The sequence below is a fragment of the Opisthocomus hoazin genome, chromosome 8 (assembly GCF_030867145.1).
Source record: "Opisthocomus hoazin isolate bOpiHoa1 chromosome 8, bOpiHoa1.hap1, whole genome shotgun sequence".
Classification (NCBI taxonomy): domain Eukaryota; kingdom Metazoa; phylum Chordata; class Aves; order Opisthocomiformes; family Opisthocomidae; genus Opisthocomus; species Opisthocomus hoazin.
In genome coordinates, this window is record NC_134421.1 from 34,187,965 (window position 1) to 34,240,987 (window position 53,023).

At 41.2% G+C, this 53,023-nt stretch overlaps 2 protein-coding genes across 6 annotated transcripts; both read left to right on the top strand.

Moving 5' to 3' along the window:
• The first annotated feature begins 10,838 nt into the window (after nt 1-10,838).
• On the top strand, nt 10,839-36,724 carry MDM1 (Mdm1 nuclear protein). 5 transcript variants are annotated; one of them, XM_075428351.1, is made up of 15 exons: nt 10,839-10,933; nt 11,488-11,593; nt 13,923-14,284; nt 14,718-14,852; nt 16,942-17,097; nt 18,935-19,068; nt 21,234-21,333; nt 26,158-26,196; nt 26,568-26,743; nt 28,105-28,383; nt 30,071-30,219; nt 30,348-30,478; nt 31,426-31,684; nt 32,770-32,838; nt 35,067-36,724. In XM_075428351.1, the coding sequence occupies exons 1-15, from the start codon at nt 10,916-10,918 to the stop codon at nt 35,171-35,173; spliced, it is 2,220 nt and encodes a 739-aa protein (XP_075284466.1). In that variant the 5' UTR covers nt 10,839-10,915; the 3' UTR covers nt 35,174-36,724. The 5 variants fall into 5 exon arrangements, 4 of the variants coding, with proteins under 4 accessions (XP_075284466.1, XP_075284467.1, XP_075284469.1 ...); XM_075428352.1 differs by lacking the exon at nt 26,158-26,196 and having other exon boundaries at nt 35,067-36,723; XM_075428354.1 differs by lacking the exons at nt 10,839-10,933; nt 11,488-11,593 and adding an exon at nt 11,160-11,242.
• A 10,160-nt stretch (nt 36,725-46,884) lies between these two features.
• IL22 (interleukin 22) lies at nt 46,885-48,987 on the top strand. Its single transcript, XM_009931582.2, has 5 exons — nt 46,885-47,088; nt 47,876-47,941; nt 48,038-48,181; nt 48,394-48,459; nt 48,874-48,987. Exons 1-5 carry the CDS (start codon nt 46,885-46,887, stop codon nt 48,985-48,987), a joined length of 594 nt encoding a protein of 197 aa, XP_009929884.2.
• The last annotated feature ends 4,036 nt before the right edge of the window (nt 48,988-53,023 follow it).

Here is a 53,023-nt window from a genome sequence, read left to right on the forward strand (position 1 = left end):
TGGAGTTGTACCAGGAATGAATCTGGACCAGCAGATTTATTGACCAAAACACAACTGAAGAAATTGTTGACTTCAGTCTTTCTGCACTGGGCAAGCCACAGAACAGACTGCAGTTTTAATGAATAGAATGCAGTGGAAAATTTCTAGTATTGTGCATTCATGTGCAGTTTAATGGATTCAGGCCAATACTGAAAAGAAAGTCAGCACTCAAGTCTTCAGAGAAACCATTGTGCCATAAAATCTGCATTGTCCCCATTCAGAGATCAAAGATTCGACTTGCCCTGGTGAAGAGGTAGGAAGCAATCTGAAACCCTGAGCTGCTTCACAAGTCACTCCCCAGGCGGAGAGAAAAATACGGTGCTTCTGCCACTCTTTTCTGGAAACTGTTACGAGATTAGCTTTAAATTAATACTGGAATCCCTATGAGTTCTTCCGACAAAAACTGTTGATAAAAGCTCTTGTTAACACGTAACAGTTACGCCAGCACCTCTGTAGTTGGTCCTGCTCTCTGTGTGATGTGTGGTCCCTGGTCTCTTTTTCAGCCGTTCATCCTTCTTCCAGCAAGCCCTTCTGCCATCGGGATTAGCTAAAGTGCCCAGGAAGCAAATACAACTTCTGAGTTTAATCAAAGTGATACGATACCAATAAAGGCTTTTTTAGGCATTTTATCAGTGCTTCTTAAATAATTCAGTTCAAAGCACAACAAGAAGCGTGTCTGAGAGATGAGCCATGGTTCTCAATGAATGTAAAAAATGGATCAGAAAAAGCATAATTTGTTGAGGATTAAATATTGTCTAGACAGAAGAAATATGAGAAACGTCTTCTTTAAGCTGTCTTAATACCATGCTTTCAGTGTTCAGTGGGTGTCAGGGGTGGAGCAAGTGCAGATGCAAAAAGATTAGGAGGAAACTCACTTGGAAGAGTTGCTGCATTAGGGTTACATTTTCAAGTTAAAGTAAGGACAGATGCAGCATGCTATGACAGGAACCTATGTAATATCTTCTTTAACAGCAAATTGTTTATTTGCTGATGACTATGTTTGGGACGGAGATAACGCTGCCAGGATGACCCATGCTTAAAGGAGGTACCCAAAATGGAGAGAAAACCAAAAATACCCATTTTGTCAAGCAAGGCCAATACACCAACTGTGATAATGCAATCAACCTGCTCTGCCTTCTTGGATCCTCTTGCTACTGTTCGGTTAACATATCAAATGATTTTCCAACTTCTTTCTGATATCATTTCTATAAAGCCTAATTTCTGATAAGACCAGAGTAGACAGAGGCTCTCATATTTCTTTAATTCCTCCCCCCCCAAAAAAAAAGCAAAGTTTTTGGAAAACTTTAAGCTTTTCAATTGGAAAATTTAGACTTTTTTTCATCGGGTGATTGCATATGAAATATTTAACTTTCAATTATTTCACATAGTGTTGTACCCACCAGACAAAATACTCTGTGGGAGGTTAATGTCACACTGGAGGCTACATGTGGATACAAAGCTAAGTATTTACTACTGTTCAGCAATGCTTTGCCCTGGACTCTCTTCTCCGAATACAAGGTGGGATATAGCTTTCCCCTTGCCTTGCTGGCCCCAACAGTTCTGCAAATGGGTGTTAATTAGTCACAAATAGCCTGTCTTTACCATGCTGCTACACTGGAGACTGTGCAGTCAGGGGGGCATTCACATATAAAAAAAAAATTGAGGATCAATGGGATATTCTGAAAATGTTAACCCTACTTTTTCATACGTGCAAATCCAAAACCAAATGGAAACTTCCAGCATGTCAGCCAAAACAATGATTTTTTTCCTAAGCATTTCTATTTCCAAACTGATATGTAAAAATCTACCTACCACTTGCATGGCTTCTTTCCTGCAACTTTTACATGCTGGTGGGGATGAAGAACTGCTTTGTTCTGCTGAGAGCATTTCAACCCAGTTATCCTACTGGAAGTGGTGGAACACCTGACTGAAGTGTTTCAAAACAGTTAAGTACCACCACTGTTGGTTTTAACTCACTACGATATTGCTCTTTACATCAATGCTTTTACCACCCCTGTCTGCAGAACAGGACAGCTCTTCCTCCTCTTGAGGTCATCAGTTGTTCCTTACATCAGGGGGACTTTCTGGACATGATAGTTACAACTTTATCTCTTCACTGGATATTGTAATCGAGGGCTGGATTTTGACAGCTTACTCCAACTGATGATGATGAGATGCAGCACATCTGCAGGTGGGGAGGTACACGTTTCAATCACAAATCCTGCTGTTGCCATTCCAGATTTCAGATTAAAAAACCCACAAAATTTATTCAGATTTTACCTGGGACAGTCTATTTCCTTGAGAAAAAGTTTTGCCAGAATTCACAACTACAGACTGCTCCCATGAATGACATCAAGCCACTGCTCACAAGGGCCAAGATCAAGCCACTGACTAGAACATAAAATTTTATAATACACAATCCTTTTTTAGATCTCTTAGCCAATGACCCCATGGCTAGATCTGGCCTGCAAAGCAGTTAATCTGGTCTGTGGAAAGAAAAGATACCTTCAGCAGACCACATATCTGAGGCCCCTCCATTGATTTCAGTGGGGGCTACTTATGAGAAGGAAATTGCAGGATTTGGTTCCAGGCACTGTCATGGAAAGAAAAACTGTAATGAAATTATCTTTTGAAGTGTACCTCTGCAAGTCAGGTATTTTGAAATTAATCCAACGTATCGTATTTAATTGCATATATTTTCTAGAAGCTGGTAAGTACTGAAGGCTCCGGTTTATCTGAAACTGAAAAGGCATCCAAGATTAAATTGATTGAAACTTGACTTTTGGGCATTGAGAATGAGCAGCTGCGATAAAGACCAGATTGCTGGTTGGGTGGCATTTTGCTTTCCAACAATATTGGGAACTTTAGATTTTGCTACAGATTGAAAGAAAATACTGGAAAGCATTGTGTTTGTGCAAACCAGCTGCAAACATGGCAAGACCCACTGTGCCTATTTTGTAAAGGCCCTGAGAGCATCCCCCCCGCCGGCAGGTCTGGCTAGATATGTGCATTGTCCCCAGGGCTTGGGGACAATGCACAGTCAGTGCAGTCAAGGCAGAGGTCCCCAGGCAGTGTCGTGGGGAGGCTGCAACTGGGACCCACTTCTGGCCCCAGGGAGCCACCTCCAGCTGAGGTCATTGTCCCTGCCTGAGCCACTGCTCCCACTGTGCCCGCGCTGGCCTCAGCACATCCCCATGCGGTGGCTTTCCTGCAACCGGCAAAGCACGGAGTCAGGATCAACTGCACAAGTCTTGTGCTCGGCGAATCCCTCTTAGCAAGTCCACAAAGAGAACTGGGACCACCGAGCCTCTTCCTGGGACCGCTGGGGTAGGGCCAGGCTCAGCCTGTAGCTCCACGCCTGCCTCCCATGCAGCCGACCCAAAGACTGATGCTATCTTCAGCCAGCGATGGATGAGGCCCTCCAGGAACACCCTCAGCTTGCTCTGGTGGGCGTTATCTGGAGGAAATAATTTTCTGAAGAAACTCGAGATACATGTGTCACAGTGATGTCATATCTGCCTTAGGAAGGACTTCAGGATTTTTGCCAACTGCTCTTTACACAAAACTCTATTAGAATGGTGCCCCGGGGGGGGGACTGCAGTTGGGGGAGGAAGTAGGAAACAGCTGCACTGGTAAATATTAGATTTCTTTGTGCTCGTATGTATGCCAAATAGAAGAGAGGCTGAGACAATTAAGAACCTCAGTTTTAGTAAGGACATGCTGACAAGACCATTAAGATTCGATTTGTGTGGCACTGGATCATCTACCAGTCCAAACGGATGGGGCAGGAGCACATGATGGCACTTCTGGTGAATTATCCAGACTACACAGGTTGGTCTTTATACTGGCTATATACCGTCTGGGGGGATCTGGCAATATCTAGTCTGGCATAAAACTGGTGTGGTATGGACAGAATATACTCAAACAAAAACCGGAACATTTTTTAGCACATTCAAACACATGCCTGTGGCACTTTGCACCATAAGGCTGCAGTGTTTTGGTGCAGTATTCAGTGCCCTATCTTGTGTATTACCGAACATAACCCCAACTGAAAAGCTGAACTGCAGTAACCAAAGGCTTACACAGAGTGTTCAGAAGCTCCTGTCCTTGTGAACAGCCTGTCAGAACCAGGTGCACAGTAAAACAGATTCCTTGCGATACCTAAATACAGTTAAGAGACATATTTATACCAGCTGGTTTTTGTAGCTAGTGCAGACAAGTGCTGAATAGCAAGGAGCTATTCAGGCTGGCGGCAGTCCAGGACTACAAGATTCTGCCTATGTGCAGATTTGTGTTGGGCTATCTACCGAGGGCAGCTAGAGCAAGGCTCATTTGGATATCCTGCTTACTGTATTTACTGGCACTCTGTGAGGGGAGACAAGTTTCTAAATCTGGCTTTCAAAAACTTTTAAAGCCAGGTACCATCACCGGCAGGGACACCGGTGGCAGCAGTGGTGGTGGCTGCTGTTGGTGACAGCCAGTCCTACAGCTGGCTGCAAAGTATACATACTTGAGGTGAATGCATGAACACAATTTGGGAACCTCTGCTATGCTAGTCTAATCAATGTCTTCAAATCACCTCATCAGAAGGCACTGGAGCTAGTCAAGTAATTGTGTGCATCAAAACTAGTTTTCCTAGACATGATGTAGCTGGCACTGTAGTATCTAACAATTTTTGTAGTTTGTGGATAAATTTAGGTTTGTGTATGTAATTGCTGGAGCATTATTCTTAATGCCGTGGGCTGGTAGGTGTCCGGAGGGAAGACGCACCCACTGAAAAAGGCTGAAGAATCAAAGTCTGGTCTGTTTAGTATAGGTATGTGATCAAGCTGTAACAGTGAAGGCTTGCCATCTGCTGATATTTTGTTTATCAAAAAGTGGAAACAAGAAGAAGGACATTTGCATTGCAGTTAGTGGAGGGTTAATGGATAAAATGGCAGGTAAAAAAGTTACTATGACACAGAACTTGAGAATTACTACCACTTCATAAAAATAATTATGTGTATCTCTGACAGAAAGCCATCGTCATAAACTGCTGTGGTGACCTGAGATATTGGCAAAGGCCAGATGCACACTGCAGAGGAACATGCCACTTCTCCAGATCCTGCCAGTAAGGGAGAAAGGGGGTAACCAGCTATCCATCCAGAGCCAGCTACCCCTGGTATCTACAGCGAATGAGTTAATGATAATGAGGGGGAACATATGATCTATGCAAATGCTACTAATGGCTTTTCCTGCAGCTGGGTGCCAAAGTTGTTTTGCCTTTGATCATATTGTCCCCTTCCCAGTCTGCCCTCAACACTGTTGTAGCTACTGGTACAGTGTATTTCAACCTATTAATAACTTCCCTTTCAATATTTGTTCTATAAATCAGAGTGGCTTTACATACATTTTTTTCCAAAACATGACTCTATAGCTTTATTGTCTTTTTTATAGAGAACAGCTAAGACAGATACAGATATCTGCACAGATGACAACAACACTGTGGCAAATTTCACTGATAGATCATTACTACCAGAGCAAGAACAATTTTTAGATGTTCCTTTACCACAATGTTGCCAGATGAAAAAAAATCTGTCTCTGAGACCTAGACATACAAAATCTGACCTTGTTCGAACATTTTCACTCTGTTGTACAGCGCTGTTGAGATTCTGTCTGTCCACCTCCTGAAGGACACTGCCAGGAGTGCAAGGGAAGAGGGAGAGCTGCTCACATTTGGATTCCAAGAGGTAAAGGAGAATCTCCTTCAGACAATGTGGATAATTCTCACTCCCTTAATAAGCCTTCCTTCTAAATGGCTATGTGTCTGTTAGAGTCAGCATCACAGAAGTGTGATTTGTTATTGATGTATGTATATAGCACCAATGGTGTGATAGCAGATTATTGTTACAGACGGCAAAGTAAGAAATGATAAATGATCAAAATTCCATTTAACAGAAAGTTCAGCATGTCTCTTACAAAAACTTATCTTAATACACCATACAGAGTTTTAGCTGTCTAGCAGATGGCCCTCTACAGTGACTATTAGCCTCTTTGCCTTCCCTTTTGAATTGAGCTGCGCTACCTTGCCAACACAGCTGAGCCTGCCAACTCGAGCCGTGAGATACCCGAGACCAAGCTCATGTTTCCATTGTTACGGTGCAGTTACCAATGCGTCAGACCATCCCAGGATTACACACATCCTGCCAACAGGAGATACTCCCTAAGGGGTTGTCATAACACATTATTTATGCCAGCATTGCACAATTTCTCTACTGCAGTGTGTAAATTTTACACACCTTTAAAAACAGAAAGATTATTTCTACATTACGAACAGTCATGTAGACTGGTAACGAGTGAGCGTGTAGAGTCGTGCAAATATCACAAATTAATGCCCTGTGCTTCTTGCAGAAACAGAGATCACTGTTGCTTATAGCTAGAAGTTGGGTATACGCTTCTTTGCTAAAGGATGAGCAGCTGTGGTTTCACTGTGCTCTCCAGGCAAATATTAGATCAAAATTAGATCAAAATGACACACACTCTCCTACTTTCCTTTTTCTTCTAAGAAATGAAGTTAGCCACTGTTGGCCTTGCACCAGCTACACACATATGAGATACTTTGTCCTGTTTCTGAACCTGAATTCTACACTTCTCAAAAAACATCTTGTGCTTTTATAATCATAATAAGCTCATGATTAGCAGACACCAAACTATGGTTAGGAATCTCTTATTATTCTCACTTTAGAGAGGGAGGGATGACAGAAAGACCAAGGTTGCTGTTTTCAAAGTGGTCTGAGACACTTTGGAGTTTCAAGACCACCCTGGGTTGCCATGGAGGCTGGCAGCCCTTGGTTATGGAAAGCTCCGTAGTATGTGTCTGGCCTTGGGTGGGTAAACGATGAAGTTCTCAAAGGCAGCAGTCACTTCTGACAGTATTTTGCCCTAAGAGATAGCACACAACGCACAAAAACAGTGAATGGTGGGCTGAGAGTTGGACCTGTCCGTCCACATTTCATCTTCATTTTATGACCTCTTTTATGGTTAGAAAGATGAACTACATAGGCTTCTCTGCAATTCAGAATGAAATTGTATCAGACGGACAGACCAGTTTAAGATGATAACAGCTAATGCTTTTGCCAAGCTCAAGAACCATTACTGAGGCATGAAGCCAGGATATCTTTGAATTCAGATCCCTGTAAGCAATAAAATGCTGCCCTTTAATGACTGCTGGACCAGCTCTGTAACTTGAAAGAGGGATTGAAATGAGCACTAAAATTAAAGCAGTTTCAACACTGCAGTTTCTAAATGAGTAGTAGAATAAGCTGGAACAAGTTTGCATGAGAAACACTTGCTATTAAGAGTAAAACCATTGGACTTGAGCCAGCCCAGCTGTGCTACTGCTTTGCTTCTGTACCAGTAGGTGCCAGAGGCTACAGACTCTGGAGGTAGAAAACATGTTTCACTGCTCTCATTTGATTCCCTCAGGCTGACACACGGAGTTGACAGGCTCCACGGCAAGCTGCGTCTAGCCTTCTTTGGCTGGAGCGAGGACTGCTGATACATTGCGCTTTAAGTTTTGGCAGTTTTGGCAGGAGAAACCATCAATGTTAAAGCGAAAGAAAGAAAGGGACTTTAGGTTACGCACTCTTCAAGACAGGGTTGCCTGTGGTATATAAGTTTACAAGCAGTGTGAGAAACAGGTCATAAAAAGGTCTCCATTTAGTAAGATGTTACAGACCGTTAGCTATTTACAGGCTGAAGTTCACGTGAAAGGTGCTCAAGGAAAATCAAACTTAAGCACTTGAAGTCAGGACTCAAGAGGGCTGGGGTCAAGAGACAGAGAAGGTCAAAGATAAGAGCCAGGATATGCAGCAAGATGTAGTGAAGCTAACAGACAAACAAACAATATGAAAAGAAAAATATATGAGTCACAAATTATCCATTTGAAACTATACACATAAAAAATTAAAAGAATTTTCATATGTGTTTTAGCAAGAGAAACCACGTCTGTTGATTCATTTGAGGAACAGCAAGAAGATCTAAATCTGGAGTAAGTATCAGTAAGGCCAAATAAAATACTTCTATTTCCTTTAAAGGAAACAAGGAGGAAGATGGTCAACCTCTCAAGTGTTACAGAAATGTGAAGTGACTCGAAGTCAAAACTATTTAAATGTGTTCTGTAGCAAAACAAGCTTTAAATGTCTATTTTTTCAAACAATGGGATCCAATAAATGACACAGACCAGTTACTGAGGGATACACATTTACATCAGTCCCAGCTCGTTTATTTTCCAGCAAACGGGAAACAATCATTTCCTTCTGTTGTGGTTTAACCCAAGCCGGCAGCTAAGCACCAGACAGTCCCTTGCTCACTCCCCCTGGCTGGGATGGGGGAGAGAATCAGAAGGGTAAAAGTGAGAAAACTTGTGGGCTGACATAAAGACGGTTTAATAGGTAGAGCAAAAGCCGCGCATGCAAGCAAAGCAGAACAAGGAATTCATTCACTATGTCCCATCAGCAGGCAGGTGTTCAGCCATCTCCAGGAAACCAGGACTCTGTCACGCCTAACGGTTACTTGGGAAGACAAACGCTGTCACTTCAGGTGTCCCCCCTCCGTCCTCCTTTTCCCTCAGCTTTTATTGCTGAGAACAACATCTTAGGGTCTGGGGCATCCCTGGGGTCAGCTGTCCTGGCTATGTCCCCTCCCAGCTTCTTGTGCACCCCCAGCCTGATTGCTGGCAGAGCGGTGGAAGGGGGAGAAAAGGCCTTGGTGTGTGTAAGCACTCCTCAGCAATAAGGAAAACATCGCTATGTTATCAACTGGTGTTTTCAGCACAAATCCAAAACATAGCCCCATACCAGCTACTACGAAGAAAATTAACCCTATTCCAGCCAAAAACTACACACCTTCTTTTCAGGACCATGAGTTTGTGAATGCACTATAACTTTTTCTACATATGGATCCATTTCTATGATTTCATTATTTACTCAGCACTCATATGAAAATATTCTCACCAGTCTAAGCATTTTACATCATATTACCTTGAATAACTGTGTGTTCAGTGATGTATATACATTGAAGTAGCTAGTATACATCAGCAGTGATAAAGAGCATGAGCTAAAGATCCTAGTAGCTCAGCGGTTGAGATGTTTACTAATGTGCTTCCTCCACATCAGCTATTCCTACCTCTTAGCTTTAAGGAGAAGCTTTAAAATGCAATTTAAATCAATCAGTGCATATAAAGGAATGTGAATTCCATCATTTCAGGGTAATTTATTCTGCTTTATCTTAAAAAAGGGAAAGACATTGTTAAGAAATACAGCATACTGCATTCCAGGATGGTGTGATGTCATGTTCTGTTTCTGCATTAAAGAATCAAACCTATCTCCAAATCCAGACAGCCCCAAACCATCTATAAATGCATTATTTTAGTTTGATTAAATGGAAAACACCATGAAAATGTATTGAAAATATGTTTGGCCTGGTTTTCATACATATCAAAGAAGAGAGATTCATGGCAAACCTGAAATCTGTATTTTGAACAAGGAGTTTGCCAGCTGGCTTTTCACATTCTGTAACAAGTTTATGCATTACTTTAGAAAATGCACCGAACTAGACCTGACTGAACATTACGAAATAAACGATTGTAATAACAAAAGAAACTACATTATTTGGTGGACCTGGCAGTTTCAAGTGTCAGCAAGCAAATTATAACAAAATTATTGTCTTGATCTCGAAATTCATTAATAAAGATGTGTGAAACTTGGAAACACTATCAACGTTGCACATTTCTTCCTTTTTTTCTCCCACTGTTTATGTCACAGAACATTTTACTCTGCTCGCAAGCCGCTCATTACAGATTTGTGCTCTCTCCTTCCCTCACACTGACGGTAAAAAATCGTTGCTCACCTTTTGTACAGGGTCTGACTGGATCTAAACTCCACTGAGGTCGGTGGGACTGGCGCTGCGTCGTTCTTCCCATGCCTGGCAGGGTGCTTTGCAGGCACAGAGGTGACAAATCCCTTGCTCAAGAAGCTTACGTTGCGCTAGAGGCATCAGCCCGTAGCAACAGGCCCTACTACGAGAGACAGGGAGGGTCAGCGGCCACGGGCAGGGGGAGCGCAAACAGATTGCCCAAGCCATTTTGCTCAGTGTATCTATCTTACCCCTTCTTTTACCACCCTCTCAGTTCTTTTTAATTCGATACAGTGGAAGAGAGTCAGGATGGATATTAGCAGTGGGCAGGCAGTCAAAAAAGCCGACCCGGAGGGAAGATCTGAACAAGAAGGTGGATTAAGACCTCCTGACTGCGCGGCAAGGTCAGGTGAGGTGGCGAAGGAGGATCAACAGCTGGCACACCATCACACAGGCTCCAGAAAGGTAAGGGAACTTGTTTTTCCTTTCTAAACTCTATTTTTGTGGCAACATAATGCTGCAAGTGTGGACATGTGATTTTTTCAACCAGGCTTCCAGTATTCCCCTGGCCTTGTGCTGCATTAGTCCCAAGTGCTCCGTACAGTGACTGACGTGCTGGTGGGTGCCCACACTGCCCGGCCATCCTTCCCCAGATACGCTGCACTGGCGATATGGCGCCTTTATCCTGCCACAGGCAGCGGAAAAGACTTTCAGTACGGATCAGACGGCGGCCGGAACCGGCCAACATGGTTCCCCAGGGCACCGCCGTGAGGGGAGGCGTCGGCCGCGCCCCTCCAACATGGCCGCCGAGAGCGGCGCCCTCAGAGGAGGTGGCAGCCGGCTGCGGGCCGCGCCGCTCCCCGCCCCCGCTGGGCGGCCGCCGCGCAGGCGCCCGGCGAGGCGAGGCGGGCTGGGGCGGGCCGGCCTAGCGGCTTCGCCAGGGGAACGGCGGCAGCCGCGGCCCGGTAGTCCGTGGCCTGCCATGCCCGTGCGCTTCAGGGTGAGGCGGCGCGGGGCTGCCGGGCGGCGCGGTCGGTGTGTCGGTGGTGTGTCTGTGGTGTGTCTGTGGTGGGTCTGTATGTCTGTGGTGTGTCGGTGGTGTGGTCTGCGTGTGCGTTGCGCGGACGGCTCCCCGGGCCCGGGGGGCCGCGGGCCCCGGCAGCAGGAGGTGGTGCAGCCATTTCTGGGGTGCCACGGGGAAAGGGGAGACCCTTGCGCTAAGGAGCACCGGCTGATGAAGACAGAAATTCAGTCGTGTGGGTGACAGGGTTCAGACCGTATTTGTTCCTGAAACTTCGTTCACTTAAAGGTATAAATGAGTTTTTTTCGCTTACTTTTTGGCGTGTGAAATTATTCCACGCTTTCTTCTGCGGAGCGATCAAGTGGTTTTTGGGGGGGCGGGGGTTTGGAATAGGCAGAGCGGCCTGCCAGCGTAGCCGAGTCCTTGCGGCGGCCTGGCCAGTGTTTCTCCCCGTGGAGACCTGTTACCAACAGCAGCAGAGGAGCAGGGTGTGTGCGCCGCTCGCTTGACAGGCACCTCTCTGTTCGCTGCAGGGCCTGAGTGAATATAAGAGAAACTTCAGATGGAAAAACCCAGAGTTCTGTAGCCCGTCCCAGCAGCAGAAATCCTTGTGGGCAGGACTTCGGTCGGATCAGTTCGGTAAGCGGCGCTGAGAGCTGCCCCTTGATGGCAAACCCTCTGGTGAAGATGAGGAGGTCCTGGGCTGCAGGAGGTCTGGAGGGATTTGCTGTGACTGAGTGCCTGACCGCACCAAACCGCTAGCGCTAGCAGTTTGTACACTTTATACAGTTAAGAGTATACTCATGGTCATCGTGGTTTTGAATACCATATTCTTTCTGGCTACGCTGAAACTTTCTTTTAATATTAGAGCTATTTATATAAAACATGAAAAATACATGGTTTCTGACGTGTGGCATAAGCTGAGTCCCAAACATGAAGCACAGAGGTAGTGTTAACCTATACAGGGTGTGTGGAAGCAGGCATTGGGTTACCTGTGGTGCAGGGAAACTAATAAAAATTCTGTATTTAGGAGGAGACAAACTTGGGGCAAAGTTTGATGCAAAGTAAAATTCTTAGGAAGACTTACAGGGACAGCTAACTGAAAAAAAAAAAAAGAGCATTAAACAGAAAAGCTTGTGATGCTATAGCCTAGGACTTAAGGATTGTATACATTAACATGGCAGGAAAATGTGGGATTGGGAAGTAGAAGACAAAGGAAGTAGCATCTGGGTTGAAAGACCTGTAGGAGTTGAGGAATAGGAGTAAGCTGGAGAGCGAAGACAACTGCAGTGCTTTGAAAAGGAGCAGTAGAAAACAGCAATTACTGTGGTGGCACAAGGCAGATTGACGGAATTGTGCAATTTGGTTCAACTGCACTACACAGTCTGTGTAATTAGAGTCTGATGTATGAATTCCCACAATATGATGTGTTCGAAATTACGGCCTAATAATTAAGAACTGACCACTAGGAGTAGGGTTTTTTTTGGTTGCGATGCTAGACATTTCAGTAAATAATTTTGATAAAGTTCATGCTTTATATATATTATTGTTTTCTTCCATTACTGCAAAATATATATTTCTTTAACCTTGCTTTCCCTAGCGCATGGCTCTGTGTATGGGTACCTGTATTGAAGTGTATAACTTCCATGAATTCTGGAGCACCTGAACATCCAAACACATTAACTTCTAAAAATTGTAATCTATGCTTCTTTTCCAGTCAAACTAAACTGCAAATTTTACAAGGCTTGCAATAAAGTCATGAGTTAGCAATACAGCAGTTTCTCCTCCTCCTCACTTTGTAGTGGTGGTTTTGTGCGTGCTTCGTGTAGTTTTCCTACATCTTTGCTTTCATTTTCACTCCCACCTCTTTTCTGGCCATTTAACCATCTACATCTTCAAATGTCACTCTTGACACTTCATAGGACTTGTGGATTGTTGTTGATAATTCACTTATGGTTCTGTTGAAACACATAGTTGGCAGTTTCAGGAATGACTTGGAACATCACCACAAGAAGTTAACAGCTGCAGGTGTTCCGAGTTCCTTCCTGCTGCTTTCCCAGTGTTATTCCACTGGAATTATTTCCTCCTACCTGTATGTGTAGTCGGACATCCAGATATTCTGCATACCTTTCATCATAGGTTGCTCTCTCTTTCTACGTTGCTTTTTCATGAGATAGGACTTTCCCTCTCTCCTAGAAAGTGTTTCTTTCAGCTAGTTGGGGCCTTCACTTATATTTCCGTTGCAGTGGAGGACTCTGCAGTTGGATTGTGATTTCCTGCGTTAAATATGTTCAGTCATTCAATCCTCTTCTTAAAATGGTGGGGTAAATTTATTTTCATCTGCATGTGTAAAGGCCAGCAATTCTTTAAAGTAACTTGATACATGGTTTTGTTACATAGTCTTTTTACAATTTTGTAAATGTTTTTGTGTTGGTACTGTAAAAAGTCACCAGGCATCTGAGATGGTTTTAAATCACAGTTGTATTAGGTGGATAGAGGTCTGTCACTGTCTGTCACAATCGATGAGAACCTGTTCAGCAAGGTATATTGTGCATGTGTAATGAGAAGTGTTTGTGGCATACTTGGTCACTGCAGGTTGGTTATTCTGTGTCTGTGTTAACCACATTCTTTTCACTGGCTATGTTAATTTTGTTGTTGTTCAACTCCCAGAATCAACTTGCAACAGATTGTTCTGTGGCCATATTTGCTTTACAGGGTTTTGTCCAATATGGTCCTGGAGCACTGTGTTCCCATCTCTGTTTAGTGGAAAGGAAAGGCATTTGCAGATAGGACAGAAGACAGAATTTCACAGCCATGCCCATAGTTCATAGGCTGTTGTTGCCCAAAGGTACTGAGATAGTTTTTTCTAATCATCAGTTGTATGATAAGCTTTCAGTTTATTCTTGTAATACAGTGATATTATGTCTTCAATAGAATGTTTTTGTTAAACCTAATATATCTTTTTCAGGAATCACAAGAGAACCAAACTTCATTTCAAAGAGAAGGGTACCTTACCATCATCCACAGATTTCAAAGTCGCTTGAATGGACAGCAGATTGCGATTTGAATGACCAGCTTGAAACTGAAGCTCTTGGCACTGCAGAATTGCACACAGACCGCAACAACAATGATGTGAATCAGGAAAAAATGGAAACGCCAGAAGGACCCAGACTCCTCTCAAGAGTTCGGTCACGTTCTGTGGATTCTAGAGGTGAAACAACTCTTGCCCTTGCAGAAAACAACATGGAGAGGTCACCCTCTGCAGCTCCACCAAATCAAAATGAAGCGTTTTCATCTCCAAGAAAGGAAGTAAAAAAAATGGGTAATGGGGTAAGGGAAGGTTTTGGTTTTTTTAATTGACCAGTATAAAAATTACTAATCTGATACTTAGAGTAATTTAATGCACATACACCAGCTTCTGTTGTCTAACTCTCTCCTTAGTTCTGTATTTTGATATTCTACATTGTAGCTTTTCTGTTGGGAGAACAGTACTTTTGAGACCAGATTTTGGTTCAATAGGAATTTGCCCTTCATGTGCCGTTGCTATTGATTTCAGTTAAACAAGGAGTTAGCCAATAATATATAGACTTTTGGGGGTTGTTTGCTATAATGAGAAAATGTACTTTGCATTAATTTCATTCATACAACCAAAGCCCAGACCATTGGCTTGAAACTGTGCATTGAAAGATACGTGATTTGCAAAACATTGTAGGAAAGGGAACAATTGGTGTTGTTTATATTTTTCTTTTTTTTATGTTGTCAGCTTCACAGAGTCCTTCAGAGGAAAGGAGGCATGAATATTTCACAATTAAATACTTTCCCCAGAAATTCTGAATATCAAAGCCAATTCATTTGGAAGAATCCTCGTGAAAAGTCACCAATACTTGCAGCTGAACAGGTAACTTTAAAGAATCCATAAAATAAATGCATTTATTTATCAGCAAAGTTACTTACCTTCCAAGATTTCCTTTCTTCCTCTTTTTGGCAAGGGAACGCCGAAGTTGAGTGTTGTTACGTGATTTTTTTTTCTCTTTCCTCTCAATACACAGAAGTGCAGTATAATAGATTTCTTCCCCTGTGATCCTTTATTGCAGTCAGGTCTAATTACTCGTTCTCCTTATTTTTGGTTGTATCCATCCTTTCTAACAGGACCATTTTATTCTGTTTGCATTAATTTACTTTAGGAGCTGTAAGATCTGACTCAATGTTACCCTTCATTTTTATCATTTTTATCCTATCTAGTGTATGTAGCTAATCAGCAGAGGAATGTTCAGGTGTTTTGTATTGTAACAACATGTCTTGCCACTGAAATCGTTCAGTTTCACTATTTATTCGCATGGTCTTTTATGGTTTTCCACAGTTTCATATTTTCAGTCTCCATCTCTGTGCACATATAATTCTAAGCCCTAAAGTGCGTCTCTATAGTGCTTTTTCTTTCATGAGAACTGCTTATATTTGGAGTCTTCTGATTTTAAGACACCCTTGTGGCATTTTAATACATCTTGTGAGTTTTTGGATTTTGTAGGATTGGAAATGCTGCTGCTTCTAATCAGACCACAAAGAGGAACTCTGATCATGAAACTGCATTGTGTTTTCAGTTCACTGCTACTGGGATCAGGACTTAGGAGACTCAGTCCATCATTTGGTCATTTTACAGTATAAAATAGGCATTTCTGCTTTTATGATGTCTTCTGTTTCTTCACTGGGAGCATATACATTAATGAGATTATTACAGATGGTGCTTTCTCTGTTTTTACCCACAGGTAGCAGATTTGTTCAGTAACAGCTTTCAGAGGCAATAAATGTTCATAACTAGGATCAATCACTATAAAAATTGTACCTGTCTTTTTCGTGTTGGAATGCCAAGCAGGTGGACTTACTTTGAGATACCTGTTTCCCAGCAGTCCCGTATCCAAGGAAAACTCACTGAGATGTGTGACAGTAGTGTAGAGGCGAAAGGGTCGTTTGAGGAAGAGGCAGGTCCCAGAAAGTCACTTTATGGAAAATGTTGTGGAAAGTGCCATTTGATTCTATTATAAATCAGTTTGATAATTTTATTAGTGATGCTTGTGAACAGTATGCTATTTCAGAAGAAAGAGTGTGAAATCTAAAACACCAAACTTTTTTTTTTCCACAGTTTAAACAGAATAAGGAGCCATAAAAGGAAGTCTGTAGTCACTATAAATCCTTAGATAAATAGAACTTGGAGAAAATCTAAATATGTGTAAACATTTGCAGGTTCTAAGATTCTTAAGATTAGAATTTCATGATAAAAATTATACATATTACAAACTCATATGCTTTTGATTGTATTGATACGGTGGAGAATATACCTGAATACTGAATAATGACAGTACCTTTCCCTTGAAGAGGTTCTGTGAGAATATCAAAGTTACCCAGGTTAGGTTATAAGTCAGACCTAAACTCTCATAGCAAAGCTGGCGAAAATGTGTGCTTGTGACATATGGCATGGTCTTTTAATACAACACCCCGTGAGGAGATGATACCTGACCATGTCTTAGGGAAATTCTCTACCTTGGTTTATAATACAGTGTTGACGGGAAAATAGTGGATAGCTCAAATTACCAAGCCCTAAGCATCCTGTTCTAAAACACAGAACAGTTGTCTGTTAACTTATGGACTGGACATGTACTGCGGACTCATAGGGAAATTTTATGGCATATGTTTTAGAAAATGTGGTCCCACATGCAACTTTGAAGGTCAACTGTCTTCCCAAATAAACAAAACCTCAGTGTTTCATGACAGGGCTAGCTTTGTCTGACTCGGTCACTTTTAAATAGATTTTTATCAGATTAAATTTCAGTTTGTCCTAGAAGTTAATTAGTCTGCACATGCTGTATTTGTACACATGACTCTCTCTCTGCTCATATGTGAGTGTATTTGTATGAAGTGGTTAACTGGTTTTGAAAAATTAGCCTTAAGGTAAGCAAATCACACTGTTTTGTTTTGTTTTCTTTCCCCCAAAGGTTATCTGCAACACAAGTAAATCCATACCTCTGTTTAAATCTCCTGCAATTACTTCTGAAACTGCATATGAGAGAAATTTCAAAGGATCTCTTCCTGCTGGGCGTCCGCAAGAGAGAGGTGGTTCAGAAGAGAAAGAGTTTCCAGTTTGTGAACAAGTAAATACTTCCCTAAAAGAAAGGCATTAGTATACTTATCTCATTTTGGTTGTTCTTTAGTATAGTGTGGGGGTGGGTTTATTTTGAAATTGTTTAGTTGCATTTTATAGCTGTTGCTAATGCCACTGGACTCAGTAGTGGTTTTGCTATATGAGACTGAAAATAGCGCTGTACAGCTGTGTTTCTCTCAGGGGTTTCTGTAGTGGGTTCTGTAGTTTCTGCAGTGTGTTTGCTCGGTTTACAATGACATTTTGAGTGTGTTTTTCCTGTCGCCTTAATTTATGAGTTTTCAAGTTTGTTTTTTCCTTTTCTTTTTAAATTGAAACTTTGTGTTCAGTCATTAGGATAGTTTCTGAAATCTAAATCTCCCAATTTATGCTCTTTGGTACCACTGTAGTGTCTTGGTATGCAGACGGGCTGAATGGGAGATCTGGACCTTTTTGGGTCTCATAAATCAGACATAGTGTGCATTAAAAAAAAAAATTCATGTATGGAAGATGCCACAGCTGGAACTGATTTTCAGCCAATAGTAATTTGAAGAAACATGGGGGAAGGGTTACAATTCATTTCGCTTTGCCTTAATAAGTTGAAAGGTAAGTGTAGGGCTGTAACAGGACATGGTGTAGCCCGTGTAGGCTCTGTTACTCAGCTGAAAACATTGAAATGTCTTTATGAAAGTAATTTGGCTGTCTGAGGCCTTGCATTTCCTTGTCTTGCTGTTGGCTTGGACAAACATAAGTGGACTTACAGGAAACATGGCTATAGCTGTTTTAACAGATACTTTTAATAGAACGGAATTGTTTCGGACTGACACCTTCTAAAAATAGGTGATAGCAATATCGACTGCATGACAGCTAACCTCTTTTGCAAGCTGGACAGAGGAATGTCTGTTTTTGTAGCAAGCTGCCAAGTGTAGTGTTGTCTAAATTCCTGCAGGTTAGCTAACCATCTTTCAGGTAGGAGGGCGGCATACAAGTCTCTTCAGCACCCATCTCTGTTCTTAACAGAAATGGCCACTGGTGAAGAAAGCTTAAAAGGCAAGAGGTTTTCAGGAAGCGTAACTTTGTTTTTAATGTTGGAAATTCAGGTTATGTTTTCCCAGGAGAGCTAATAAAATGAAGGAAGAGAAGGCATGAGAAGGGAATTTTGATGACAGTGTCTAAAATGTTTTGTTTATACTGATATCTCTTCTCTGATGAATACCTTGAAGAAGTTTTGGAGGATTTTGGTGGGCTTTTTTTTTTTGCTTTCCTTTTTTTTTTCCTCCTTGAATTTGAACAACATATGTGAAGATCTCTAGCAGAGTCACAAATCATGCATGAGATTTCTGGGAGGAGGAAATAAGCAGGAAACCAAAAATCTTTGATGTGAAAACTGAACAAGTCAATCCAACCCTTTATAAACCAGAATAGCAGCAAATTAAAAATATGCCTTTTGGTTTATTATGAATTGGTTTATATTGCTTGGCTGTAAAGCTAAGTGTTTTTTTATTTATTACAAATTCCACAGATATATGTGTTAAGTCTTACACAACTCAAGTTAGAATGCACAGGTATTGCATTATTTTATTTCTGTGTATCATGTTAAATTCATTTGGTAAAGCGTTCAAAATGGATCTTCTAACTAATGGAATGTTGCATGCAGAATCTTAGCTTTGGCATTTTGCTGGTTTATTTTTGTATTAACAAAGGAATGTAATATTCTTGTTTGTATTAAATATGCAAAACAGTTAACACTAAAATAAAATTACCTTTTGAAAAAGCTTGATGTCAAAAGGAATATGAGGGTTTTCAGATTGTTAGCTAATGTGGTATTTTTAAAATTATCTTTGCCTTAGAGTAAGAGGGAAGAACCGTTTCAAAAGCCAGCAGAAGATGCAGCAAAACAAGGGAAATCAGAACAGAAACATCCTAAACAAAAAAATAAGCAACATATCAGTCCAAAGCCCCTCTCTTTACTTACAAGTCGTGGGTATGTATCATACAGGAAAACCTAGCCTAGTGAATAGGTGTACAGCAGCCTAATATTTAGAATCACAGAATGGTAGCGATAACCTTTAACTGCACCATTGTACTGTTGCAAGGGCAAATGCAATGTCTGTTCCCTTGCAGCACTGGGATTGAGCTTTCTGCGGGTGCATCTAAACCTGGTGTTAATTTCCATCCCCTTTTCTGGGCAGCAGAAGGGGAAGCTTTGGAACCACACTTGTTCAGTTGAACCTTTGGTGCAATAATAATATTATTCATAAATTTAACATGGCTGAAATTAAATTGGTGCAGTTCTGCTACTAAACTTTCAGCAAGTGCTTTGGAAGTTGTAATCACCTTTCAAACTGCTCTCCTGTGCTTGCTCCACGCCTTAAAACTGTGATGATTGTACTTGATGTCTGCTTCTTCTAGTCCCTACCACCTTCTGTCCCAGAGTAGCAAAAGCAAACCCATGAGGTAAAGGGAAATAAATCTGTCCCCGTTTATGGTAATCTGACAAGCATGGAAGTAAAATGGAATTGTATGTTACTGAGAGCTATCCAAGTATCTTTTTGTTCTGCCACATACCTACATCGCAGAAACTGAACTCGTTTCCATTTTCTACACATCTGAGATACGCCAAGAGAAATAAAAATCCAGAATGGTTTTTAGAATGCACAAATTAATCCATCTCTGCTCTCTTTATGCTTAGTGTATGTCCCAGTTGCTTTCATTTGCATGACTTTCTGGCAATGTTAACACATTATGTTGAAGATGAGAGAGGAGACTTACCTAGGTCTGAAGGCTGTTGGATATTGGGAGATAATTACAAAATGATCACCCAAAATACTATGACATAAAATTGCTTTATGAAAAAGTGAGTGGATATGGTGTAGTTAAAACCATTAACTCTTTGGTTGTCACAGCTCTGACGTAGTAGATTGTAGTCAATTTTGCAGTGAGTACATGTAGAGCTCTTGATCATTTGCTAAGACTTTTTTCATTTAAGGATAATTTTCTGCCTCTTATGCCTTTAGTGTGGCAGCACAAGACAAAAGCTTCCAAAACAGTTGCTGGACAAATAACTGTCAAAATGTGCAAGTTTTCCATATACAGACAGGACTGTCACTTTATATGCAGCCTGCATTGCGTGGCCTGCTGTTGCAGCAGAATGACTGGGATCAAGGCACTAGTGGTGCAGTTTTTGAGCTAATCCATTAGCTTTGCAACCAAAACTGAAGGAATTCTGTCATTTTCAAAGAAAGGGACATATGGAAAGAAATTTTGAAGAGAAGGGGTTTTTTTGCCTTAGTATTTTTCTTTTTACAAGGTGTATTTTATTCTCTGTCTTTAGGCTTTTATGATCTATTTCTGAAGAAGGGCTGAAAAAGAGAGCTTTTTCACCCAGTGCTGAATATATGAAAAGTTAGTAATGTTCTGAAGCAAGATTAAAAACAAAAACCTCTTTAGATTTAAGGTGATAAATCCACAGTTCAGTGCTTAAGGACTTGAATTATTGCTTATTGACTGCTTTAGGTTAGATGATGTTAATTTTTCTGTGTATATATGTATGTGGCAGAAGGGAAAATGAATCCATCTTTTCAAGTACTGAGGCCTTGTGAAGATCAAAGGCAGTAGGACATAGTTGAATGAATTATACTGACTGTTGTTCTGGTAGTCAGATGTTTCTAGCCCCAACAGTTCACCCCACCCATATGCAGAGCTCCTTTAGAGTGGAGTTCATGGAAGGAAATGTCTAGGACACATTAGTGCCAAACCAGGCATTTTTACTTAAAAACACCTTCATCGGTGGCTTAAACCAGGTTCTTTCATTTTGCATTGAGTTAGTCGAGGCTTATGTATGTATTATGTTCTGCTGATTTGGCTGCCGGGGCAAAAGCTGCTGGTGGAAGGGTTGTGAGGAAAACCCGACAGGAGTAATTGCTTGAAGAGCCACCAGCTGTGAATGAGCTTTTTCACAGCTTTCCTGTTTATGTTGTGGATGAGCTGTGTTTCAAAGCATATGTTTTTTACATCTCAGCCCTGGCATTTAAGTATAAATACAATTATGATTGTTGATATAACATTAAAAGTGCTCTTAAAGAGTCTTCTGGATGTCAGCCTTTACTCATTCTTTCTTTTTTACCTGTTTCATTCTTGATTTCTTAGGAAGATGAACACTGAATATAGGTCAAAATTTTTGTCTCCAGCCCAGTATTTCTACAAAGATGGAGCTTGGTCTCGTATCAGGAGTAAAGTTCCCAACCAGGTGAGTATTCTTAGAAAATCTGAAGCTTGAGTATGCTTTGTATTTTGACTTTTACGTGCAAAAAAACATTGAATTGTGGTGTTTATAAGGTGCAGTTTTGACATTGTGATGCTAATGACTCAGGCTCCCAAAGGTGAGTATACAAAGAAGATTAAATTCTGACAAACCAGTATAATATGTAGTAAGAAAAAAGACAGTGTGACTTAAAGAATGTATTAATATGACATGCAAAGTGAGTATGGAGCTTTGTTTCCACTTACAAATCAGAGTCATCAAGAACAGAGTCTCATGGAGCAGGTAACTGTAGCATTGATGTTCAGTGCAGTTGTAATAAGCATAAGCTTTCAAAATGTAGAATTAGATGATAAGAGATTCCAAGGGAATAAAAGGGAAAGGCCAACATATGTATCAGCCTAGGTCAGCTTGATAGTCAAGATCAGTTTATTAGCTTGCCATGCTGAATCCATTCAAAGCAGTCAGCTAATGTCAGCCATAGACAGCACAAAATCAAGAATTCCTCTTGCAAGTTGCAGCCAGTCTAAGTATTTTCTTGTAGTTTATTCAGTAACTGCCATCAGTATTGTACTGTATAGGAACTCATTTGACAGAACTCTGAAAATGCTGAGCAGCTTCAGGACCATAGGATTTCTAAGCAGGATTGTTGAGTATGATTTCCTGAATTACTCAAGTAAATCAAAACCGTTAGCAGCGCACTAAGAAAGTGCTGAGCTAGTTCTGCAATTGTCAGATTTCACTGAACTGACGTAAGCTTCTCCCAGCTGACAGAGGGAGCCTTTGTGAGACACTGTGTGCAGCTAAATGTGTGGCAAATACTTAGAAATGTGAGTTTCCTCGTCAGCTGGGACCAAGCTGATGTGGAAGATAGAACTGGAGCATATGGCTATAGGGTGTTGGGCTTTGAGATTTTGAAAACAACATTCTCTGGGAATTGCAGGAGTAGTGTGGTAGCATTTCTCTGTTTTCTCACTGCACTTAGTCTACCAAGTCATCTTTTTAGGCAAAAAGAAATATGTATTGAATATGTACAAAATAATGAGAAATAGGTCTCAGAGTTTGAAGTATATCATATTATGTGATGATTCATAATCAGATTTTGTGTATGCATGCATGAGATAATCCATTCTGTGAAAACAGCCTCATGGGGATGTTAGAGGACTAAAAACAAACAATATTTTTATTTTTGATATATGCATTAGATTTTCTGTAACTAAGGCTGTAGAATATTCTGAACTGTTGCATGCAGCCTGACTAAGTGGTATACAGAATGTTTCTGTAGAATATTGCGTCATTTTCCTTGCATGTAAGACTTCCGTTTGCGGCCTGGATGTTGTGCCAGTAACATTCAAAACAGCCAGGGGCAGGGCTCAGCTTCAAGAGCAACTGACTGGTAGGCAAGTAAAGGGGAAGGGACGCATTGCCTTGAACTCATTGTGTTTGTGGCACAGCCAGCTGGGAGGAGTCTTTGCAGTACAGTTGAGGGAAGGATTGAGGAGACTGCAAGTGGAGGATGGGTGTTCTGCTTTGCCAGGCAGAATCATTTTTGGGCCGGGTTTGAGAGATGTAGGAAGTAAATATATGTGGCATTTAATTAGAGTGTATGAGAAATCGAGAAATTCTTGCACTGTAGATATGTCTTTTGGATGTGTCTGACTTTTCTATGGAGATTTTCTTGCTGACGAGGGAATTGCAGAGGAAACTAGAAGGAAGTCACTTGGGAGTAGGCATGAAGAATTAAAAAAAGAATTATTAGGATTTTTTAGGGCCTTCTAAATGAAGGAGTTGTGCTGCATAGCTGGAAGAGCCAAATTGATTTCAGGACTACAATAACAAGTGCTTGGTTGATGACAAATGTGTTTAGGTTACATACAAATTTTTGATTACATACACATTTTTATGTATGCATACCTACATTAGATCCTAGAATGAGTTCATATAGAAGAGAATTTTATAATTGGTATTACCTGTATTTCTCCTCTCTTGGTTAGATGTTAAATCACATGCCTGTGAGCATGTGTTGCGGCTTAATCCCAGTAGGCAGCTGAGCACCACACAGCCGCTTATTCACTCCCCTCAGTGGGATGGGGGAGAGAATCAGAAGGGTAAAAGTGAGGAGAGTTGTGGGTTGAGACAAAGACGGTTTAATAGGTAAAGTAAAAGCCGTGCATGCAGGCAAAGCAAAACAAGGAATTCATTCACTACGTCCCACCGGCAGACAGGTGTTCAGCCATCTCCAGGAAAGCAGGTCTCTATTGTGCCTTGTGGTTACTGGGGAAGACGAACGCTGTCACTTCCCATGTCCCCTTCTTCCTTGTCCTTCCCCCAGTTTTTATTGCTGAGCGTGATGCCATATTGCGTGGGACATCCCTTTGGTCAGCTGTCCCAGCTGTGTCCCCTCCCAGCTTCTTGTGCAGCACCAGTCTGCTCGCTGGCGGGATGGTGGGAGGAACAGAAAAGGCCTTGATGCTGTCTAAGCGCCCTTCAGCAGTAACTGGAACATCCCTGTGTTATCAACTCGTGTTTTCAGCGCAAATCCAAAACAGAGAACCATAGGAGCTATTATAAAGAAATTTAACTCTGTCCCAGCCAAAACCAGGACAGCGTATCAAACTAGTTTTGCTAGTAGACAAAGAATAATATTTAGCTTGTGTAAATGTGTTACTGTGTGGGATTTTTCCTGTATGGAGTTTTTTTAATTTGCTATTCTCCTGTTAAGATTTCCATATGTATCAGTGAGGGTTATAGTTCTTAAAAAGAAGCAAGGTAAAAGCTTGGAATTTTCCAGTCTTCAAGACAGGTTGGAATAAAACCAAGGTTAATTCTTAAAACTTCTGTTAATACAAGAATAAAAGTCCTGATTGACCTGGTTCTTGGCCAGGCTTTTTATTTTTTTTTTATTAGCATCCTTCAGTATTTTTATTATAAGAACTACAGAATGGGATCCGGCATGGTTAAAATAGTAGAACTGAATAAAATATTTCATTCACAGTTGAGACATAAGAAAGAATCTAGCTATTTGAGAAGTACATTAACAGCAGATTAATGTAAGTATGCATAACCTGTAGAAGTGTCAAGCACATTGGTTTTATAAGAAAGCAATAAAGCTACTTTGGCCAGTCACGATATAGGTTGCCCAGCAGTCCTTTTGGATTCTGAATGATTCTATACCAGTTCCCAATTTTTTTTGCTGATATGAAGAGAAATGTTCTGCAAAGCTGTGTCTAGCCTCTACCTTTGGTTGATCATTGAGACTCACCCCTGCTGCAGGTGCCTCCAGAACATCTCTGCCTTAGAGTAAGTGATTAGATGATAAGCTCTGACTGATCCAGTCTGGTTTCCCTCTTAGCAGGGACGGCACATGGATAACTTCAGGTCTGAAGCAGACTTTCTAAAGTTCTGAGCCCAAACAGGCAAAGACCATAGTAGACTCCTGGTATGACCTTAGCCATAGTCATTACTTCTAGACTGCTACTTTACAGTATATTGTTAAGGGTTGCTTTTGAACAATGAAAAAAATGATTCAAATGAAAAAATCTCTTCGAACTATGCTTTTGAAAAATTAATGCGGGCAATTCATAATCACACTAGGACTCTCTGGGGCCTGTGTCCTGCTGAGATAATGCTGCCTGCTGCGTCACTGAAGGAGACAGTTGTCCTTTGTACTTCTTCACAATTCACTGGAAACATAGTATTCTTCCTTCCCCTGCAATGTCCTGTTGCTCTGGATTTGTATTCTTTCTGTTGTGTCTATCATAATTAATTTTTCATTCTTCTACTTAAATTGAATAATTCAGTAGATCACTTCCACCTCAGACTTTAAACTCTCCTCTTAAAATGACAAGTATATATTTTGAATGGGCTATTCTTTGGATGTTTAGCAGGTCAAATTGTGGGATGCTGACAGATGTGGGTTAAGTGGATTTCCATCTGCTGCATTCAGTTACTTTTAGTTGGTTTAGTGGAATTTGGCCCACTTAACTCCATTCCTTGCAGGAAGAATGATGTGAAGTCAATCAAGAAAGTAGAATAGAAAAGAAAAGCCATGAAGCTATGCTAGAGGAAGTGTTAGTATTACTTTCCTGCTCTTTGACGAAATACTTTTCCTGTGAACCATTTTTTAGGGAGCCAAAATTCACACAATATCACAAAGTTATTTTTAATTGTATAAACATGAAAGTTTTGTTGTTGCTTTTTCTTCCTGCACTTTGTGTTTGAGCGAAGGGCACAAAGCACTGTGAGCGTTGAAACAGTTTTAGCCATAAAACTGGGAGCATAGAATCAACAGTGGAATGTCTAAGGAGAGGGCTCACCTTATTTTTTGAAGACTAAACCTGGCATTTCATCATTACAGTTACTGATAGCCTAGAAGGAATGAGTTTGATACTATGTCTTACATGTAATAGCACCAAGAGTTCTCATGTAGTCATCAACTCCTCACTGAGATAGGATTAATGTAGCTAGAGATAGTTGCAGTGTTCACAGCATACAAAACAGAGTATTACGTGTGCACATAGATCTATTGACTTTAAATAATTATAAACTAGTGTGTGGTATATATATGTTTGAGTGTTAGGGCTTAGAAATCTAAATTAATTTCCTGAAGCTTGGCAAAAACTGGTGAAATACCAATGCTGATGTATTTGTTTTACAGCTTGTTACTGAATCTCAGGGAGGCAGCATAGAGCTATGTTGACAGGTCTTTAGTATGTGTTTGCTTACTTACACTGAAATAAAACTACCAGGATGATAATACAGTGTTCAGAGAAAATAAGAAATTTAAAAATAATTATGTATTCCTCTCTTTAGGCATCTCAAAACACCCTAAATTCCATGTGGTATATGGAGGTTGGTTGCATCTAAGTTCCTGTTTCAATGTTTGGAGCACTGTGTCTCATCACTGATGGAAAAACTAGAATCCAGCACTAAACTTGTTAATAGTTGCTGCATAAGTTTTTGCGCTCATTGAATGAGTAATTGACAATTTTGCTTTGGCTTCATGGCTCAAACATGCTTACTAAGTATACACTTTTGTTATTTTTGCTTTCCTTTTGTTGCATTTACTGCGGCATGCAATGTTTGTACTGTGGGTGGCCCTTTATTGTGAGTAACTTGCCTTTCTCCTTTAGCTGCCATTAGCTAATGTGAATACGTTATAATATTATAGCCTAATAGTGAACTTTAAACAGACATGCAATGTATGAAACCTTGATGTGCAGGTGAGAGAACTTCGAGAAAGAGCTAAGGCTTACAGGCAACGAGTAGAAGGAACACACTTCTCCCGACACCATCTCAATCAGATCCTGTCCGATAATAACAGTCTTTGGGATGTGTCCTCAAATTCCAGTTCAGAAGAAGGCATCAGCAATGACATCAGAGCACTAGATCTTGCCGGGTAAGGTCGTTATTCCTGCCTATTGTTCTGCAGCTTTGAAACAGAGCAAAATGCTGAATGTAGGTTTAGCATAGCTGTGAGATCTTGGATGTTTGACTATATTCAAGATGCAATGGGACAGGGTGCTCAGTAATCTCATCTAGGCTCCCTTCCCCCATAAAAGGCTGGACCAGATGGTCTTTCAAGGACCCTTCCCACTTGGGCTGTTCTACGATTCTGTGATATGTAAATTCTCTGGAACAGAGGAGGCTGTTTACCTTTTCGTAGATACATCAGTTAATCTATGCTCAAACTGAAAAGGAGGCACAGTCCAGTTTTCTGAAAGAAGAGAAAGTTAATCCTTTATAATTCTCCACAAATGCATACTTAGTGTGGCAACCTTAGTCTCATCAAGTCTGGAGGAATTTCACACTGAGTCATACTGAAGTAATAATCCTTCCACTGGAATGATATGAAATATATTTTGCCTACTTGGATGCTATCAGTGTTCTGATATGAAGATTTAGGAACTGGAATGGTGTACGTCCATTTTCTCCTTTCTTTGACGGCCATCAGAAATGGCAGATATTAAATCCCTTGCTAGGAAAATTCAGAATCAGTATTTTAGTAAATTGTACAGTCAGCTATTGCTGAAGCAAGGAGGTAAAAAGCAAGCCATTTGCAACTTCTGTGAGATCTGATATTTAAGAACAGTGCCTTGGATGCCTCTGTCTGCAGTCCAGTTAGACTGCTGTATGCGCCCTGCTTGTGTCTGTGTGAGAGGTCTACCCATTTGCATAACTAGCTCTAATAAGGGTTGGGGGGGAGTATTTATTACACTATAATATGTGATACTAAGTATGGTGTAATTTTTTTTTTACTGGTTGTTTTTTTTGCCTGTGAAATACAGATCATCTTGCTGATCTCATTTCTGTGTACTGGTCTAATCTGCACTGATTTCTATGAGTGGCTGAGAGTTTAAGACTTTCAAAAGTTGTGCCAGAAGAGGAGTCTTCTAAACTGCTTGGCTTTCAGAATTGTGCCATCAGACAGTCCCTATGTGTGGAACTAGTTATTTTATGAGCACTGCTGATAATCTAACTTGTTGTTAAAAGTGGAAATAGAACCCTGATTTTACATTATGATTTTGGAAATGGTAATCCAGAGAGAGTTTTCATAGAATCTAGTTTGAAAATGGGTTGTGCTTAAACAGCAGTTAAAACTTAAGTGGAAATTTAACCATGCATCATGTCAACTGTACCACTTTTTAGTATCTGAGCTGTACTTTTGGCAAAGGACTGAACTGGATGAATGTGTTCTGCATAGACACGTGCATATCATGGAAATCAATGGTATGAAACACTGGTTTCTTTGTTACCTAGAGTTTCTGAAAAAGAGAATGCACCAAGCCCCAAAATTCTGCAGCCGCCTGACTCCAGAGAACAGCCACACCAGGACAGCACTGAGAAGAAAGACATGTCAGATGCTTTAACTGTTCCAGTCAAAAGGCATTTAGTTTGGGGTGAACAAGAAAGTATTGAAGAAAGGGAGAATCTGCAACCAACAGAAGAGGAAGAAAAACAAGACGAACAGGCTGCAGTTGTGACTCAGCAGTTAGGAGAAAACAATAAGGATGCCAATGAACATAAGCAAATTGAAGGGTAAAACTGAATGTTTTTGTGGAGTATATATATAAATTTTTCCTCTTAACAACTCAGAAGTTAGTAGATTAACTAATTTTTGTTTTGAAATCAGATTTACTTGAGAGAGTGTAAGTTGGTGTGACACTACTTTTGTTTTGAACAGTATGATAAGGAATGAGAAAGTTCAAGACATTGAACTGGTTGATGGAAATGGATTTGTCATTAAGAATACTGGATTTCTGACTTGCAAGATGGAAGTTAGTGGAAGCATGAACAATTCTAATGTTTTCTTCCAAAACTTTAAAATTTGCAATATGAGCCTCTCAGAACAAACTGTTCATTAGGCAGCAGCCAAGTGTAGTGAAAACTAAAGCTCACAAATTGACAGCGTAGGACTGATGGGACTGAAAGGGTAGAATACATGCTAATCTTGTGCTTAAGCATCTGTTTTTCTTAAAAGAAATTCATGGGCAAAGATAGAAAACTTGGGAGAAAAAAAATAACTAGCATCTAATAATCATGTTATGATTATGTTACTGAGCACAGGTGGGAAAATGGTCGTGAGGTGTTTAGAAACAACGAGATTAATTCAGTATGTGCATACTACTGTATTTAACAGGTGAAAGATCCAAACTGCATCTAGTTACAGAAGTCTCTGGCTTTTTACTGTGCAAGTTTTGTATGCTTTTTTTGGTAGAACAATATTTTAATTTGATAGATGTTTAAATCTGAATAACTTTCACCCTTGTTATCATACCATTTAAGCATTTTGTATTCCTCATTGGGTTTTATCTTTGGTGTTGCAGCACGAGTCTAAGGTAAGGAATTGTAACTGTCTCCTTTGGGGATAATATCCTGTATGCAGAACCTAGGCAAAGTTTGAGATGTCAAATAGAAATTAAATGCAGGCTTTCAAAACTGTCATCCTGAAAACCTTCTTAAGTCTCTATCTAATTCTAGAGCCGTGTCTCTGACATTGAAGATTTTCTGTCATCCTGCAGTGTGGCTGTGTGTGTACTGCGATGTGCCCTGGACTTGGCCATGCGGAGCAGCTTAACACTTGCACATTATCTAAACGTGCCTGAGCGGTAGAGCTGAGGTGTTCTTTGCCTACATGTCCTCAGAGCATGTCTAGCATGCACTGATAGGATCAGGTTGCTTGCACTGTGTGGGTATGCCACCACCTCCTTTTGAAATGCATCTGGAGGAAGAAGACAGAAGTGGTAGTGCTGATTTATTTAATAACCTGGGGGCTAGAGCAGTTGCACAAATGTGGAATACATGGTTTCAGTTCCACCGCATTGACTGAGAAAGAGTCATACCTGCATTCCCACCTCTAAGGTGGCAGCCAGGTTCAAAGTTTTTCTGGGCGAGTACTCTTTCCAGCCCTCCTGTTGAGTCTCTGTTACTGTGCAGCAATACGTTCAAGGTTTGCTGAGACAGAGGGAGCCTGAATTTGCCTCTTGAGACTGTTCACATATGTTATCCAGTTACATAAAAAGAAAAAATACAGAAACTGAGGTTCAGAGGCTGGAATCCAGGACTCCCCATTACAAGCAGATGTTTTAGCTATAGGCTGTTGGTGTTTTATGGCCCTAACTGTCTTGCCTTAGGTTGCATTGTAGGAACGTATTAGAAACAAAAACCTTGAGTGCAAGACTCTGAGTCCTTAGCTAATCCTGTAATAATTTCTCATTTTTTGCAGTCTGAATGCCTTAGTATTGAATTCTGCTGCAGCCATATCAGATGATTCTTCTGTATCCTCGAGGACTGGCGGCAGGCTTCCTACTCCAAAGCTGAGAGCACTTGGTGGAGCTCAGAGGACTCATCATGATCTCACTACCCCAGCTGTTGGTAAAAACTTTTAAATACAAAGCAGTATTTGAAGAACTAAAACAAACAAACAAAAAAGATGTGTATGAATTAATTTAGTAGGTTATTTAAGGCAAGAAAAACATTTTTCATCTTCTCCACTACAATAGGAGGTGCGGTTCTAGTGTCCCCTCTTAAATTCAAGTCTTCATCTGCACAGCAGAGAACACGAGGTTTAGGAACAGACCCTTCTTCAGCTAAGCAAGGTGCAAGAGAACCTTCAAAAACAAGGTCCTTCCAGGTGAACCAGAAAAGAGATTTACTGTTATGCATTTTAAGAATGTGATTTTTAAGTAATTGTGAATAATTTATTTAATAATTCTTTTTCTTGAGTTGTCATTTACTATTCTAAAATTTTTGGTGTCTGTGACTAAAAAGGCTTATGTCTGAGTAAATCATATTTTTGGGATATCAAGAAAAGCATTGACACTGTTGGAGTGAGATTGGGTGAGCTCCATTTTGGCTTTTTCTGCTAAACGGACAGGATCATTTTAAAAAAAAATTTAACAAGTTGCCATCAGGAGCTGTTGATTTTCCCATTAATGTTACTGTAGCTTGTCGCTGACCTAGGACACAGCTCCAGATTCCTTGACTTGAAAGAAGTTTAAGAAGGAGAGGTTGGGTGCCTATGTACAAGATAGGTAAATCTTGTAATAGTTTCATTCTCCCTTTCCTTTATTTTTGTGCTTCTTTTACTTTGCAGCTTGCACAGTTACTGAAAGAAAAATAGAAACATTTAGGAGTTGTTTAACTGTCTTCCTCTCAAAATTGTGGGTTTTTTTCTCAAGTTGTGCTTAGTCTGTGTTCTACAAAGACACGTAGCATTTCACTGCATGCATTCTCTGTAGTAAGTTCTGTAATAGAAGCAGACACAATTGCATGAGAAGTCGTTGGTGTTGATTTAAAATCGAAGATCACAGTTTTTTGCTGTGAAGAAAATAAGCTTTTGGTTTGATCTGACTAGATTATTTTCAGACCATGTTAAACACTTCTTATTAGGAATAGTTTTTCTTTAAGCTGTCTCACAAGCTTGAAATACTTATTCTTCCAGCACCCTCATGAGAAGTGTAACAGTGTACAGCCAACATTTGCTGCATATGTGAGGATCTGTACTGGAAGGCTGTACATGAAATGTTGGGGTTTTGTGTGTGTCTGGTTTTTTTTTTTTTTCTTTCTATTGTGTTTTAGCCTGATGTGAAAGTGGAAGCTGTTTCACTCCTTACCTCTCCGCCTGCTGGGCTGGGAACTTTGGATCCTCTGCCACTTAGGCAGGATCACTGGCCTCCTAACGGTGTTTCTGATGAGCAAGTTCCTATTGCTTCAGCCCATCAAGAGCATTCCTCTACACCTCCTGTGTTGAAGTCAGCCAAAAGCTGCTCTATGCCTTGCTGGAGTCCCTCTCATCGTATTCAGGGGACTCTCAAGGGTCCAGAATTCCAGCATAATGGTGGGTTTTGTGTATGAACAGGCTGTGTTAGAGTGCTGCAGAATGGAAAACATGTCAGGCCAAGACAGTGCTGAGCTTGCTGCCTTACAGGCTCTATAAAGAATGCATTGTTTGTACACAAAAGCTTTTCTACTAGGTGTTTAGTCTTGCTGAGGAAATGCGCACAACTCTCCACCTTAGTTTCAGATTCCACTAACATAATTGTATTCTAGTGGTCTGTTATCTAGTTTTGCCTTATTAATTTCAATAAGTGCTTACTCATTAGGAGAATAATTTGGTTTAGCATGAACAGTTGCAATTTTTAATCTTCAGGCTACAACTGCTTGCTGTGGCACTTTTCCAGCTGCAGTTACCAACAATGGTGTGTAACTGGGGATCTTTATAGTGTGGTATTGTTTTGCAGGAGCTGTGGATTTCTGAGAGATAAGCTCCTTAAATATGTCTGCAGGATATGGAAACAAAAAAGTGATCTATAAAAGATTTATTGCATATTGAGAAAAGCCATTTCTTGGCTGAGGAAAAATTTGTGCTGGAGCATTTAAAAGATTCTTAACAATGTTTAAGGGTACTGGGGACATAAATTTGACGAAAAAAAGAATCCTTCACCCCTTAGTCAAAATAAAGTGTATGTGCTTAAGTCTCCATTCCAGAAAGACTTTCTGTAGCTGCTTAAGGTCCCACAATTCTTGGTGCTTTTGTTATAAAAATTACCTAAACTGAAGTAGTATTTCCCTTCTAGAATCGAACATGTAGTTGTCAGGTTAAGTGGGATGGTGGAATCCAGAGAATTTCGTCAGAAAGAGCTTAGAATCGGTGTTGTGTTGTAGCTCTGCATCTCGAGTGCAGTTCACCGAGTAACTTGCAGCATCTGCCAAAGATAGGTGCCTGGAGAAGCATACAGTGGAGTAAGTTTATTTTATCTCAGCTTAGAGTGAAGGAGTCTCGAAGTTTTCGGTATGTTTGCTATTTATAAGACTCATGTTTTGGAAATAATAATGTAACATTTTTAGAAGTTCTAAAATGAAATATTATCCTTTGTCTGTTCTGAAAGGATTCAGAACTGTGCCTTTGACTTTTTGTCTTAGGGAATGTTGGCAATCCAAAAATGAGATCCTTCCAGTTACCCCTCCAGGAAAGAAGCTATAATGATGAAGGTATTTCTTGTCCCAAAATATTGTTATATGTCATGTGTATATTACCTAGAGTAATTTTAACTTTTGCACTAATGTGAGATGTTTCTGAGTGCAGTAAGTAATACTCATTTATGTGTTTGCATAAAGAACTACTGCATTGTTTCATCAAAATAATTTGAAAAGGTTTATCCTAGTAATCTGAAGTGTGAATATGAAGGTGTATTCTAGTATAAACTATTAAATGCGGCTGAAAATTGAATAGACCGTTACAGCTCAGTATGGTTACTATAGCTTGCTTAGTTCCATACCTAAAATCGTTTCCTCCCCACACATTTTTTTAAGCCTTTTTGTTGATAGCTGCAGAAGCAAACTGCAAAATCATCACAGCCCAGGTTGCAGCTTTGGATGCAACTTGTAAGGTAGCAAAAATCTTAAGATAAATATTTTTGCTTGTGAGACTTAAGCACCAGATATGCAGCATATAATGATTCTTCTGACTTTAATTTTCACACCTGTTCCTCTACTCATTCTGTTAGGGGTACTTATGGCATCCTGTTATTTTGATTGCTGTTTTGGCCTTTACAGTTAATCTAGGGGAGCTGCACAGCCCGCCAGTGCATCTTCTTGGCTGGTTTGTGGGCAAACACAAAAAGTCTTTCGGTAGTGTGAGACAACCAAAGGCATGGTAGCTGCATTAGCTTGAGCTGCTGTACATTGTTTCGTAACATGGTGTATGAGGTTGAGCTTGGTGTGGTGTTGTGCTAGTCACGATCACCTGTGTTTGGTTCAGATTAGAGTACGGGCAGAGCAACCTTGTATCTGATTGCAGTTTATTTATAGATATACCCCAGAGCAACCAAAAGCTTTTTTCTGTACCCCTTACGCTTGTTTGCTCCTTGGTTTTAACCAAGGTTCAGGCCGATTCTCTGTTTTACTCATTGCAGTTGGCTGGAAAATGTGTGGGTTGTGCAGATGGCTCAGCCAAGTATCTGTTTATCTACATAAAACATGCAGAATCCTATAGTACTCTGCAGCTTCCCACAAGCTTGCTGCACACAGATTAAATGCTGCAACTGCTGTTTCTTTTTCTTTTTTTTCCTATGAGCTGAGTGATGTTGTATGAGCTTTCAGAAACAAGTGCAATGTGCCAGCTCACAGATATTGCATATGCCCATATCTGTCCATGTACATGCAAACCTGGCAGTTTCCAACGACATGTCTGTCTGCAGAAGTGCAGTTACCAATTTGCTCATACATGGGAATATAGTTGTTATGCGTAGTGTGTGAGCCTGTTACAGGCTGTTTGGATCGCTGTATTTCAAGAATTTAGAAATGCTGCTGAAAAGTTAATTGAAACACTGACAAAGTACAGGTCCTGTTAGAATTGAGTTATGGAATTTTTTGTTGTTTTTCTGTTGGTAGCAGGGGCTGGAAAGTAGTGATACAGTTCTTTTTAATCCATTGCAGGAGAATGGGTGCAATTAAGGTCATTTTTCACAGAGAACATCTTGACAGAGCTGTAGCGACATTTTAATAATGATAAAGAAGTATAATGTGCTCTATCAGAGAAGCAGCATCCAGGCTGCTTAATTTCAAGAGTTCTGCTGGGTGTGAAGTGGACCCTGTATTCAGAAGAAAGACCTTTCAAAAGTACATTTTTTAAAGCGTGCTTCTTGTTGTATTTGTGTTAAACTTCCTGTTTTCTTCAGAAGACACATTTCTTTTAACAGCTTGTGGCACACTAGCTGGTTTTGGCACAGCAGGGCTCTTTTGGTGACATTGGTTCTGATATTTTAGTCTGGTGTTATTCTAAGGTTGTCCGCTTTGCTTGAAGCCATGAGTTGCTTTCATGAATATGTTATTATCAGGAGTCTAGTCTAGACAGACTTTGGTGGCAGAGGAACAGTTCTGAGGTCTTTTGACACAGGAAAGTGAATGTGGAGATGACTTGCAGAATTGGGCAATTCCCAGGTGACAACAGGGATCTCATTCTGGAGTTTGTCAAGAGTTGGGCATGTAGCTTTCTTAAACTTACCTAGCATCTTAGTAGCTTTATAGTAAGATTCTTCTCCAGCATGTCAGTTACCAAGTAATAGAATTAAAGTGTATTGTGGTGCTATTTTAGCATCCATTGTGAAGGAGAGCTTAAAAATATTTGCACTTTCAGAGTCTGCCATGAATGTTAACTGTGTTTTAATATGTATATTTAATCCTCCTGTTTACTTTTTCCCTTGTTGCTTTCCCCACAGATGACAGGTTGTCTCAGATTTCTGCCCGCTCAGCAGCATCTAGCTCTCTTGCATCTCAGATACTGGAACGGGCTCAGAAGAGGAAGGATTTCTGGGGCAAGATATAACCTCTCCCACCTGTTGTATAGAAACTGTTTTTATAATTTTTTAATAGTTTTTTGTGTACATTTTAAATGTAGATATCATGCAGCATCTTTTCACTTATCACTGAGATGGCCCAACTTTTAGGACTTGCTATCCCAATTTGAAATTTCAATAGTTAAATGAGTGATGAAAATGTAGGTCCTTTATATCTGAGAGTTATGTCTTAATTCACAGTGTCAAAACAGCCATGTGGGATTTTATTTTTTTACAGCGACGCTTCTTGAAACCAAGATAATTATTTTTTTGTATGCAACCTGTGTGTTACTTTTCAAGTTATTCTGCTACAGTCATGCAGTATGACCTGGGACAGTATTCAGGGGCAACTCAATCATTCACCAACCACCTCAGCTGCTTGATTTTAACCAGCTATCTTAAAGGCAACTGTGGTATATTTGTTTATATTACTGTATGAATTGTCAGTATAACACAATGCTGTAATAAAAATTTACTATTTACTGCTTTTAACCTGTCACCAAAAATTCGTACTATTTTGTAATGAAGCTAACATGGAACATACAGGAGTTTGAGAAAAGGTCACTAAGAGTTAGGATTTTGATCATTGTCCCCAGTTTTTTGGCCAGGATGACTGTTAGAGTTCAATGTGTACAGTACTGCAGTTCGTCAGATGTACTGAGGTAACCATTTGTCCTTTTGCAGGCAAGACCTGTGTTTAGTGTTAATTTCAACTTCTCTAGAAAAAGCAACCTTAGCCACCTTAAACAGTGGCCTTCCCCAGCCCCACTTTGAACTCAGGTATTTAGGAGTAGTTGATCTCTTAAAGTAAACTCAGAAGAATGTTTTTTCTTGACTTCGACATTTTAATTACCTCTCCTCCTCATTGCCTGTTTCTGGGAGACTGGCATACTGTTATGATTGTCACAGTGAAAAATGTTTGTAATTTATGCTGACAGCTTGTTTGCTCTTTCAAAGCAATGCAAACAAGTTAACATGAAGTAGCAGAAGTAGATGGCTAGTGGGCAGTTTGGTTCTTCTTGTGTGACTTCAAGTTTTAATATTACTTCATTTGGAATTTTTGTACAAGAAAAATTTGAATTTTCTACACATTTGCTTACATTTCAATTTTGTACACAATTATGTATGCATATTACTGCAAATAAAAAAAGGTTGTTTGATTTGTTTCTATTCGAGTTATGCTGAATAAATTGGTAGAGCGTATTGTGTAGGCACTTCTCTGTTTAGTTCTCTGTTTCACCTGTTCATCTGGAACATCTGTGGCCTTTTGAAAGACAAGATGTTACCTTGGAACTGATCTTCGGAAAGAAGAAGTTACTAAAGCTAGATATATTCATACCTGGAATCGTGACCCAAAGCAAAGGAGTGCTACACAGACTGGAAGGCTGCAATGCCCGAAGGGCCCAGTCCCCAACAAATGAGGTGTTGATTTAAAGAGTGAGTGCTGTCCATCACTGATCATGTTAGAAAAGAGCATCCACTTTTTCCAGAAATTGTGCATTGCAGTAGCTTCATACCAGTGGAGTTGTTTGAAACAGATCAAAGTATTTTATTTTATCTCAAGACCTTCTGGGATTATTTTGTGGCGTACGTTTAACACGTAAATTATAATTAATCAGAAAGTTTCTACTGAAAGTGAAACTGTAGTTGTGTGCACAACCTTTATGAAAATTGCCGTTTTTCCTCTAAAATTATAGTTTTATAGTGGAAAAGTTAATGGCTAAAAATGGAGATAGTTTTTTTTAGGAGGGAATGTTGCTGCAGTGTGTTGTGGGTGGGTTAGTTTGGGTGTCTTCTGTCCACATTCTTCATAGGGTTCAACATGTTCTCATGGTTCTTGTGGCCAAGAGCTCTCCTCATCCATTACTTCTCCTCTGTGGTACCTGTAACTTGAGTTTTATGAACTTTTCTAGGTTTGCCTGGGGGGATTCCTGGCAATCCAACAGCTCTGTCAGAGTTTTTGTGCAGCTCTGACTGTGAGGACTGCAAGTCATAGACATTATAATGGCATATGTGCCAATTTTGCTTACAGTATTGCACCATTAGTCTGGCGCATCTGAGTAGCTCTGAGTTTTAGGCGTGTGTTGTATGGAATGTGTAGGTTGATTTCTGCCAGGGAGACAATAGATGTGGTGAAGGAGGGAGACATTTTTGTTGTATGGGGGTACAAAGCCAATTTAGAGATGAGAATGGAAGCCCCTGGTGTCCCACACATCATGACATTGTTTCCCATCTGAACGAATTTTAGCTTTTACCTGAAATGCTCTAATTGAATTTACTTTTGGACATAGTATTTAAGGGAAATGTAGACAAGATACCTCGAGTAATGCTAGTGAAAAGCTTTTGAAGTGTGCTCTTCTGTAGTCTTCAAGGCAGATGTAAAATTGTTTATGCCTGCTTTTGTTATTGTTGTTTATCTAGTTCAAGAGGGTTTTTTGTTTTGTTTTTCTGACCATTTCAGACCAGCATTCAAACATGTTTCCTCTTGCGTTTTCCAGGAAGCTGCACATGGAAAAAAGGTTCAAAAGTGCACCCTTTTTTAAAGATTACAAGTGCGTGCTGTACAGTGAATGTGTATTGTTTTCTGTCAAGGAAATCTTAGAAGCCTTGAAGTGGAGAGACCAAGTAGGTAAACAAGGAGGAAGGCAGTTGCCAATAGGAGATATATCTAAGGAATAAACAGCTTTGGGAACTCGTCTGTCGAGATTTACAAAACCAGCATGTTTTCAGTGGACCCAGTGAAGAAGTGTTGAATTGAATGTCTTCAGCTGCTGTTCCCAAGTTGGGTATGCCCACTGGGTGAATCTCACTGCTGGGGGTTCACAGCTCTCAACTGCCTGTATGAGTAAATAAGCCAGCTGTTCCTCACTGACTGCTGCCAGCTGGGAAAAGGCCTTCCTTTCTGCCAAGAAGGCATTCGCCCAGCAAACCCCCAAAGAGCAGACTTGATTCCAATTTGTCACTTCTCAAAGGTTCCCATCTTGCCAGATAATAAGCCTGTTGCCTGTCTGCGGGAATGAGAAGTGAGCTCTCGGTTTCTTCTACTGAAACTTTTTTTGGATAAAAATGGTTGATGGCCTAGGGGTTGGAACAAAGATCTCCCTGTTCCCAAAGCTGTGCTCGCTGTAGCATCCTCCTCCTCTCCGGCTGAATCACTCGGGGTGGAATGACTTCAGCAGAAGAGATGAAGCGCCTTTCTCAGCGCTTAGGCAATTCCTCCAGGGAGGTTTGCATGCCCTGGGCATGAGGAGAGTTTTGAGGTTTTAGCTAAATGCTTACAGTAGCAGCAAGGTAGTATTGGACACTTGCATCCTTTTATGGGCTTTCATTTCTTTTCAGATTCTCGATTTCCAGTGCCTCTCACGATGCATCAACCTTCTCTGCTTAAAATGCTGGAATTACCCTTGAAGCCCTGGATTGAACAATTTGAGAAGAATCAGTTGGGGCTTTCCAGCTCTGCAGGGAAGTTTGGGGGGACATCTGGGATTGTGGATAATCCCATCCAATTAAAAAAACCCTGCTAAAATGTATTAGTTTTGCAATAATATTTTGTTGTTACACTCAAATTTTAATGCCTTACTGAGGTGAGTTCTGAAACATCATGTGGGGTATATAAATGTTGTTATAAATGTAAGCAGTCAAGATTCTTTAGCCATCAGAGCTAGATTGCTTTTAAGGAAGGTGTAGGCAACAAGGCATGTTTTTGGGGCACAGTCTGGATTATGTCCTGAGGCTGCCCAGTGCTCTTCCCGTGATCATTAAATCACTATGGGGATGTTGTTGTATAGGGATTTTTTTAGACTTTTTCGATGAATAGATCCATTTATCTTCTATATTGCTCATATGGATCACCGTGTAGTGAGTAACAACCTCCTTAAAATGGGTTTACCCTCACCAATGTCTTGCAGGTAGTGTGAGTTCCCCCTGGACCCTCAGGACCACAGCCTGAAACCCAGTGTATGTTACAGAAGGGTGAAAGGAAGCCAAGTTACTTACCAGCCACCAGCTTTCTCCTTCACTCTCAAATTGTTCGTTTCCAGGTACTAAGATCTTTTCCTTATCTGACTCTTGGTGTCATTGCTTTCTGGCAGATGGCAGTGGAGGAAAAAGGGATTTCCAAATACTGTCCATAATACTTGGTGAGCAAATTTGTAGTACTTGAAGACAGGGCAGGAAGCACAGCTTCTTTGAACAACTGAGTTTGTGATTATTTGCATAATGCCATATTGCTTCATTACATCTGTCTGTTCCTGCAAGGCTGAGCTGGCACCTAATGTTCTGCTATCAGAGCAGTTCTCACCGTCTGGTTAGATTTGTCAGGAAAGAGCCCCATCACCATCTGATGCAAGGGGAAGTTTTGCTATGCCTTTGTTGACCAATTTTTAGTGTAGTCTGAAACAAAATTGTTCCATTACCCAGATGCATGCAAGTGTGTGATAAAGAAAACAAACCCAACGGTAATTTTCATTTGAAGCGACCTAAATCAGTGTCCTGATTCCAGCTGTTACTCAAACCTTTGCAGACAGGAGCCTCAGGAAGAGAGAAGAGGATGGTGGAGCTGCAGTTAACTCTTTGGGACGCAGTCAGTTCTTTGGCTTTGCTGTGCACCAAAACCCAGTGGGAAAATGTTAATCACATAGCAGTGATCACACTGAAAGCAAAAACTGAAGAGAGGACAGTGGATGGCAGCTAACCAGAAGACTCTAGTTTCATAGAAATCCAAGTTCTGTTTTGCTTGTTGATCCGAGTTTAACAGTGTTGAAGAAGGACATCGGGAGTTCCATGTTAACAATGTGATTGAGCTTCCTAAATATTCTGGTATTTAATAGAGTTTATCTGTGTTGGATGTGAGCTGACCTTGCGAGGTTTCTGTTTCACAGGCTGTGTTCTAGAGAAGCTTGTGGAGTGACTGAGCCCTGCCTAGCAGATTTGAACTTGGCGTGCCAAATGTGCTGCGCGTGGGAAGAGTCCTGAGAAACTCTGAAGGATGGCGCTTGGTGGTCCTGCAGCATCTGGCTAGGGTGGAGGACTGAGAACAGCAGAAGATTCGTCTGGAGACTGGCAGCCCTTTGGGAAGGCGAGCAAGGCCTGAATGATAGTGTTTAGCTCATGCACCTTTTGTTGGATTGTTTAATCCATTCATAGGGCTGGATTAAAAGTGTGAGCAAAAGCACGCGTTTTCTGGTATGAGCTTGCTCTTTGCAGGAAGAGTTTGGTGGTACAGTCGTGGCAGCAAATCTTCTTTAGGGCAGACAGTTCTTCAGTGAAGAGGAAGGGGACAACTGAAGCTTCTCCTCACGTTCTTCAGAGGTCTTGATAAAGTCTTCTGGTAAAGCAACTGTCAGCTTTGTAAATGCAACTGATGTACATTTATGCCAGTTTACCTTTCCTGAGGTAACTAAGGCAGTGACCTGTGAAGGTTTCAAGTGGGCCTCAAAGCTTTTCCTTTTCACTGTGTTTATATCTGATATACTGACATATTGTATGTGTCTCTGTGTATGTATATGTATATGTATGTGTATTTATAGAAAAATATTTTTTTGCTCAAGGTGACTTTGTTTAATACTGTCACATGCTGGAGTGTCTCCAAAGCACCTACTTCTAGAATTGAAGTAGAATAGCAATGGCTGATGGGATCCAGAAAGCAATACTTGTGGATTTCTCCCTTCCTCAATCGCTTTCTGGTTGCTGGGTTGGTGTGACACATACATGAAGGCATCTAGGGATGCACCCTGTTCTGGAGAGCTGGGTGCCCAGGTCTCACCTCAAGGTCTCTCATACAGACGGGGGAAGCCTGCTGAGGCTCTGTGCCCCCAGCCTGGAGCGAGTCCAGGAGTTCCCAGAACAGTGCTCTTGTGAGGAGTGTGCTCTTCGTGTTTCCAGTGGGAAGCTGGCTCCAGCCTCTACCTATTTTTAGCTTACACGACATGCAGTTAAAAACAGATACCCCAGGAAAACAGCATCGTAATTGCTAGGCTGTAGCTGTTTTGTTTGGTCTTGTTTTGGCTCTATAAATCTCACAATCTTGACAATAGTCCCACTGCAACAGGAAACTCAGTGCCTCAGGGGCTCTCCTGGGAGATGGGCAATAGCATAACCTCGGGCTAGGGAAGGGCTGGGGCATGGACTGTTGACTTCCTAGGGACGGATACTAACTAGAAGATTGCTGTTAGCAACATGGGAACCGTCACCTCCTTCTCTAGCAGCCCTGTTACACAGAATAACTGGGCAGCCAGGGGCTCACCTACTGGAGACGATGCTCAGCTCAGAGCCTCAGTGGAAGCGCAAGCACAAGTACTTCACCTCAAATAATGTTGCTTCCCTTCAAAATTATTTAACTGTTGAACATGGTGTGGATTTATTACATGATAAAACTGATGGTACTTGGTAAATCAAGGTGCATAGTGCTGGGGCTATTTCTTAATCTGAGTAACTGTCACCGAATTGCTTGCAAAATTCTGTTCCCAGTTAGAGTGGTTTTCTTTGAGACACGCTATGTCAGTAATTCCACTTTGCCATGTCACTGAGTCACTGCTGTGCAACCACACCACACTAACAGGAAACACAGAAGTTTCAGTTCACCTGATCTGCCTATTCGCGAGACATAGTTGGATATATGTAGGTCACTATATAAAGTGACAGACTCTCATAATACACCCGTGATTTTACGCTCGGAATTGAAGGAACTAGCTGTCTGGTGGGAGGGTTAGTAGTGGTGCCTTTGGTGGCATGAGGCTGTGTGCCCTGAGAGGGTCTGAATTATCTTTTCTCCCATTTGCATGAGCTAAAAGTGATGTGTCTTAAGATATTCTTCTTAAAAATTTTGTTTACACTTTACTGATGTCGGCAGCAATTGTCTGCAGAGGCAGGACCACTGGGCTAACATCTGTTGCGCTTCCATTCACTCTGGGGTTTTTTTGTCTGTTTTCAAAACAATCACTGAGTTGTCCTGACACTGCAATAAAAGTTACCACATCGGTGGCCCTGGAGTAGCTGTGGTAACGTCGGTAGTATCTGTATAATGCCTCAACGTGTCTCTGGGTGGCTTTCTCTTGCAGCTGCACTACATCAGTATTTTTGAGGAGAGAATTATTTAAACCAAGGTTTGGTTTTTTTGTCCTGGCATGTAATTTCAAATTGAGACCACAATGAAATACTAGTTTCCTTCCACTTACATTTTTTATGGTAAGAAATACCAATTTTATGAAGTTTATTATATAGCACCTCACACTTAGGAGACCCACAGATTATGTAACTGAACCAAGTGAAGGTCTAAGATGTTTGATGAAATATCAGATATCTAAGCAAAAGTGTTACTGTCAGAGGAAATGTGTTACTCACTGTGTAACAAAAGTGTTACTGTCGGGGAAGGTAGGTACATTGCACATCCTCTGTAAAAAGTCTGACTCAGCAGTGTCTGTACTGAGATCTGACCCAAGAGTCTTTTCCAAAGTTGCCTAGCCCTCCCGGCTAAGCAATTTTAGTAATAATTTAGTAATTTTAGTACTTCTCCTTCCCAAAGATTCACAGTGTCTTACACAACATCAAACCTGTCATAAAAAAAGCAGAAGTATAACTGTCAGATGCTATATGTCCTCTCCCAATAGCTATGTTGATATTATTTCCTCCATAGAAAACTAATCCCTTCTGCGTTTCCCTAATGATCGTGCCCAGAAGACACTTGCCTCCATACTAGGGATGTTTCTGTAATGAATGGCTGAATTACAGAAAAGCTTATTTCCATGTTTTATAAGGAAGAATCAGCTTCCATTACTGATGTTTTCACTGCTGGGCAGGACCTGACTAAAATAAGGCTCCGCTGCAGCTTGAGCTAAACATGTTTTAAGTCTGCTTTAAGCTTATCAAAAGCTTATCGAAAGCTTAAGCTTATCGAAAGCAGAGAACTGAGATAAAACGCAATGAACTAGCTCACAAATGAGCTGGAACAAAGTGTAGGGGCTGAGTGTGACCTACAAGTTGAGGATATCTCCAGGTAGATCGCCTGTTCAGTTTTAGGCGCTATGTGACCTGTGGTCCGTTTGTACAGATGTTTGGGGGGGAGAATTTCATTGCCAGATAAAAGACCCAAGAGGACGATGCACAGGCTCGCTCTTCCACGTGCTTACTCTTGACAATATTTCTAGCCCAGTGTCCGATCCTGAAGATACTTCTCATAATGCAATATAATCCTAGCTGACTGAAAATACATTAAAGCTCAAGAAAATTCCCGCATGCCAGCGTGCTGGTGATTGTACACAACAGATAAACATCGAAGTATAGTATTAGTTATTCACCTGTGGCCTCATTCAAAGCGAGAAGGAAGTGTCTGTGGCTTTTGAGGCAGATATGATGTAGAGTTCCAGTCCTCCTCAGAAAATCCTCTGTCTTCAATATGGGTCAAGAAGTCATTGTCGAGAATATTCAACCGCTACAGTTTCTTAATGAATTAGGGAACTTCCATGAATTACACTTTAAAAGTTTATCGCCGAGGTCAGTGATAGGATAGACGTTAAACTCTTGGGACGGTACTGGGGAGAAAATACGATCTGTGAACAAGTTCAAAATTATATTTTTTAATTAATTAAAAGACAACACAGAGGATGCTTTATAGAGGTTCAGATGTCTTTGGTAGTTTTTAATTAAAATAAAAGCATAGCAGGTTTCTTGTAAGAATCTTGTATTTTAAACAGTGTTACTAGCCTCAAACATGAAAAATAACGTTAACCCTAGAAAAGTAATAAAATTAAAAAGGATAATTATTTTTTCTCCTTCCTCTCTTCTTTCCCCTCCCAGGCTTGGAGAAGTCTTTTTTGGTTTGGTTTGTTTTGGTTCTGTGTTAGTTGTTTTTTTTCTTTTCTGTTTTTCCCAAGGATGCATTGTTTTATAAAGAAAAGCTTGGGACTGTCATGTATCATAAGACATCAGCAGTTCAGGCTCAGAGAGGAATTACCAGTTCCCATACCGCTTGCTAGAATATTTGACAGTGTTGACGTAGGAAAGAATTAGTGAGAAAGGCTGCTCTTTTGAGACACGTTCTTCAGATGCTTTGTTTCCACTTTGTTTTTTTTCCCCAAGGTAAGACCCACCAGTGATGATTTCAGCCGGGGTACCACATTTTAAATTAAATGCAGCTTGCTTTCCACTGATCTCTTCTGCCAGCTCCATGGTTCAGAGCATCCTATTTGGAGAGGGGTGTCTAGGTGGGCAATTTCCCTGAGCTGGGACCATACTCACAGCAAACTAGAGGGTTGGAAGATGGGTTGGAAAATAGGTTGTTATAACTCACAGCTGCAAACAAAAGGTTAAATAATGTGAAGACTTCAGGAATGCCATAAAAAGGGAATATGTGAAATATGAATTAACAAACTTACAGTGGGGATTTCAGTATTTCAGTGTCATACCAGAAGCAGGGAGGTGAAATAAACAAGTGAAATCAAGTTTTTTAAAGTATCAGGAGGAGGACATCATGGCACAGCCAAGAAGTTGTATGACTATGAGAGGTGCCTAACAACATAGATGGGAGAAGGAGATCCTTATCAAGTTTAACTTAACATTTTCTATGAAAATAGGTATGTCCCAGTGTATGGTTTCTAATACTAGAGAGGACAGAGAGAAGAGATCCTGTAATCACCGCATAAAAGAGGGCAGAAGAAAGATTCAGCACCTAATTCCTCATGCCTCTGCCTGATGTTGTTGAAGCATCAGTCAGGAGGCAGTGGGAAGCTTGGGAGCAGGTGGGCTCCTCGCAGTGGTTTGAACTGATGCGAGTGGCACAGCACCTGCTTACCCAGGTAACGAACCCTTTCCGTGGGATCAGAGCCACAAGAAGAGGTCAGGCAAGCTGGACCAGTGTCTGACAAGAGTAAGTGACCAGAAGAGACCAGAGAAGTGTGAGAAACCTCAGTTAGAAGCAGACTTTGGTTATCTGACCAGATCAGGTTTAACACCTGGAGAGGAGTTCATGAGGTTGCACTTCAGGGGAGGCCAATCCTTCAAAACAGCCTCTCTGTCTGGGTTTCTCCCAGTTTCATCTTTAATGCCTGCCTTTTGGCTAAGTATAACTCAGCCTCCCATCTTCTCATTAACCTGCTCTCTCACTGGGGATATTAGCCTGGCAAATGCAAAATTTATGGAAAAGAATTTATAAGCATGTTCTTGAATAGCTTTGTGGTACATCTCGAGTGTGACCTAGGTTGTTGACATCGTGGGTCCGGGCTTGCTTTCTGCTGCCCGCTGCAGTCAGGATGCTGTTAGAGGCTGGGCATGGGGATTGGTGGGATTCTTGAGAGGGCCATGGAAAGGGATGTGGTGATGATGGTTCCAGGGTGAGGTGGTGCAGCTTCAAGGGTACAGAACTGTACATGGCTGGTGTGGCAGGTATCTGAGGGCAACTGAGGCAGGACTGAGGCATGGAGAGATGAATTCATGCTGCGGATGCATCAGTGGAGGCTAAAGCGTAAATGTGGTGCCAGCCAGCCTTTAACTGTTTGCTTTCAGGTATAAGCAGAAGAGCTGGGCATTTCAGCCCACTGGGTAAGGCTGACTATGGCTCTTGTCCTGAGAAGCTCAGCTGTGAGGGGTGAAGCCCAGCCCCAGGGATGCCCCTGTTTGTTCTCAGAGGCAGAGCTGGAGCCTTGGTTTTCCAGATCCGATTTCTTACATTTGTCACGTATGTGCCCTGTGGGTATTAGACAACCAGGAGCTGGCGTTTGTACCAGTTCTGTGTCCTCCTGCATTACCATCTCAGCTGGGTTGCAAATTACTCTCTAGAGAGAGCAGTTTCCCTTTAGCACCCTGCATAACATTTCAGACTGAAGGTGCAGCACTGTCTTTACGTTAGCAGAACAGGGTCAGGAACATGGAAATCACCTGAATTAGTAAGTGCATGACCACAGCTCTGGACATTACCCCCTGTTACAGCCTGGAATATGGATAATTTTTTTGAAAATGGTTATTTAGAGATCAGGGATGTGATAAATACAGTTTCTGATCTGACAGAGAGGATTGCACAGTGATGGGCAGATGGCTGGTGACTCCAGACACTGTGTGGGAAAGGGTATTTTCAGGGTAGGAACTGTAGGTGGTCAATGCTTTGGGTCTGGTGCAGTCTCTGACCACTTGTGTGTACCATCAGCACCAGTGGAGCATCAGTCTTTTACCGCAGAAGATGAACAAAAATGAATATAAATTACATTATCTGCCAACAAATTGCCAATCCAATTAGTGTGTTACAATCAGGACAGAAGGCACAAACCCATAAACTGCTAAAATATTTTTACGCAAAAAGAATTCAGGATTCCTGCCCTGGTAAAAGCCCCTGCTTTGCCCCGCCTTATAATTTGGTTTATTTTATAAGAAACTAAAGATTACAATGGCCTTGAAGTTGTATTTGTGGGTTTTGTAGTGGTTAGGTAGTTCTCAGAAGAGGATACTGGAAAGTAAGAGACTTGCTGATGTCATTTTTTAATTCACCACCAGCACCCAAAAAAAAAAGCTGAGAGAGATGTTGGTGGCCCTATATAAGGTGCACCTCACCTCCTGCAGAGCTCATCAAGAATCACAGCAAAGGTAAGGCTTGCAGCCTTTGTGCCCCTCTCACTCTGGCTTGCCCACTCTCCCTGATGCTAACACTACTCTCTCTCATCAGCGCTGAGTGCCATAGCTGCAACCTGCTGGGACAGACGACTTCGGATCGTGAGCCATGCACTCTCTGCAGACCTTGACCAAGAGCTTCTCAGCATGGGTCATCTTCTGCTGCTGTTGCTGTCTCCCTCTTCTTCTCACCAGCCCTCTGCCTCCAAAAGGGCCAGGATTGGCTTCTACTTCCCATCATGCCTGCAGGCTTAGGAAGATCAACTTCCAGCAGCCCTACATCAGGAATCGCACCTACACCTTGGCTAAAATGGTACAGTAACCCACGTGTCCTTCATGGTGGGATCTGAGGGCCTCCTTCTCTGCCAGTGCCCTGGCTTCCCGCCTTTGGCATTCCTCTCTCTTTCTCATGCCTTTCTCCAGAAAAAAACCATGCATTTGCACTAAGGCAGAGCTTGGGCAGGTGGAGTGGGCCTGTTGCCTGCTGGTTGTGTAGCCAGGGGAAGCTGCTGCCTCTCCCCCTCCCGCTCCCCAAGGATAAGGCAGCCCTTGGCACGGCACAGCTCCTTCCCTTGAGCGGCTGGCTGCTGCTAGTCTGCGACAATTGTGAAACATGAGCTTAGATTCCTCCGTATGCCTGGTGCGTTTGGAGCTGGGCCTGCCCGTGACCCTGGCCGTGGCCAGGCAGCTCCTGGGGCATCTTACAGTGCTCCGCTCGGGCAGGTTTCTTGGCTGCTGCTACCGTGGGTGGGTCCCCCCTGGTGCATGCCGTGGAGTGCTGCAGCACCTCCCAGCAGAGCTGCGGGCCGCCGTGAGGTCGGACACCAGCGGCATCTGCCTTAGTCATCATAACCACTGTGACATCTGAGGGGGACAGGAATTCAGGCTTCTATTGATTTATTTTCCAGTGATACTGACCTTGAATCTCACCCAGTTAAGGGGAGAAACAGACACAAGGTCTAAGCTTATCTACCTGTAACAGGTTGTCTAAGGTGTCCCTCCTTTCACTTGCGCTATTATTGATGAAAACCTTAGGGTTTATTATTAATTTTTAGGTAAGGTTCCCATCCCCACCTGACATTTCCTTTCTTGCCTCCCAGGCCAGGGTCTCGGACCAGGACACGGACAACAGATTCATTGGGCAGCAGCTCTATGTTAATGTCAGAGTAAGTCTTACAACAGGAGGCTGCTCTTTGCATCCTTCTCAAGCTCTTGTTGATCTCATCCCATGTTTTAACGTGACCTCTTACTTGCATACATAGGAAAACAACCGCTGCTACATGATGAAGAGGATTGTGGAGACTGTAGTGAAAGATGTCCTCCTCACTGAGGTCAAGGACCGGTACCCATATGTTGGGGAGGTGGCACAGTTCTTGGCATCCCTGACCTCGGAGCTGAGCAGATGTGTGAGTAGCATTGGGTTTCCTTCCCTTCTCATGACTCTGGTCACTGCTCCTGAATCTCAGAAAGCTGCAAACAGCAGTAAAAGGCAGCGATATGAAAGGAAACCTCAGATCAGAGAGATCGAACTAGAGGTTGATAGATAGGTGTGAAAAAAGAAAAAGCATATTATTGCATACAGCTGGCAATGTTATGTCTGGATGTTTTCATTTTTTAGAAATTCTCAGGACAAAAAGAGCACATGGAAAAGAACCTGGAAGAAATGAAGAGCAAAATGAAACAGGTACATTTTTTACCAACATCTAAAAAAAGCAGTTCCAAACACCAGTCTTTGAGTTGGATCAAGACTGACCTAATTATGATACAAACTCTGGAGATTATTTAGAAGGCGAAGCCTGCAGGGACATTAAAGAGGGTATTAGTGATGTTTCCACCTCCAGCCCTCCTTCACTTGTCCTGTTAACTCCCTGCATGTTCTATGGTAATTTAAAATTGTCCTTCAGAAATCAGGTTGCAGGTAACTATATGCTAAATTGGATTTGAATGAGCTAGTTTGTATCTTATGGTATAATGACTCTAACAGAACTACTTGAGAGAGTAAGGAGAGTAAATTCTCGATTCAGTTTCTGTGACAAGCCTAATTTCAATTTTCTGAGAAATAACAAGATGCTAAAACCTGTATTCTGCTCTTTTTTAGTTGGGAGAGAATGGAAAGACTAAAGCCATTGGAGAACTGGATTTACTGTTTGACTACATAGAAAATGCTTGCACTGATACCCCAAAGAAGGGAGTGAACAAGAAGAAAAACTGAAAGAATTTTGGGTTTGAGGAGATGTCTCCGAAAAACTCTTGCTGTAACTCAAATTGATTAACTATTTTGGAAACCTCTTCTATCCACCCCACCCCCCCTGCCTGGCTCCGATGCAGTATTTTTTTTACCTGTGCAAAAAATAGCAAACTAGGTGGGCACAGACAGGAAGCATATTGTTGCCTTCTTTGAAAATCAAAACTTCAGGACAGTGTTTGCAGCTCCATTCAACACAGGACATTAATTATTTTCAAAGGGACGCTCCTGTCCTCTTTATCTCCATTGGAATAAGGCAAGTTGCTTCTGTATTTTATGGGCTGAGATTTGACATCTGTGAATCAGCTTTGGTTGAGGGAGGCAGTGATAAGTAGCAAGGATATTTTGAGCCTTTTACTTGGAAATCTCTCATGCATATGTTGCCCCCTTCTGACCTTTACCTGAAAAGTTGGTATTTCAGACTAATTCAGAAATTAATTTTGTCATTCGTATTTAATGGTAACTTATTTTAAAGTAATAATTATACAGTACTTTATTTATATAGATTAATTGAAAAATATCCAAGGAAATGTATTTATGAAGATGTACTAGAGGCTTTTAGGTGAACTATGAAATTAAAAAGGATGTGTGATATTTATATGCAAATGGATTGTTTTGTAAATGCTTACTCTGTAATTTATTATAATACATATTTTGGTCCTCAAATATTGCCTCTTACAGAGCATTTCTTTTTTACTCAAACGCAAGGGAGATGACACATATTGTGCCTGTGGAGTTGTTGCTGGGATGGTGGTTGTGTTCTTGTATCCAGAAAGGATGCAGGCTTGGTCTGGGGGCATGCTTCTTCACCATAAGGCTGAAATTTCAACTTATCATAGGCCAGGGCTTAGTGAGGAGCGTGTGGGTCAGCCTTTCTTGTGGGGGTGGCGGGAAAAATAGCATCACTCCTGAGAGTCATTGGTTTGGTTTAGCACACCTGTAGACAAGATCCTGTTTTGAATATCTGCTGGTGAAAAGTTGCAAACTGTCCCCCCTGGGTCAGATGGGATGGAGACAAATGGTCAGGCAGCAGTTGCCAACCGATAACAGAGCACTGCATAGGCCCTGGCCCATAGGCACGCTGACCGCAAACAGCACTCTGCAGCATCGGGGATCTGAGGGCACGTCAGAAGAGAAGTGCTTGCCGCCTACTCTGAATACAAGCTCCCAGACAGAAAAAAACCCCAAAGTTACTGAAGAGCAGTTTAATCCATCATTATCAAATCCTTCAGCAATGTAACCTGAGCAAAGACAGAGGAGCTGCTCTGGTTCAGCCAGGGACATTTGTGAGTGGTTAACCTTTAACCAAGGTTAAAGAGGTGAAAAGCATCCAAATAGTGAGAAAGTCAAAGGAAATATATAATAGTGGATTGTCAGGAACTGGTGAAGAATTCTTGAGCAAGGCTTTACTGTTTCTTCATAAGGGCAACAGGCTTTCCATCCACATCTGGAAAAAAAATATGTCCTCAAATAAAAGTGAGGAGGGTGAAGTTCTGCAAACATAGCATATAAGAGACATTCATATGAAAAAATCTTGTGAAAAGGGTATCTAGAAGACACCCAATGAATAGATACTGTAAAATGGGAAAAATTTTGGCAGGAAATCTACCTTGATCTACCTTGGTATTTTCATCAATTAAATTCAAAGATAAATTAAAGTTAGTCCAAGAATAGTCTCAACATGTCTTATATCAGCTGTTGAAGTTGGATGGCATTGAAGTGGAATTACACTACCCTCTGTTGCTCCTGAATCAGAGAGATTTTGAGATAAAAGCATCCGTCCATACCTCATTTGAACAAGGTTTACGTGAACTGAAATTAGAACACTGTCTTGTGGGAACTCACATACTATATCGGCATGTGATCCATCCGGGTGATCGGTGCCTTTTACCTGTCAAACTTGGTGCAATCAACAGGGTTTGCTTTACTCTATGCTCTCATTTGCATCTCACAACTTATGAATTATACGCCTGTTCACAGTCAAGGCAGAAATGACCCAACAACGGCAATCCTGGCAGCCAGCCAGGATTTGGTACCACTTGACAGTGTTAGAGGTTTAATCTTTTGCTATATTCAGTAGGATATTTATGTTTTTTTCTTGTGGGATAAGCAATGATGTTGTCAAGAGCTCTTGGCCAACATCCTTTTTCTTATCACTTGAACTTGTGACAGGTGACCGCAATGGGACTGAAGTTAAGCACCAAATGGGGAGTTCATCTCACTGACATTTGACAGACACAGCCCATCCCCAAGCTACGTGAGCTCCCTTTATTAACCTGCATTAGAGGTTTATAAAGGTTGTGCCTTTGGACAGAATAATGTGCTTTGCCCTAAAAGTACCTGTTTTCTTCCTTGATTACAAGTGGAGACTAGACCATGAACCACACATGTTATTCCTCATTGACACCATCTCTTCACACATGGGTAATCAACTTATTTCCTTCTTCTACTTCCTTTAGGCCTCTTCCACATTGTCCTTCTTGAGCTGCCCTACCCAGAAATATCAAATTGATCTCAAGATTTCCACACTGGGGCTAAACCCAGATGAAACCCCATTTGTCCACAAAAGTGCAAAAATGAAGTCAACTGTTGAGTAACTTCTCCAGCCCTAAAAACCACCAATTGGAAGACTGTACCATGGAAACCTCATGAGCTGGAGCCCTGGAAATGCCATACAGCAAATTTTGCAGAATTTCCTCTGTAGGTTTTCTTGCAGGCCATGTGGGACTTGTGGGTGTGTGAAGGATGGCGGGTGATGGTCAGTTTTGAACAGGCAAAGGAAGTAGACATCAGAGGAGGTTTCCCTTACAAGCAGGGGAAATGTCTGGGACAAGCAATTACTCACCAAAAGAAAATAAAAGATGTAGTTTCAGTCAGGCAAGCTGGGTTTCAATTCAGTCAATAGTTACAGCTCATAAAAGGAAAATCATGCTGAAATGTTTCATTCTAACGTTTTCTAAATAAAATATTTCAGTTTTACTCTTCAAAATAGTGTTTTGGTTTAGAATTTTACATACATTTTCTTTCAAAGGTCAAAAAGAGATTTGAAAGTAAACCAAGCTCTTTCATTTTGAGTTGGACATGTGCTTTGGGTTGACCCAAAATGAATTTTTTTGGTTTATTTTTTCTGTTGGATCACCAAAGAGAAACTCTGTTGTTCGTGCAATTCTAACTTCCGTTGCCCTATTTTCCTTTCCTCATCCTGCCTCCAAGTCATGGAGTATTTGTAATTCCCAGAGGTCCTTGACCTAGCACTGTTAGGGGAGGCACCTGCCCCACATCCTTCATTGAGGACACCTCCATTGTAGAGGCTGGAGGACCTCTTCCCGAGCGAAAAGTGACAGAGCCTACTGCCAAATTTGCATTTTGTTGACTCTTCCTCCCCTTCGCTTACATTAGGTGACCAGAATGGTGACTTTTTTTTGCTGCATAGATAGTTATAAAACATTTAAACTACCTCTGAAACTTCATATTGTGAGGACAGAGGAACCCAAAAAGCATGAATAGAAGTTTCCACATCCTGCTGCGGAAGTAATGGTGACAGTTTAAGAAACATCTCTAAAGTGCATTACATGGAGTGTTACTCAGTTATGAGATTTACATATTCAAAGTCTGAACATATACCCCTTAAGTGATCTAGAATAACAGAGGGTTGATATTTCCAGTTTGCTGCTGGAAATATATTCTAGACAATGAGCTGAAGCTGTCCTGATGGTAAACCAGCAGCATTTGATTGTATCAGCCTGTGTTTTAAAGCACAGTTAGCTAAACAATTTGCTACTTTGAAGAAGGTGTGGACTGGACCGAACAGCAGTAAACGCCTGATAACCTTTTCAGTCACAGCTGTCATCAGTATCCAATGGATGTTTGTAAAATTGGTGTAATTTGGAGCAGAAATGACTTGCTAATGTGAAGCAGGATTGGCAGAGATAATACATTTAATCTCAGGCTTATGAATGATGCTGCCAGGAAGAAGGTAATGACCATGTAAAGAAGCAAAACC

Coding starts and splice junctions, on each gene's coding strand:
- IL22 (XM_009931582.2), top strand. CDS start 46,885: ATGCACTCTCTGCAGACCTTGACCAAGAGCTTCTCAGCATGGGTCATC. Junction 47,089..47,875: donor CCTACACCTTGGCTAAAATG/GTACAGTAACCC, acceptor CTTGCCTCCCAG/GCCAGGGTCTCGGACCAGGA. Junction 48,460..48,873: donor TGAAGAGCAAAATGAAACAG/GTACATTTTTTA, acceptor GCTCTTTTTTAG/TTGGGAGAGAATGGAAAGAC.
- MDM1 (XM_075428351.1), top strand. Junction 11,594..13,922: donor ACTTCGGTCGGATCAGTTCG/GTAAGCGGCGCT, acceptor TATCTTTTTCAG/GAATCACAAGAGAACCAAAC. Junction 30,479..31,425: donor CAAAAACAAGGTCCTTCCAG/GTGAACCAGAAA, acceptor ATTGTGTTTTAG/CCTGATGTGAAAGTGGAAGC.